The sequence below is a fragment of the Eretmochelys imbricata genome, chromosome 9 (assembly GCF_965152235.1).
Source record: "Eretmochelys imbricata isolate rEreImb1 chromosome 9, rEreImb1.hap1, whole genome shotgun sequence".
NCBI lineage: Eukaryota > Metazoa > Chordata > Testudines > Cheloniidae > Eretmochelys > Eretmochelys imbricata.
Genome location: NC_135580.1, coordinates 36,532,758 through 36,604,846, shown reverse-complemented (window position 1 = coordinate 36,604,846; position 72,089 = coordinate 36,532,758). Strand labels below are relative to the sequence as shown.

The 72,089-nt window shown below is 43.5% G+C and overlaps 1 protein-coding gene across 1 annotated transcript; it reads right to left on the bottom strand.

The window, feature by feature from the left end:
- Positions 1-54,779: 54,779 nt before the first annotated feature.
- Positions 54,780-66,279, bottom strand: FAM124B (family with sequence similarity 124 member B). Its single transcript, XM_077827281.1, has 2 exons — positions 65,548-66,279; positions 54,780-55,424 (listed from the first exon to the last, which is right to left on the bottom strand). The coding sequence occupies exons 1-2, from the start codon at positions 66,277-66,279 to the stop codon at positions 54,780-54,782; spliced, it is 1,377 nt and encodes a 458-aa protein (XP_077683407.1).
- Between the last annotated feature and the right edge of the window lie 5,810 nt (positions 66,280-72,089).

Genomic DNA, 72,089 nt, shown 5'->3' with positions numbered 1-72,089 from the left:
CAGGCCAGACAGTACAGAAAGACATGAAGCTGATATTTTGACAGATTGGGACTACGCCTTGAGTAAGGGTGACACAACATGAGCCTTTGCAAAGAGACACAGATTCCAAGTGACATAAGCTAAAGCTGTACATCCCTCTGAAAAGCCTGGAAACTGCATCTGAAAAACCTAACAAACTCCTTCACTGTATGCATGATATGCAGTTTATGAACTAAAACCAACACATTAAAGGGGAGATATTTCTTATCCTTCCTCTCTCTTGAAGTTGTCGTTAAAACACAAGGGGAATGTGAAACTGCAGCCTTTTCCTGTTTCTGATCCAATATTACGGATTGAAAACATACATGTCAGTTTTCAGAGGAGCAAGCAGCACTAACGCTAAAACCTGTTTAGAATTCAGATTTAACTGAGTCTAGCTAAGGTTTTCAGTCACGTAACTGGAAATTATTTAAAAACAAAACAAAACAAATGATTTTATTTTCCAAAAGAGAAAAATTTATTCTTGTGCTTATCAACCAAGAGATGTTAATAGAGCAGTTAAACATGTGAAAGTTGATCAGCACGGAACTTACAGACCTAATGACTAGTAGACTCATTAATGCAACAGGAATATTTAGAGAAATACAGAAAACAAGTGACAGCTACTGTTCCTATGAGATATTCTAGAGACTGAAGGCCTGGAACTAGAGGGTGCAAACTGTGCATTGCCCTAGCATGTAATCCTTGGAACAGGATTCACCGTTACTGTCCCCGCATGTTCCAACATGGTAGCACAACTACTACAACACAGGGCCAGGGTTCTATAATTGTGCCTTTCCTGGGTAAAACCAGTCAAAAAGTAGCTTGGGAGCCCTGGAAAAAAGCCTGAATCTAGCTTCTGGTGCTATGAATCCAGGAATGAGACAAGGCCCAGATATGTATAGGCTTTAGAAAACTACCCTGTCAAGTTTGAAGTTCCATAGCATTCCCATTCCCTTTGATGGGAGGTGGTGCGGAGAAAGGCCTCAGTTTAACTCTGTCGGGGGAACACCAACTGGATGAGTCCAAGCCACGTTTGATCTCACTCCAAGCTTTCCCAGAGGTCGGGGTGTTTGAATAAGGGTTTTTAAATCCTGGCCCAGATCCCTAAAGAGAGTCAAAACCAGTTTATTGTAAACATAGCTAATATAGAGAGTTACTGTTTATGTGGCAGAAGGGTTTCATTTTAAATCCTACATTGATTCAAAAAGGAGAAGAAAAGAAAAATTAAGAGCCCCATCCCCCGATCAATAAAACAAAAGTACTCCCTGGAGCTGCACAAAACAAATGATCTGGAATTCATAATGGTACCATCTGCCTCCTTCTAAGACATGATCAATCACTCTGAAATTTTAAACACCAACAGTCTCCTTTATCCAATAACTGTGTCCAAATCAACTTGTTTTAAACAGCTGAACAAAGGACATGGTGGCTTTTTATGGTACACAGGGCAGCTCCATTAAGAACTTTGGGGTATAAAAGCTCCATCAGTGTGAACCTCCATTGAAATCAAGTCTGACGATAAAGCACTAACTTTCCCTATTTTTGCAACTATTGCGGCAATGCAGATACTTAATTTTCGAAGAAAACCACTGGAAGGTTTAGGTCCTAAATTGTTACCAGGTTTTATGTGGTCATGCAGTGGGGTGCGTTTTGGAGGAAAATAAGGACTATTTCCTCCCCTTAACGAAGTCTGTGCATAGGCTGCCCAGTATCACAGCCCCTGCGCAGGGACTGGTACTGAATTGCTCCATCTGAACATGTTCTCATAATAACACCCCCTCCATCCAGAAACAACTTGACAAACAGTGGTGGGGAGCAGGGGATCTCTCCCTCTCTGAACCAGCCAAAAGGGATAGTCAGTTGTGCAGGGGGGCAGCAGTAAGAGGGGAGAAACAGGGGGATGACCTTGGTGGTGGGGGAGGAAGGGTTGCCTTCATCTGCAGCATGAAGTGCAGGTCACTTGCAAGGATCATCTGGCTATATCTCACTACATACATTCCCTGCCTCTGCAAGGCCCTCAGACATTGATTCTCTTCGGCGTCCCTCTTATTCTCTGCAAACAACAGTCTCTTGAGGGCTGGGACATACAGAAGGGGAGACAAAATGATTTGGTGGTCCCTTCTGGCTTGAGCTCTGTGATTCAATCATGTTACTCCCCACAGCACAATTAATGAGGAACTGGTTCTCCCTCAGGGGCACTATGGCTCTGCACTGCCCCTTACAACAGGCTGTTCCTAAAAAGCACAATTGAGCCCTTAATTAGGAATAAAACTTCGAAGGATCACCCAGACTTTGCCAACAGGTTAAATGCAGTCCCCAGAAGCACTGCCAGTATCGAACAGCAAGCCATATTACTAATCCATCTAAAATTCAGATTTATAAAGGCCATGTCTACATTAGCGAGCTGACGGCAGCATAGCTGTACCAAAGCAGCCGCACGGCTGTAAGATCACTTGTGTAGCTGCTCGATGCTGACAGCAGGGAGCGCTCCCGTCGACATAATTAAACCACCCCCAACGAGTGGTGGTAGCTATGCTGACGAGAGAGCGTCTTCCACCATCAAAGCACTGTCCACACCGGCGCTTCTGTCGGTGTAACTTACGTCGCTCAGAGGGATGTCGCTAAGGGGCATACGTTACACCAACAAAAGTGCTAGTGTAGATATTCCCAAGGTCTTGGTGCAGCCATCCATGTTTCTGCATTACCCTGTTCTGTCAAATCTTGCAAAAAAGATACAAAATATTTACTTTTATTTCTGTTCTCAGAAGATGAGTAAGCAGTCCAAAAAAAGGGCTTGAATGTAAGATTTCTTATAACAATTTGGTACCAGACATGCCCTCATCATTGGCTTGGAACTAGTCCATACTGAACAAGTAGTAGTTTGTTCAGGCTGGCAGTAAACTGTTTATTTTCTTAGAAAAAATGTTGAATCATTGACAAGTTCATGATTCATTTCCCCTCCTAATTCTCTCTGATGGACAGCTATTTATTCACCTGCTATATCTTTTCTTGGCTTACCTCAGGGGCCTCACTAATTTTATTTGTGCTGGTCTTCATCTACATAACAAAAGAAAAACAAACAAAAATGACCCAGTCATAGTCATGGGGGCAAGGGAGCAAAACAGGACAGAGAATCTGCCCTGGGGTACCTACTCTGCTTTTCATGGAACCAAAGGGAACAGAATGGTCTTGTTAGCGTTAACTCAAATAGTGATTTTCAGTGAGTGCATCACCTTTCTTAACACTTGCTTCTTAACATGTACTGCACATGCAATATGAACAACAAAATGCTTTGAAATATCTAGTCTTCTTTTACTCTGTGCTGCCTTTTAATGCTATATGTGTCACATTCCACTGCAGTTCCATCACCAGGTGGCTGAATGGAGGTACAAAGATTAGTGATTAAAAGCTGAAGCAAATCATCAAGTGAAAAGTTTTTTAGTTATAACATGTGGGAAAGAATTTGAATGACCTACATTAATTTTCTATCCATTTTCATGCAAAGTCACTGATGCCGAATACAGAGCTCCCCTGTGCTCTCTATTAAAATTTCTTTCAGGAAGGTGAGGAAAAAGGATTTTCAAGATGTAAAATAAGTTGTAGGAGCCAAGCTTTTTCCTGTGCCATTTTAATTCTGATGATCTGTCCTCTTATCTCGATTCCACCTACACATTACCATGAATGTGTGATTTAATGCATATTGCAAAGCCCACCAATGTACAATTCTCACAGCATGGTGAAATCTGGTTGAGACTGCATTTCCAGTATTTTTCTGAACAACTTTTGTGCTTTTGAAAATGTCTAAAGACTTCCATTGACTTCAGTGGGCTTTGGAATTGGCCCGAACACAGGAAGCATTGGAAGTTGTGAAACAGAGGTTAATAGGATTTCACTGAACATCTGGTCATTGTCAGTGTCAACAGAAGTATACTGAGATGAACATTAATGATGTTGGCCCTGTATAATTGTTATTTTTTTTATAAAACAGGGAATTTTAAGTTCACTGTACACAAGTCTATTTACTGGCTTCATTTATTGTTTCCATCAGTTTTCTTTCCCAATGGCCTACAAAGAGAAGAGCCACAAATAATATATAACAGATATTTTCCAAAAAATTTACTGCCAACACGATGAGGTTCCAGACATAACCAAAGTGTGTGAAATTCTGTTATCTTTAATATAGAAGCATTATAGTTATATACTATGAAACAGCCAAAGATTTTTGAAGGCCCAGGGCAAAATCTGAAACTTAGGCCCTCTACCTTTCCAAAAAATGTACCCCGGAGATGAAAGTGTAAGAAAAGGAGAGGGGTTGGGGTCAGAGAGAACCAAGGCTGTGGGGTCGCTGCCATCCCCGCTCCCATCTGTCCCTAAGTTCCAGGCTCTCAGCCTGCTGGGTCAACTCAGGACCGGTGCGATGATGCCAGTGGCAGTGATGGTGGGATCAGGGCCGGGTCAGGGTTCGTGAGTCACTCCCCATATCAAACCTGAGTGGTATTGGAACCCCATGCACCATCTCAACTCCTCACACTCTAATTTGGCTTTGCTGCCCCTCCATCATTTTGGGAGCCTGGAGCAAAGTACCCCTTTTGTCTTTCCCATTCCCAACAGCCCTGCTTACTACCATGCAATTAAGATGATTTGGGGGAAGCCTGTTACAAACATACTATGGAATATCATGTTGGAATTGGACCCCTTATCTTGGTTGTAATTGTCATACACACAGGACTTAAGTTTGTACGAAAAATTTAGTCCAGCATTTTCAAATCTGACTTCATTGGGCTGTAGAGTTGGTCAGCACCTCTGAAATCCAGCCATTCTTAATACCTATGACTTGTTTTAGGCATGTAGTTTTGAAAACTTTAGCCTCACATTTCTACAAGCCAAAACCTTGTGAATAATGTCAGTAATTCTATGACTAATGGAAGGGAAAGTCAAATAAATGAACCACAAACCTGACATAACACTTTCTCACAGAGATCATTGGCAAGTTAACAGTATTCTTCTTCTTTTGGCGCTTTCTGCAATTTTACTCTTTGGGGCAGGGACTTTCTTTGTGTTCTGTATTTGTACAGTGCCTTGCACAATGGAAACCTGGTGCTCCTAGCATGACAGAAATACAAATAATGAACAACAACAGTTTATAAGTCACCATCTAGGATATATGGTTCTAAATCTTGAAATCATCTTTGGGGAGGGTTGGGAAAAGGGGTTATTTCAAATGAAAAGTGGTATTGGTATCAGGCCTGAAGGGTTTATGCAGACAAGTCCGTCCTTCTGTTTTTAAAAGCTTGCCATTTTAAAAGTCTCACCCTGTGACTTAGGTAACCAGACACCACAATATTGAATAATTAACGGCATAGTAAAAATGAATGGTTAAACCCTGATCCTGCAAAGACATATTCATTGTGTTAACTGTAAGTATGTGAACAGTCCCAGTATAGATAATAGAACTACACACATGCTTAAAATCAAGCATGCACATAAGTGCTTGCCTGAATGGGAAAAACATGTGCTTTCCTGAACCAGGGCCATAGTCAACAACCCATAGTCTGAAATATGTTCTCATAAACAAGTTAATAAGAAATGAAAATCTAATCTCAGATGATTAATGAATACAAAAAGGGATAAATTCATCAAGTTATTCACCATGACTCACGGTCCCAGCTCTAGTCTTTACTCCCTCTCATCTGTGTGTTCACTCAGACAAAGCCACTTAGCAAGTAAAACAGAAAGAGAGAGGCTTGAGGATAATGATGTGCGTGTATTCCAGATAGCATTTTTGTTTTGGTGGGAGATCGGACGAGTCATTTCAGGGTTTTACAAAGGGACATGCCCATTTCTCTTTGTTATAAATACACACACACACACACACACACCCCTTTGCTCACTTCAGTAAAAACCCTGCATTAAAACTCACCATTGGGTCCGTGTAGGTCTGATTCAGTAGGTCTGATTCAGTGAGGTTGTACAATATAAGATGACCTTGCCCAGCCAAGCCAGGCTTTTCTCAATGATATTTTTAAAATAAATGTATTAGATCAGATAGAGCAAGTAGTGGGCAGTTTACCATTCCTTACGATTAGAAGATAGTATTTCAGTATTAATTTCTGCTATAATTATTATTATTATTATATGCGTTGCAGTAGCACCTAGAGGCCAGGTCCCCATTGTGCTAGGCACTGTACAAATATAACAAAGACAGCCCTGACCTGAAAAGCTTACAATCTGCTGTCAATTTCCATTTCTTCAAATCTGTTCATAGATCAAAGTTACATCTCAAAGTGTTTGGATGGGAAGTTGTTATGGAACTGCTTCATTTGGCTCTAAAACATTACTGTCTACATCATTCCACTCTCTGGCACTTGCCCAATCCTTTGAATAATCCCACAAGATTTCTTGTTCTTGGAGAACACCAACCATGAGCTGCCTGTATGTACTATCCCCAAAGTAATATTAGGAACATAAATGGTGAATATATTTATCAAGAATAGGATGGTTTGTAGGCTAGCCCATGCTGAATGGTTAGAGTGTCCTAATACCACATTGCTACATATCATTATAACTGTGCATTGCAGCTGTTGCAAGAAGCTGGCAGCTCTGAGCAACCCCTTTTTGCTACAGTGGGCAATGCTACCCCTCTCCTGTAAATGCTGACTAATGAAACAGGATATTTATTTACCTTACACAAACATTTCACCTTCCACATGACTCACAGCAGGGCTTGAAAGGAGCAATCACATCACGGGTTTAAAATTGTGGTCACATGCTTTCAATTAGAGACTCCATGGATGGCATCGTTCCAGCTACATTACTTGAGAACAAACACCATGGGAAGCAGCACTGCAGCAAAGACCAAAGGGGAGGTTTTTTAAAGACATTAGGCCAACTACAACTCTGGCGTTACTGAATTTGTTCCATCAAGACAAAGTTATTTCAAACTAGGAAGGAACACGGAAGACAATTAAAGAGATACAGAAACTATTTTAACTATATTAGGCTTAACATTATACAAGTAAGAAGGTTGAGAAAACCACACAGTTCCTTGCCATAAGCTGAATTATGAGTAGTATTACACCTAGATCCCACACCAAGCTCTGTGCTTAGAGACAATTCTTCCTCTAAAGAGCTTATATTCTAAACCAGGGGTAGGGCAAAATTTTTGGCTCGAGGGCCACATCTGGGTCTGGAAGGCCATGAATGCTCACAAAATTGGGGGTTGGGGTGCAGGGGGGGCTGAGCATGAGGAGTTGGGGATGCAGGAGCATGCTCCAGGCTGGGACTGAAGGGTTCAGAGGGCAGGAGGGGGATCAGGGCTTGGGGTATGGGAGGGAGTCAGGGGTGCAGGCTCTGGGGGGTGCTTACCTCAAGCAGCTCCCAGAAGCATCAGCACGTCACCCCTCCAGCTCCTACATGGAGGTGCGACCAGGCAGCTCTGTGCGCTGTCCCGTCCGCAGGTGCCACCCCTGCAGCTCCCATTGGCTGTGGTTCCTGGCCAATGGGAGCTGCAGGGGTGGTGATTGGGGCAGGGGCAGCATGCGGAGTCCCCTGGCTTCCCCTATGTGTCCCAGAGGGGGGACATTCTGCTGCTTCCAAGAACCACGCGGAGTGGGGCAAGCCCCCGACCCCGCTCCCTCATGGGAGCTTGAGGGCCAGATTAATACCTCTGGAGGGCCAGATGTGGCCCCCGGGCCGTAGTTTGCCCAACCCTGTTCTAAACAGAGGATCCAGATATAGGATGAGAGAAAGTGATACGGCATACAAGCAGAATCTTGAAAAACAAGGGTGCCTCAGTTCCCAGTGTAGCAAACAAACACAAAACTGATATGGAGAAGTTAAAAGTCCTTAAATAGGTTACAGCTAACTAATACGTTACAGTGATTTACAGTCTTCAGGTATCACTGAAGGGGACTTAATTCAAATAATCACATGCACAACTAACAAGCTACTACAGCAAGTAGTATGCTGGAAGTACCCCTGTGTTTGTATTATGGTGGCACAAACTATGCCTCTTTAAAATTGAATCAGGTATTGACATGATAAAAATATAAAATTCAGACCCGAGCACCTTCCTATGTTTTCTGTATGAAGTTGGGAACCAGCTGTCATGTTCCTAGATAAAACAGCTGCTGCTTCTGCCAAAGGTATCAGGTATACTCTGGTATTCTGCTGAACTCAGGATGTGGTGGAATGACAGCAACACAAGAAGTGCAATGGAGAACCAGCAACAAAGAGGTTAATAGCTGTAAAAAAAATTGTAATGTCTAATCTTGATTCCCCAGTGCATAATATTGCACAAAGCAAATGAAACTCGCCAACATGATGCCTTTGCAAAATCAGCAAAACAGCGCACGGCTGCAGCAGGGGCACATGGGTTTTGGAAGCCATTACGATATTTCTTAAGCTTTTGGAAGCACACACTGTGTGCTGGATCTGCTTCTTGCATTATTTTCCAGTCACAAAGAAGAAGCTGGTGATCATCATAACTCCTTGCTTACAGAATGATGTGAACGGTTTGTTCTGCATGCAGGCTTCCTCTGTGTTGGGTATGAATGTAGAATCAGGTAATCAGCAGGTCTGTCAGTCTGGAACTTGTGTCATCTTGTATATCTTGATACTACTGTAACCCGTCTGCCCGTCAGAGTTGGCAGCAACAAGGGCCGGGTTCCGTATCAAATAACACAATGCAAAACCGGCTCGAGCCCCCACCCAGTGACCTGGGACAATTACATACCACCCCCTTGGGCATCTCTAAGCGGCAATACTTCCCCTCTCACAAGCACAGAGTCTGAGTGTAGCAAAAGCCTTTTAATAAAGGAGGGAAACAATGCAGCATTATGTTGGGGAAACACCACAAACAGGATTCATAACACCAACCATGAGCAAAAGACCCACCCCCAAGTAAGTTTGGCAGTGTCCTTTTCCCCTCAGGGCCTTAAGTCCAGCAACCCAATAGTCACCGCCTACCACACACACAGTTTCTGTCCTTTGTCAGTGCAGCCCCCCAGAGTTCAGAAGTTCATCTGCAGAGTTTACCTCCCAGCCTGGGTGGAAGTGGAGGGAGGTATGGGGTACATCTTACATGCTCCGCTGCTCGGGTTGACGACCGAGTGCCACACCTCTCCATGGGGTTCTGCTGCAGTCTTCACCGCCAACTGCACCTCTCCGCCAGCCATCCTGCTGTCTGCTCCTCTCTGCCAGCCACCCGGCTATCTGTTCTGCTCTCCGCTCTAGCCGTCCTGCTGTCCGCTCACCAACTTGTCTTCAGCCCTCCCCCCCCCCACTTAACACAGCTCTCAGTGATCTCAGCTCTTAGTAACTTCAGCGCTCAATGATTTTTAGCTGGTAGTAGGGGAGCCTCAGTGCTGGTGCACCACTAGCCCAAAGTAGGTCTAATGCTAGACTTAGGTATCAGTGATTTCAGGTCTGCAGCATGTAACAAGACTCCTAATGGAGCCAAAATTAGCTCTGTTATTACACAGTGGAGAGGTCAAAGTAGTGTTTAGGGCCCTCAGAAGGGACCCACACTACCAGGTATACATACCTGTCCCCAACCTCTCTCAATTCACTGGGTTTTGGAACCCATGTCCCTTGCCTAGCAAGTGCTACTTAGTTGAGAGTGAGTCCCTCCATCATAAAATACCAAGTACAGTTCTACTGTCCTTGATTCACATAACCAGGATAACAACGCTTTATTACTCCTGCCCCAATAACAAAGAGACTGGGGCTCCCACAGCAGCCAAAGTGACCATTTGGGCAAGCAGTCCATCATGCTAGGCAGGGTGGGTGTGCCCAGGCAAACAAGATCAGCCCCTGAAGTCCTTTTCTACAGCTCACCACCAGATGTCAGGGTAGAGCGCATTCTGACCCTGCTTACACTACTAATGTGATCTCATTTGGGAGAAGAGATAAGATGAAGATACTTTAAAATACACCCAACTAACATTTGAGTTACTGAAATATGCATGTAACAGACTGTGGGTTAGAGAAATTCTTGAATGAAGTTAATTCACAGCTGTGATGTAGAATAATGTGCGAGGACTTGGTTTTCAAGCATGACCAATCTTGCTACCGAAGTACAACCATTATCCAGAGAAGCCTTTATCAGTCTGTGATAACAAGCACCTGCAAAGACAGGAGTGCAGCAGGGAACATCTCCCCCAGTTATGTGTAGAGACATGAGGAATGAGTATGTGAGCTGTTCATGGATTGCTTTCAACCAGCCACTTCCATCCTTCTGAAGTATACTATTGATTTTGACAGGGAGTCCGGTGGCACCTTAAAGATTAACAGATTTATTTGGGCATGAGCTTTCATGGGTAAAAAACCCCACTTCTTCAGATGCATGGATTGTGTCAGTTGCAATTTCTCCAAAGGATGCTTTTGAAGAATTCTCATATGACTTCATTTCTACTTTGTATGGAAGAAGGATGAATTAAACCAACCATTGTTCTTATCCCAGCAAGGCATTATTAGCCCTCATCTCCTTCTTTACATTGCTATTAACATGACATCTGCGGCCCATCCTCTCCCCTCATTATTCTGACATGCCATCCTAGCTTGCTTTCTATTCAGGCCTACTTTGTTATCATCTCTTATTTCTACAGCACCTCAAACATGCTAGGAACTTTACATTACAAAATTAAAGAGAGTGCCATTGCCACACAGTGCTTACAACCAAAATGTAGAGGTGACTTACAAAGGGAAGACTAAAACAGGAGGGAGTGAGAAGGGGGCCTTGAGTGAAGATATATGCTGAAGATATATAATGGCCTGAGAATTCAGTATGTGCCTAGGTAGCAGTGTGAGATCTTTTTAAAAAACATTAAATGTGTGCTTTATAATTTTGGAAATCCATTTAGATGTAAAATTATGTCAGCGCAGGAAGTAATGTTGAATCAGATCATATGCTTCATGACAATATCTACTAGACCTGCGAAAAGAAAGAGATCCATTGATCAAGGCTGTCCTCTGTGGTATCAATTATTACACTTTACTAACTAAACTAGTAAGCATATGGAAGAAAGATGGTATTATACTTAAGGAACAAGATTAAGAGACAGAAGATCAGGTTTTTATTACAGGTCTTCACAGATTCTCTGTGAGATGTGGGACATGCTGTATAATCTCTCTGTACCTTAGTTTCCCTCTCCGTAGAATGGGATTAATACTTTCCCACTTCATGGGGATGTTGTCAGGTTTAATTCATTAATGTCTGCTCTGATGCTATTGTGTGCCACTGAAATGTCTATAAAGTATGAGGTTACAAAGAACACATCTAAACCATTTCAGATTGACTGAATTTCTTAATGCAGATGAATTGATTTTCAGCCAACTTCCAAAAAACAAACCCACCATACATCATTAAGTTAAGAATAAGCATGAGAAATTTCACCTCACGGGTAATTTTCTCAAAAAGTTGGACGCCTCTGAAGACATGGGCTTGAAACAAAAGCCATAACCAGACAATTGCTACTGTGACACTATAAGCAAGTTCATATCGTTTGTATGATGTCCCAGGAGCAGCTGTGATCTGGTATATGCTATGCAATACTGCAAGACCAGATGATCCATCTTTGAGCTACAAACCTAGACACAATCTGGGTTTTAAGGCATTAAATTACTCTTGCACATCTCACACTTCCCCCCACTCCAACTAGGTAACGAAGGTTAAAACTATTGTCCCTTTGGGTTAAGCCAGGGCGTCCCATTGCCTAACAGCAAGATGAGGCAACTTTCCAACTCCACATTAGATGAATGAATTAGCCTTTTAAAGGAAAGGCTGAATCTAATGTAATACCATTAACTTGTGTGTGTATGTATACTGCATATATCTAAATACACAGACATGCCTATACATACGCATTAGTGTGCATAGATATGTGTAATAAGTAAACAGAATATAATAATTTTAAAGCACTCCTTCACTGTGCAATAAATCTAAAAGCTGGAGGGTAATCAACCCCCATCTTTAAATAAAAGTTCTGAACTTTGAAGTGTCCCTAGCATCTGTAGGCCAGAAGCTGGGAATAGGTGACAGGGATGGATCACTTGACGATTCCCTGTTCTGTTCATTCCCTCTGAAGCACCTGGCATTGGCCACTGTCGGAAGACATAATACCGGGCTAGCTGGACCATTGGTCTCACCCAGTATGGCCGTTCTTATGAACCGGCATAAAGTAGGAAAGAAAAAATGGTACAACCCGGAAAACAACAAAGAAGCAACAGCTCTTGGTCTGATGGACGACTGACAGGAACAGTTATCAGATATGTGGGCCCTTCACCGAGAATACCCTGCTGTGAAGAGATTAACTAGCACTGAAAGTGACCCAGTGGATACTGTTCATGAGAATCAGGGAGATCTTAGATAACAGGATTCCAGAGCAATTAGGACTTTATAGAACATAATCAACACCTCAACCCAGAAATAAACAGGCAGCCTGTGCAGCGCATGAGTTATATGCTTGTAAAAGCTTCTCTCATCCCAAGAATTTTGCTGCTCCATTCTGGACTAGCTGAAGCTGCAATGTCCTTTTCTAGGGTGACCTCAAGTAGACCTTATTGGTGTAATCCAGTGTTGTAGTTATGAAGATATGGGTCAATGAGGTGGGGCTGCAGTCATTAGTGGAGCAGTCACAGCATCATAATCTCCTATTAAATGAACCCCCCGCCCAGTATGCCATAGTTGCTATCTGAGAATCCAGATGCAGTGACTGATTCAATAAAACTGCAATACTTTAAATTATATTGCTCAACAGAAGAAGCCATCATGACCCCTCCCACACAATTTATTCACCTAAACACAGTCCCATACCAGGTCTGTTAGCATCTTTTCTATCTTAGCTGAATTGTGTTTCAGCCAGATTGCCTTTTCAAATCCTCTTCCCCTGGGTCTTGTCCCTGCCCCCTCCATCAGCATCTGGGGCTGATGAAAATGAAATGTAGATCCAAAATGCATTTTGGTGACAGAGCACATAAATGTGGCACACAGCAAATAAAAATGTCTCACAAAAAAATGACACCGTTGCAATGACGAGAAGGACCCTCAAGAGTGTGCTAAGTGAGGAATTGTTCTCATTCACATTTTCTCTGAGAAAAAGCAATGAACCCACTGAAGGACCATTCCCTACTGCAAGTCTCAATGTAGGAGTCACCAAACCCTCATCAATAATATTGCTGATACCAGTCAAAAATGAACATGGGACTATTTACATGTGTCCATTTCTTGAAGGAGATCCACCACTGCAGATAAAAAATTGTCTCCACATTATACCCAGAGGGATCGGATATCTTCTTCATATTAAATAAGATTTGCTCCTACAATGTACAATTCTGGAAGCGACATGTAAGGGGAAGAGCTAAGATTGTCATCTACCCTATAGTGTCCAGAAATCCATTGGCCTCCCTCTAACATAAATGCAGGAGGGGTAGCTTGCATTTCACTGCATTGTTTTAGTACATGTGCTCTCATTAAGAGATTCCAGTTGAACTGCATTATAATTAACACTCTTTTTTAGTTTTAGAAAAGACTGCTTAATCACAACTCAAAACCGCAACTCAAATATGGTAGTCTATGTAACCCACACCAACTGAGCATGGGGCTCTGTACCCCTCTAGTGTTGGCTGAGTCACATAAAGACAGGCCACCACTTGTAACATGATACCTATGGACTGGGTCATTGGCAGCCTGGGACTTCTGGACCTGGGATACTGAAACCAGGACTTCTGGATCTGAAACCATGAGCATCTACGGCCTATGCCAAAAGACACTGTTCCTCAAGGCTGTAGGAGGTTCATCAACGTTTATACTCAGCCCAGCCACCCTAGTGGAGAGTGTCACCTGGTGTGGGTTACACCAGCACTGTTTACTGGAGTCCTCCCACATGCTTTCCAATGGGAAATATGATACAGCCACCTTGGAGCCAAAGCATGGCACTGTGTTTGGCTTTGACACAAGCTACAGCTGCTCCTCTTATCACCACGGTGAGAAATGGGAAATTCAATCCAATCTCAGTGTTCTACGTCTCAGAGCAACTTTTAATGAGGGACCACTCCTCCCAAAGCTACTCTGTACTAGCAGTTACCTTAAGATTACTTTTTGTAAGTGGTTAGTCTGCAAAGGGGACTACTTGCTTTGACTTTAAAAATTGGCCATTTAAGAATGCAAACGTAAATGTTGCACATATGTATCTACTTTCATGTTGTCACTGTTCATTCAGTACTACACAATGTACTACTAATACACAATAATAAAAATACACAGCATACTATTCATAAGAATGTATTATGGGTATGAAACTGCTGTTGTGTTTGTATGTGAAGTAAATTAAACAGATAAATATTAAATATACACTACAGCAGCTCTAAAATAGCCACATTATGTGCAATGATTGCACATTACAAATTAAATCTGAACTAACAGTTTTTGTAATTGTGCACATAGCTCATCAGCCATTATTAGAACCAAAGTAAAGACTCAAACAAAGCATCCAGAGGGCAAGTCCAATCCCATGTTATTATAATACATTGCCTCAGCAAGTGTGTCAGTATCACCTCTAGAGGCTGTCCCCATCAGAGAATATCAGGGTTGGAAGGGACCTCAGGAGGTCATCTAGTCCAACCCCCTGCTCAAAGCAGGACCAATCCCCAATTTTTGCCCCAGATCCCTAAATGGCCTCCTCAAGGATTGAACTCACAACCCTGGGTTTAGCAGGCCAAAGCTCAAACCACAGAGCTATCCTTCCATAGCCTGCTACTCATTAAATAAAGGACATTCTCCTGTAGCTTAGCTGATAGAGGCCTGTGTTTCCAGTGCTGAAGTTATAAGACTCTATCCACCCCCAGTGATGTAACTGTGGTTTTCACATCATGTTAAATAAGCATTTTCATCCTCCATCCACTTTCCTATATCAATAGCTTGGGAACAGTTTCTCCTCTCAATCCGATAGGCACAAATTTCATTGATTTGCTGGAATATTTCCAGATTTATCCCTGTGTAACAGCAGAATTTGGCCCACCACAAAAACCAAAACAATTAGTCAAATCTCAAAGTTACACTGAAGCAATAAGGGACTGAATTAAACCAGCAAATACAATCATGTTAAGGGTTATAGTTGGATCCCTACAATACCCAGGTACTGCAGAGTTCTAGCAGGCAAGCTTCCACACCGAGATGTGACTGGGTGGGTCAGGGATAGAGTTTCAGGCTTAACTCAAAGACTTTCCTTGCTTTTATGGTTTCAGTTAGACTCTTAAATGTTACCTCGTTAACCACAAAATAGTAAGTGCATGACTCAGTTGGGTGGAATGTAAATTCTTGCAATTTAAAGTGGGTTTTGGACAAGTTATCATAAATCAAATAATTGAAAGAAAAAATTTCTAACAGTCAGTCAGCTGGTACAATACTTTACAACTGCAATATGTTAAAAAAATCAGACTTTTTCTAAACGTGTGGGACTTTCATTGCAACATTGCTTTCTGTGTAATTCACAGCCCACAAAAGTTATGCTTGTGTAGACCGCCCTTTAAAAAAACATTCAGAATTACAAGGCCTTCCAGTGACACTCGCTGTCTGGAAATTTTCAACACTTATCAGAATGAGCTGATGTCATTACAGTGACTAAGGAGCTCCCACCCCTAAATAGGATTCCAAGGACCTGCTAATTTTTCACAGCTACCATATGCTGCCTGTTGGTTACAGTTCACTCTTGCTTCACTTTGTTTATGTTGTACTCCCCCAGCCGGATTCTACAGAGACAGGCTTTGTTAGGATCATGCACAGACGGAAAGGGAGAGTCTTTACTGGCACAATCACAGTAAGTAGTTCATAGGCATATTTGGGCGACACTGACTCCACTTCTGCTAGATTCTCACAGCACCGTGTTTCCCAGTCCTCCCGGAAACTCTAACAGTCCATCTCTCATAATAAAGGGTAGACAATACCTCATAGCACTCCTAGCAATTCTGCCTTGTTTTAGGTTCAGCTGGGCTTCCAGCCCACAATAATCTTGCAGTATTTCTCAAAGTGCTGCAAATTGACATCAGAAAAGTTGGAATCATGATGCTGGGTGTCAAGGCCAAGATGACCAACAATCAGGGCCGGCTCTACAGCTTTTGCCACCCCAAGCAGTGAAAAAAACTGCCGCCATGGACGGCAAAAGAGAGAAGCTGCCGCTGAATTGCCGCCGCGGCGGAAAAGCAGCCGCCCCTTTCAAACTGCTGCCCCAAGCCCCTGCTTGGAACGCTGGTGCCTGGAGCCGGCCCTGCCAACAATAAAGGGGGTGGGGGGGGCCCTAAAGATCCGATCCTTAAGTCCACAGTTCGGCAGATAAATAAAGAGACTGTTTATCAACAGTGCTGAGCACAAGCAATCTCTCCTCCCACAAAACATGGTACCAAATACAAAAGATGCAATAAAGAGAACAGCATCTGGTACAGATGTGACTGTACTAGTGATTCTGACACATTGCACAGCCAATTTAATCTCTTTGAACTAGAGTTATTGAAAGATATTTCCTGTTTAATAAAACGTACACATCATATATCACATGCAAGGACAGTGCAAGACAGTGCCAACCCACCATGTGAAACAGGGCATGACAGAAAAAACCCGAGGTGCTGGGTAATGTAGAAGCAATTGCAACACAATAAAACAGGAAGAAACTGAACATTAGGGATTTACTTATAGGTTCAAAACAACGACGTGCCCATGTGGAACAGTGTTTATTATCAGATCAGTGATTATTATCAGTGTTTATTATCAGATTCAGACCAAAAAAAGGTCTTCTCTGAGAAAGTGATTTGGAAAGTCAGGAAAACTACATAAGGCAAAGTTTCTATATAAACACTAGGGCTCCCATAACAAGGCATGTAGTAAGATAGTTTTTAGACCTTTTAGGCTTTTACCACATAGTCGCAAGACTGATTGATTCAGCTTTGGCAGCTAGTTACTTAATGATTATGAATAATTATAAACTATTTATTTAGAGTGAACTTTCCAAAAGCTACACCAGAAAAGGCAGGAGTTAAAATAAAAGGATTTAAAATAAATCAATGAGGACAGCTGGGGAAAGAAGAGAAATAGGGCATGGGAAGAAGACTAAACATGGAATTTTCACAAGCATTCAGCACTGGACTAAACCTATTAAAGTCTATAGTAAAAAACCTATTGGCTTGACTGGGAGCAGAGTTGGGCGAATGCTAAGCCTTCTGGAAAATCTCCATCCTTGTAGTCCATTATGATCATTAGAGCGCCCTGACAGTGTGCTTGGCAATGTACAAAACAGCTGAAGAAAGATCCCTATCCCAAGGAGCTCATGGGTAGCATTTTCAAAAGCACTTAAGTGACTTTGGAGCCAAAGTCCAATTTTCAAAGTGACTTTAGGCCAGATTTTAAAAGTATTTAGACCTAAAGATTCAGATAGTAGGATTTTTAAAAGCATCTAAGCAGATTAGGTGCCTAACTCCCACTGAAATCCTAGGCTCCTAAGTCACTGGCACATTTGAAAAAATTACCTTACATCCTTAACAGCCAGTTTGATGATAGAATTACATACATTCTACATGCAGGTCTTGATTCGATGCCTATTGAAGTCAATGAAAAGGCTCCTGCTGACTTTACTGGGCACTAAAACAGACCCTGAGAATGGTACATTTTGTAATGCTCACTGACTGCTCTAGAATTCATGTCTCCCCGCCCGAGGGCTCGCCCAATTACTGTGATTGATTTCTCTTGCAGTAGTGACCAAAGGCCTTGGTTTCAGAACAGGGTTCCCGTTGTATTAGGTGCAATTCAAACACATGGTCACTGCCTTCAAGCATTTCCAATCTAAAATGGCAATACAACACATGGGGTGAGAAAAGGAATACAACAAAACTATCTCTAGTTTTTATGTTCAGTACCAGGCTGTAAAACAGAACTCGCAATCTGAGGAGTGGCCAAGAAGATTAGTTTATTTCATTTGGACAGAATTGTTAAAACGACCATTACATTATAAGTAGTGCTGGGGAAAGAACGTTTTAGGAGTTTTCCTGAATATAATCCCTTTTGTTTGCTTTTGAACAAATACCACCAGTTTGACTCAGCATCAGGGGGTGATTTAAACCAATCCTCGAACAGCAATAAATATGCAGATTTGTTTTCAGGTCAAAAATGTGGCAGTTCTAAAGCTAAGTAGAGCTCTAAAGCTCACTTTAAAGTAGCCAGAAAATAAACAAATGTTGCAATTTCACTTCCTGTAACAAAGAAACCCAAACAAACTAAACTGGAATTTTCAAAGCAGTCTGACTGAGTTAGATGTCCAGCTTCATTGGGTTTTGGGTGCCTGCCTCCTGTCGGATCCTTTGACAATCCTAGCCTTTGTGTATTGGTGAAGAGTATGTCAGGCTAAGAAACATCAATGCCTAGAGAGCCTAGAAACTTTTGCTAAACAAGGCTAACCTTTTTCAGATGAAGAAGGATGTCTAGTATTGTACCACTCATGCCTCTCCCAATCTGACATGATGGCCAAAAATGAGACAGGAGATACCTTGTGTTACTTTCATACCATTTTTAATGTTGGTACTTTTTTCTGAATTTGAGTTTTCAACTGCAGTAAGCAAGATGAATAAACCTATTTGTTCACATCTACATGATAGATCAACCCACAAGACTAGACAAATGCTTAATTATAAGTTTCAGTGTGTTCAGCCAAAGAATCGCTGTGTACTGCCAGAGACGGGAAATGAAGTTGTGTGCGGCAAGAGTGGAATTGAAAAAGTATAAATGATAAGGTTGAGCTATAGATATTGATGCCAAGAATGAAGTATGAGTGCTAGGTCCTACGAATGGATCTATTGATTTCATCCAGTCTGCAGTGCATACATTGACTTTTATGGATCTTGCTTTAAATTAGATTTTAAGCCCTTTGGGCCAGACCATGTCAACCTATGTGTTCATATACTAGCTAGCATAGATGGCCCTGATCCTGATGTGGACCTTTGGGCACTTCCTAAACACAAAGAAATAATAAAAGTAGCTGCTTTGCTTTCCTGGCTCTGACTACTGCTGACATTAAAAATGCCCAGGAAATCTTCAATAGAATTAAAAAGAAAAATAAAGGGCCTTAAATATGTAGCATGCAGATGGATTGCTACAGCAGCACAAAGCCCCACCGAAGTTAAAGCAGCTTCACTGTGCATGCAGTGATCTCCTGCATGCCATCATGTACAGGTTCGGAGCCCGAGTCAGTTGCTCCATTAACAACCAGCAGAATTGTGGATATTAGATATATGCAAACAGCATAGCTCTTTCAGCTTTGTGATTTCTAACAGCAAATGAGGTGACCATATCTGAGAAAGGAAGGAGGAAGCACAGTTGATACATTTTTTTTCATGGGTGTGCCACCAGTACAGATTGTTACCTTCGCTAACAGCCAGTCAAATCTCAGTGGCTGTGGATGTTCATCAGCGCTAATTGCAGTACATTGGCCAGGAAAAGATCCCTTTGGTGGCTATTAAAAGGCTTCATTGTACACACACACACACACACACACCTCTTTGTCTGTACACTAACATTTAGTGCTTGTCAAGCTAGGTCTCCTTTTATATGGTGTGACAGGGTCAGGCCAGATGGCTACAGGAGAGTGATAGAAGGTAGATACATTAGCCCCAGATTAAGCAAGTCCCTTTCCCCTGAGTAAGATAATGGGCTGTTCCAGATCAATCAGGAAGTTGCTGGAACCAATTATGGCAGACAGGCTAATTAGGACACCGGGAGCCAATTAAGAAGCTGCTAGAATCAATTAGGACAGGCAGGCTAATCAGGGCACCTGGTTTAAAAAGGACCTCACTTCAGTTAGTGAGGTGTGTGCGCGGAGCTTGGAGCAAGAGGCGCGCAAGAAGCTGAGAGTGAGAAGACGTACTGCTGGAGGACTGAGGACAACAAGTGTCATCAGGAGGAAGGTCCTGCTGTGAGGACAAAGAAGGTGTTGGGAGGAGGCCATGGGGAAGTAGCCAGGGAGTTGTAGCTGTCACGCAGCTGTTACAGGAAACACTGTAGATAGCTGCGATCCACAGGGCCCTGGGCTGGAACCTTTAGTAGAGGGTTGGCCCGGGTTCCCCCTATTCCCGCAACTCCCTATTTGATACAAGAGGAGTTGACCTGGACTGTGGGTCCCACCAGAGGCGGAGGTCCCTGGCCTGTACCCTGATCCACTAGGTGGGTCCACAGAGACTGCGGGGATTGTTCTCCCCCCTTTCCCCATGCTGGCCAGTGACGAGGTTAGCTGAGTGAATGGCAGGTTTGAGCCACTAGCAAAAGTGGCCAAACTGAGGGCTGCTGTGAATCTCTGAGGCAAGCAAATCTGTCAATAAACAGAGGACCCACCCAAGGCAGAGGAGGAACTTTGTCACAATGGTTAATATGTTTAAAAGTGCAATAACTATTATTACGCATGGAGTGACGGGGCAGAGAGCAGGACACAGAATAGGGGAATGGTGATGTTGGAACAGGAAGTTAAGATGCAAGTAAGATAACCTGATAAGATTTGTCTTCATTTGGTTTTATGTGCTGTAAAGATGACATCATCTTATGTCAAGCCCCCATGCTCTTACAAACAGGCTGCTCTTGGGGTTGTTCAGTGAAGTGCCAGTCTATTGCATAGGATTGATCCATAGCTCTGGCAAGGTGACTAAATGCTATTTTACGTTGTGCAATTACATCAGGGAATGGGTTGAATCAGAGCTGCGTGGAGCCTCAACCAGAGAACTTTGTCCTTTTCAATCCAGATTAGGCTTTTGGTGCAGCGTAAGCACTAGGAAAAAACAAGAGTGCAGCCAGCCTGAGAAAAGAGGCACCAACTGGAGACAGAGGAGGGAACTGAGCCCTCCAGCGGTTCTGAGCTTGGTCCCAGTACAAGGTCCAAGCCAGGGCAACTTGTGCCTCTCCAAGCCTGGGCTGCTAGAGAACACTTAGGCCTCTGAAGCAGATTAGAGCAGCCCCAAGGGCTGCCCTAACCCACTCACTCTCTGAACATCCACAGGACACTGTTATGCACTCTGTGTTGGTGGGGGGGGGGCAGGATATAGAGTTAGTTATGTCAGTTCAGCATCTGCCAGGGATATTCCCTCACACGGATGATGGCTCCTGGCTGTTTACAGCTACTTTATGCCAGTTCTTCTGGAAGGATGTGAGGGATCCTTTAGACTTCCTCATTGCCAGATGCTAACTCCCAGCTCTACACTCACCCATATGCTCAATACATTCCCTTTGTGCAATGACAGCTGGATGCAGCTTCCTCTGAATATTAGCGTGTGCTTTGGCCATGTCAGAGTGCAGAAAGGAGAAGAGGCATAAGATGCTCCCCACCCCCAGAACAGAGTGCTCAGTAGCAGCCTGGGGAACTAATTTCTCATTCCTTTTACACCTCAACGGTCACTACACATAATTCACCATTGTTCATTAAAGTGATGTCACTGCTAATGTGGCTGAAGAGATCCATTGTGACACAGATGGTGTAGAAAGAAGTAATTTGATTGTCTGGAAAGGACTCCAGCAGCCAAGTGGTGAAGTAGCAAAGCATCGCTCACATGGGCAGCGTGCTCCCATGTAATGACAAGGGCTGTGTGTGTCTCATACATCTGATGGGGTAGGTAACCCTCTTGTCATTTTGGAGATGGAACACAAGGACATAGCCCCCTCTGCTGGTTAAATGAAGACTACCTACATGCCAGACTCTTAAGCAACCAAGAATCCAAACTGGGCTAGGAGAGAATGCATGAAAGACAAAAATGGGACAGGGGGGCAGCAGGGGACATTTTCCCCCTCCATTTCAACATGCTCAATCACAGCTGTAGAACAGAGTGAGGTTAGTATTAGACCAGAAGTATTTTCCTTCTACCCCGCAGCTGTCAGGATATTTTTAAACCTTGCACAGTGATCATATGCCAGAGTGATAGATTCTTTATAAATACTTATAGCTAGAAAAGCCCTCTTCCTTCCTGTCAAACCTACTCTGGGCAAAGCATTTACTGATGTTAGGATGTGATTAAAAACTTAGGCTGCCACAATTTTTGATACTCCTTTGAGATGAGGAAGCTGCTGCTATCATGTCTGCTAGAGCAAATTTATATACCTAATTATCTCCCAGCATAACCAGACTGCCAGCTCCTGAATTAGGGTGATGAGGGAAAAGAAAGCCTTTGGGACTTTTAAAGAACATTAACACAAGCTTGTGGAAATGAGGCCTGTACCATAAGTAGCACTAGAGCTGGAATTCTGAACTGGAATGTTAATGCAAGTGCTCCAGAGAAGATGGAAAGCTGTCAAATCCATTTTCAAATTGTGAGAATTAAAAATCAGGATGGCATTGCAGCGAATGCAAGCAAGAATTAAGGAAAGAATTTCATGTTCTGGAGATGCCTGCTAGAAGACTAGGTAGAGAATATTTTACAGAAATTCAGGGGAAGCAGCAGAGTCTACTGGTTAAGCCACAGGATCAGGAATAGGAGATCTGGATTTGGACCACCCAAGCACCCACTTGCTTTTTGACCTCACCCAAGTCCTTTAGCCTTCAGTTTCCCCATTTAAAATGTTGTGCAATGGAATTTTAAGACTGGATGAAGCTGATCAACCAAATCTGCCTCATGGAACCTTCTATGTGGCTAAATGGGCCACCTCCTTCCTTGGGGAAATTGGGCTTTATAGTCTACAGATTTCAGAGTAGCAGCCGTGTTAGTCTGTATTCGCAAAAAGAAAAGGAGCACTTGTAGCACCATAGAGACTAACCGTGTTTGTAAGGGAGGAGGAGGGGAAAGACGAGATCTAAGGGGAGATATTGGAATCCCCTAGTTAAAAGTCACTGGTGATTTGGGGGACCCAGCTTGAGATATTTAGAGGTGATGAGCACTTTCTGAAAATCAGGCCCCTTTCAAGTATCTCAAAAGTTGGACACTCAATAACTGAAATACAATATCAGTAGTCACTTCTGAAAAGATAGGCTGCATACAGGTACTGAATACCTCTTGGGAGGGAAGGGTGAGTCGGCATGCTACCACTTCCTAGAATACAAAATTAGCTGTATTGTAAAGTGTCTGACTGCACCGATATAAAATTCATTTCTTGTTAATTTATATTTTTAAGTTGAGCAAATTATTGATTAAAAAGAGGATTTGAATAAATAGAACCAGATGGACTGTGTTTAGCCAACAATACCCTATATAATCACAACATATGGCAAATTAATAAATCAGTGACCAACAGAGAGTTTTGTGACTGATATGAACCCTTGAAAATATATAGTATTTATGGTGCTTAGCTGAACAAAAATGAATCCCTGCATCTACCTGGTTTCCTATTGAAGGCAGGGTGACAGCACTTGCTTAAATTTAGATATGCCATTGTATTGCCTAACCAGGAGTCTCAAAGATCTCATCACTGAGGCATCCCATCTACCAAAGTTCTTAAGCACATGCCTATCTGTAAGTGTGAGTAGTCCCTCTGAAGTCACTGAGACTATTCACATGCTTCAAGGTAGGCATGTGCTTAAGTACCTTGCTGGATCAGGGTCTTAATGAGTGAAATAGAGAGGCTAAGTTTTCACCCAGAAACTCTGGCTATGTCTACACTACAGCTGTAATTTCCAGCTCAGGTAGACACATGTGTTCTAGTTTTGATTGAGCACTGCACTAAAAATAGCTGTGTAGTGGTGGGGCAGGCAGCAGCTCAGGCTAGCTGCCAGAATACGGTCCCATCTTAGGTACATGCTCAGGTGGCTAGTCCATCCCACCACCAGCACCATGGCCACACTGCAATTAGCACACTAGCTCGATCAAAGCTGTGTGTGTATATCTCCTGCAGCTGGAAATGACACCTCCCAGCTGCAGTGTAGACATACCTCTGAGAGAAAGGACGGTCCCCTGACATCCCTAACATAGGAGCTAGACGGGCCATTGGAGGACAAGAGAAAACAAGTAAGATTAAATGAATAGCCCTGTTTATTGAAATCTCCATTTTCCTACAGCGATAATGAAACAAATACTGAAAAGCCAAATATACACTTCGGAGTTCACGGTTGCACAATAGGGTTGCTTCCCCCTAGTGGTCAATGGCTTACACTACATACTGAGTAGCATGCCAGAGTCTCGTAATTTGACTCAACACGGGAAACCTCACTCAGCCCGGACACGGAAAGGATTGACAGATTGATAGCTCTTTCTCGATTCTGTGGGTGGTGGTGCATGGCCGTTCTTAGTTGGTGGATCGATTTGACTACATACTGAGTTATAAACTATTCTGTATGTGCTGTTGAGTATTGCTTCAGAACATTTTAGTGCCATCCAGATTTTATATGAATGGCATTCTGTAAAAGTTACTCAGGATGCACCAGAAAACTGTACCAGCGATCTGAGCTTCCATGCACCATAACACAGCTGTGCTATATTTGCAGGATTCTCCCATGCTCAGGAGGAAAACTGGGCCCCCAGATTTATAAAACAGCATTAGTGAAATCTCTGTAAAAACAGGCAAAATAGTCAAGAAAATCAGTAATGAGTGTTTTTTTAAAATTATATCATCAGTATTTAGTGAGATCCCTGGGCTTGAAGCACTATTCTGTACCCTTTTAAAAAGCAATGACTTCACATTGGTCTTCATGTCAACACACAGCACATACATATTTTAGTTCTCAGTATTGCCAACCTCAAGGGATTAAAAATCATAAATCAGATGTCCCAAAAATCATGAGATTGGGCCAAAAAATCACAATCTTTTTAAAAAATATATTGTGCTTTTGGGGTCTGTTATGCTGTCTTGAGGGGCTCACAACCATGAGTGCCAACCTCCAGGCAAACTGTCAAGAAGCAGAGCAAAAACCCCAAACTGGTTGTATGTATTAGAATTATATTTCACTAGCCTTCTAACAAGTGTGAACTCCTAAAGCACTGTAACAGTCTCACCATGGAGTCACATACAGTCCCCTTGGGCATTCCAGTCTATTTGCCACCCAGGCAAGCTGGACTTAGTGACAGATGGTTCCTTATGCCAAAACTCAACAATATTCAGGTTACTCTCAGTCCCAAAGGGCCAGTCACTTACCCCAGGTCATATGTATTCAGATCTCAAACCAAAGACAATATTTGTAGCCAATCCTGCAATAAACTAACTAAACGTTTATTGACTAGAAAAAAGAAATGAGCTCTATTTACAAGGGTAAAGTAGATAAACATACACAAATGAGATACAGTCTTAAGTTCAAAAGGTAATAACAGCTTCTATGATAAGCAGAACTGTGTCTCCTTTAGGGCTAACCCAAGCCAAGCAGCTTGGGGAGCTCTTGCTTATGTTTAGGAATCTTTGCCCCTCAGAGTTCAGACAGAATAGAGACCCTAATTCCTCCTGGACAGGGATTTTTATCCCCACCTCACTAGCATCCAAACTGATGATACAAGCACTTCCATGTTACCTTGTCATGGATGGGAGAGGGCAGAAATTGACAAAATCTTTGTTCCACAATGGTCCATTTGGATTCAATAGTCCTTCCAGATGGGAAGGAGATGACCCTTTTGGTAGGAACCCAGAATTTTGCATATGGTGAAGGTTTTTTTTCCTGTTTGGTGATTTACATAGCTTCAGTTATGGAGCAAACACTTGAGTATTACATTATAGCGTGGGACACAGATATTATAAGTAGCATCTTGCAAGCATTCCATAAAGTCTAAACACTAAACACATTCTTCTAACATGAATATCTATTGTAACTGTACTAACGCACAGGTAAGCCAGCCTGGTTTCCAGCTATGCATTAGTCAGTGTTCATGAGCGGACACCTTGGCCTGCCAGCGTCACAGGGTCTGTCAGTGATTTCTGAACTCCCCATGCTCATCCCCAGCATATGTTTGACAGTCAGTGTTGCCCACTCTCCCACATTTATTGGGAAAGGGGATTCTGGCCCTTGCTACAGGGGCTCTCATCTCCCACATCTGCCCATCCCCTGCCAAGCAATTAATCCTGTTCTCCACTCCCCATCCCCCACTCCTCAGTTCTGTTCCCCTTGTCTCAGTTCAGGCCCCCAGTCTCATCTCTGCTCCTCCTGGGGTTCTTCACCTCCCTCTCCCAGACCGAGGGTGGGAGGCACACAGCAGGGTCCCCCTCTCCTACCTTACCAGGCTGGGGGTGGCAGCTCCGGGAGCTCATCATTCCACTCTGCCCCTTCTCAGGCCAGGTGTGGAGCAGGGGGTCCAAACTCTTTGAGGCCCCTCAGCTCATGCTGTTGGTCCTGCTGCCAGTGCTTTCTCCCCAGAGGGAGGGGAGTGAAGGGAAGGAAAAGCCTAGGATGAGTTCCACAGCACAAACTGTCTGCTATGTTTTCCCCTGACTGCCAGTCCATGGAGGTTTGCCTGGCCTGCTGAGAGAGACTCTCTGCTCAGACAGCAAGCCCCAGTTTAACTCCTGAGAAGAGCTGAAGTGAGCTGCTTGCTGCAGCCTGAGGAGCCTGCTCCTGTTCCTCACATGCCTCCATTTCTGAAGTGCCTCATTGCTCCACACCTTCATTGTGGCTGGGTTAGTGGGAACCACAGAGGATGCCCTTCGGGTCATTATCTAGTCAGGGCCTGATTCTGGACACATTGAAGTTAATTGCAATAATGGCACTGACTTCAGTAGGGGCAGGATCAAGCTGTTTGAGCCAAAGTCTTCTGAAATCAGTATGCAGCATCCCACTGACTTCAGTGGCATTTGGATCAGGACCGTATGGCCAAAGAACCCTTGGTGGAAGGACAACCCAGGTGGGGGCTGGGATCTTGCTGTTACACCATAGGATTGGAGCTGTGCAAAAAACTTGACTTTTCCGGTTCACTGGCTGCACAAAACAAAGCAAAAAAACCTCTTTGGGGTTCACCCGAAACAAACAATGTTTCATTTTTCTTGGTGAAACAAAAATGAAAAAAAAGTTTGGGGTTTAACAATGTTTTGTTTAGATTTGGGGTATTTTTAACTACAATTTCATTAGAAGCAAACAGGAGGAGGTGGGGGTGGCAGGACCTCCTTCCCTCTGCCCCCATATGCTCTGTAGCCAGTGGTTAGTGCAGTCACCTAGCATGTAGGAGACCCAGGTTCAAGTCTGAAAAAGTTCACCCAGCTCTATACTGTGCTGGGCTGCGTGTTCAGGAGATGCACCCAGCCTGCTGTGACCAGTGGGATTAAATTCCTGAGGTTGTATAAGACTGTTTCCTTGCTACTGACTGCACCTTCCAGCCATATGTCTGCCAACAATGCCCTGAAAGAGATCAGAGCTCAAGTAAATGTTAATTGTGTAAACATGTCCCAGTGAGACCAACAGAGTCACAGTCTCGGGCCCTCTGGGAGAATGGCTGGCTGGGAGATGGGGAGCGCTGATGGGTGGATTGATTAGGTTTATTTGCTTCATGAATGATTGCTTTGTCTGTGTCAGACCCTCATCCAGGCCCACCCTCTGGATGGACACCAGTTTGTTGTAAAGGGATCCAACTGCTGAATCCCATGAGCTGCTAAGCTCCTTGGGTCTGAGTAGGGACTGATGACTGGTTCTCGCTCTGGATCACTCAGGCACCCTACTGTCTGACACCCTACTGGCAGTCCAGCCACCTACACCATGGAGCCAGAGCCTTGACTCTCCCAAGCCCCAATCCATTTCCTGCAGTATCCAGCTGGCTGGGTGAGCTCTTCGGTTCTCTAGTTACACACCAACATAGTTAAAGAAATGCACACATCTTACACACACACACACACACTGAACTGTTAGAGAGCACAGAACAGTTACAGATCTATGGAAAACAACAAATTCCTGAACACCATTCCCTCCCTCAGAGTCCTTCCCACTCTTGAGAAATTTTGTGTTCTGGTCATTGTCCTTGGGGGTGGGGAGAGGGGGGATGGAAGAGCCTCTTTTGTCCCTCTCACCTCTTCTCCTGCTGAGTCTGGTTCTGGCAAGGGGCTGGCCCTCTTTGCTTGACAACATGTCATTTTAAAAAGTTTGTCACCTTTTTCTGCTTCTCTTCTTGTACTGGGATAGTCCATTCTCCAACACGCACCTTCTCCCCATGGGCTGCTGGGCAGAGAGGACTGCTAACAGCTAATGGTTCTGTTGGTATCTCCCACTGTCCCACCAAGTCAGAGATATCCAATGTTGATGACTCCTAGAAAGCCCTGTTTCAGTTCCCCAGACAGTCTGGGTTTTTGCCACAGAATGGAAATTCTAATCCACACTGAAGGTTATAATCATAAATAGTGACACAGATACACTTCCAAAACTGTCACAGTCCCTTTCACCAGTAAACTCTTTCCTAGTGTCCTGTCCTAGGGCTTTTGCTGTTTGACTCCTGACTAGTTTACTGACTCCTTAGAGCACTGGGTAAATTATCTCGTACTCTGAAGTTGTTACTGGGTGTAGGATGACATGCATTAGGTAGCAGCCTCAACAACCTGGGAGGCACTATGCTTTCACACCACTCCTCGATCACCTCAGATCCTGTTGCCAGGCATTGACCTGACATGAGCAAGTCAATAACAGCCCACCTGAAGAATCCAGGCCCCTAAAATACATTAGGTATTGGGGTGTAGTGGGAGAGGTGTTTATATTTAATAATTTTATTAAGATGATGTTGAAGTAAAAAGAAACCGGTACAGAGTTTAAGCATAGAAGTTTCTGGTTATCAGGGAATAAGGTACAGATTATCAAGGGGTGCGAAATTTGGTTTAGAAATGGCTGGCATAAGGAATACATAATCTGCAATCTCCCCGATTGGGAGTAAAAGTTTAAGGGGTCAAAGTACAGACATTGAGATATGGCGATATGTTGTCCATATAATGGACATGTTCAGGTGTGGAGTATAATGAGTGGATACAGTGATAAGGATGGATTTACCCTCATTTGGTGGGATTTAATGTTCAGTGAGTTTATGGTTCCAGTTCACGTGGTCCAATGGAAAAAGTCTCTCAGTCCCTTTCCCATAGCGGATGCACGATGTCGTACCGACTCACACCTCCTGGTACTGTCGGTGACCGGTGACGTGTTCGATGTAGATGTCCCTGGACCATCGGATGGTGTCTGAGACCATGAGGCGCCACATGAGCCGTGCGTAGCATCGACTGATCCCACGGGTCCGCAGCACACGCTCGTTGCAGGGGTCCCAAGCGCCACGGCTTCAACGATCAGGGCATCCACCTGCACCTCGTAGCCCTTGGCTCTCAGGGTGTTGGCCGGGGGGCGTATTCTTCCAGCTTACGAGCTCAGGCTTCATGGAAGGCCGGGGTCCTGTTCTCAAAGGAGACCGTGACATCAACGAGGATGATCTCTTTCTGGGCCTTGTAGGTGACGACCACGTCAGGTCGCAACTGGCTGTCAGTACCGGGGATGGCACCATTCATGGCGACCTCCCCCAGGCGCGGTGCGATGGCTTTCACCAGGCAGTTCTGGATAGCGTTGTTGCGCAGCTGCCAGGCTCTGGAATGGGGCTTTCAGCTGCACAGGACGTGGGGCAGGGTCTTGTTGGAGTAGCCGCACTTCCTGCAACACTTGTCTTGGTTCCTGTGGTGGACAGCTCCGTTGAGCAGGACGCAGTTGAGCCAGGCACGGTGGATGAACCGCCAGTCAGCAAAACACGCAAAGCCGCCCCCAGCGAGGAAGTGGTTGGCGTCCCACTTGCTGGTCAGTTTGAAGGCTTTACCCTGGTCCGGTTTATGCTTCAGGGTTTCCATGTACAGCGAGTGGATGGCTGCCTTCAGGGTCCTCTCCAGCATGCCCCTGGTGCTCGGGGTGACAATGGTGTTGTCCTCAGACCTGATCTGCAGCACCAGGACTCCCAGCTCCTAGCGCTCCTCGCACCACTCCCAGCGGCAGCTGATGCGCTTCCCCAGGCGACGCGTGGCATTGCGAGCACAGGACCACAGTGAAGTGATGTCGCACGTGTCCCGTCCAAATTCGCCATCCAGGGAACCGCTCGGGAAGCTGGCGGTGTCTTGGTTGGAGGGGGCTCTGCTGATCCACTTCTTTGTTGCGTCATGGAGGGCGTTTGCTGCGATATTCCTTACCATGGCGTCGGGACACGTCAGCAGGTGGAAGGCATGGGTGATCACCGCGATGTCACACAGGTCACCCATGCGGGGGACATTGGCACCACTATGCCTGTGGGCGACATAGACCAGCTCGTTGCTGGCTCTCTGGGGAAGGAACAGCCACTTCTTCACCCGCTGCTGGACGATCTTGTCTGCCTTGTTGAGGGGTACCTTCGCCACGGCGGATCCCCTTAGGACGAACGAGATGCGGGGGATCAGGAAGGTGTTCAGGGCGTTTATCTTCTGCCACGGTGCTAGCAGGGAGGCGTCGATCTTGGCAGCATCCTGCAAGATCTCCTGGATGGTTTCATCTTGTGTCTGCTGGACACGGAAACCCGTTGGCTTGCCAAGGTGCTGGTACTCCTGCCCCTCTGCCAGGGGGATGACAGGCTCTCCCTGGATCTGGAACCCTGTCATCTGCACTGAGTCCCTTTTGCTGCCGTCGATGTGAAGAGTTGCGCACTTCTTTGCATTGAAGCGGAGCCCCATCCAATCGGCAGCTCGACTGGTGGCATCTAGCATATGTTGGAGGTTCTCTGGGTCGTCTGTGGTCAGGACCAGGTCATCCGCATAAGCCAGGACGCTCACCCTCTCACTGTGGAGGTTGAAGCCATCTGTGCCATTGGAGATCGCTCGCAGCAACGGCTCCATGGCGAGGTTAAAGATGATGGGGCTGAGGGGACAGGTGTTTATATTTAATACTACAAATGCTTTGTACACTTAGAGACAAGATGGGTGAGGTAATATCTTTTCCTGCACCAACTTCTGTTGGTGAGAGACTAGATTTCAAGCCACAGAGAGCTAGAGCTAGAAAGCTTGTCTCTCGCCCAGAGGGGATGCCTGGAGGGCGAGAGGGGCATCAACAGAAGTTGGTCCAAGAAAAGACATTACCTCACCCACCTTGTCTCTCAAATATTCTGGGACTGACATGGCTACAGCTACACTGCATTGGACACTTATGAGCTAATGCAAATTAGTCATTTCATTTCTGAATGTCCACATCTGTGTTTGGAGCCTGACATTATAGCCCAGGGAAGTTTAGTTATTTTAAAAGAAAGGAGACAGTGGGTCAGATTTTCAAGACAACCCAGAACTGGTTAAGCAACACAATAAATGGCCAGGTTTTCAAAAAGTCTATGTGTTGAGCTCTTTCAAATATCTGGACCACCAGAACGCTGACTTCATGCAAAGCCAGACTGAGCCTCACAATGTTGTAGGTGAAGTGCTGAGCTTTTTTGGAAATCTAGTCCCACATCTTTAATTAAAACATTAGCATTTTCCCATCAACAGTATTTGTATAACAAGCTCCTGTGATGCATGGCCAGAAAGGTTAAACATCCTGCAAAATAAATGACTCAAATTCAACCCTTAAAGACATGTGGGGGAGATAATGTTTGTGTATTTCCATATATATATATATATATATATATATGATAGGGTCAACAATGTAATCAACAGTCCCTGTCTATGCTGTATTCTGATAATTGAGAGATCAAAAGAACATCCTAGCATTTAAATGAATTGTAAACACAGGATATCTCCCTATTCATCTCTCTTTGAAATGTACAGCGAATGGTCAGGGCCAGATTAAGACCTTTAGAGATTAAGCACTGAAAAGATTATGGTGCCCCCCCATATGTATTTCAAAATAAAAACAATACTATACCTTAAAATACAATTTTATTTTTTGAAATGACACAAAACTTACATGTATGCTGAAATTAAAATAGCTTCTTTCTAGATTTTCTGATTTCAAAATTCTGGGTAAATTCATTGAAGCTTACTCGAAGTAGTATGTCCACTTCCATACACAATAGGGAAAGTGAATCAAGTCAGTCCTGACACATTGCTGTTCTCTGAGGGATTTTTTATCCTTTTCAGCTGAGAAAAAGAGCGTTCTGTGGAGCAGTTAATAATCATCAATGTTAGAAAAATACGTAGTGTGATCTCTACATTTGGAAATGCACATTGTATTCCATCTTGCAGTATTGTGTCATGAAGATCAATGTGACTGAATTTCATTTTTCCTGTTTCATTAAACTTTGCACATATATAACAGTGGAACTGCCGTACTTCTCCACAGAGATTCATGTTCAAGTCAACAGGGTATGAGTCAACTAGCTTTTGGGAACCTTGTGAATATTGTTCATCAGATAAGTCCATATCGATTAGAAAAGAAAATCTACTTGATACTTCTTTGTACACGTCACCTTTCCTCTTCATATGAGCTTCATGTATATCAATTATTAAGTAGATACGCGAAATTTGTCTCTAGGATTCAATGCTGTTTCTGTTGCACTGCTATCATTTGCTTGTCTTTTCCTGATTCGCTTGCGGGACTGGGCTTCTTTGCAGTTAGTATCAGGCAAGATATCTTTTGATATGTCTTCAAATCTTTCAAAATCATTCCTCAAAGTGTGTAAGTGGTCTGCTAATGATTGACAGAGGCCTGCACATATTTTCAAATCTAATTCTTTTTTTTTTTAAGAGAGCTTGACTTGTGTGGTAAAAGTGTTGTAATATTTCATTCCACATGGTCAACATGAATACAAACTCTAGTTCTTGCATCTTGTTTGCAATGTTTTCTGCCTCTCATATAGTTTCTCCCTTTTGTGATTGGTCTTCAGCTATACTTTCTTATGCATCCACAATCTTTGAGTAGGACTCCAGAATAACACTTGTTGCCACTGCACGTGCCTCCCAGCAAGTATTAGAAAGAGATTTCAACACACGATCATGGCCCAAATATGTTTTAAGAACTGCCCATCAGTGTGTTGAGGCAGAGAAAAATGTATAAAGTTACTGGACTGTTGAGAAAAAAAACTTACTGCCACCAGACAATAATTAACAGTACTGCGGCCAACAAGATTGAAAGTGTGTGCAGCACATGGTATGAATATGGCATATGTGTTCTGTTCTAAAAGCTTCTTCTGCATTCCTTGAAAATGCTCCGACATGTTGGCAGCGTTGTCATAAGACTGACTTCTGCACTTTGAGAAATCTATTTTGCAAACTTGGCACAGATAATGCAGTACTCGATTTTCCATTTCTTCCATTTCAGTGTGGCTTTTCAAATTGAGGAATGTTATAAATCATTCAACTGGTTTTCCATCTGTGGGAGACACATATCTTAGTACAATAATCAATTGATCAATATGTGAAAGATCAGGTGTAGAGTCGACAGATTACTGCTGGGTACTTCAGTTTCTTATTTCATCCACAATAGCTGAACGAACTTTGTCACTCATTAGACCAATGAGTTCATCACATATTGTCTTGAATAAGTATGATATAAGTAAGTATAACTCAGAATAATATATCAATAATAAAACAAATTTACTGCATTTCCTCACATTATTTCGAGGACGCCGCCCTGGTTTAGGTGGGGATAAGTAATAAAAAAAGAACAGAAAAACGGGGGAAGAGTGTGTAGTGGAGTGTAAGGAAGTCTAACAAAGTTCTGATTTTTCCCAGATTTTTATGACTACTTCGATACTTTTTTTGAAACATCAAATATGATTTTTTAAAAAAAAACAAAACCTTTTTTTTAATGCCCCCTGCTTTGCTTTGCACGTGCTTAGTCTGCCTATTGGGTAATCCCTCCCTGCAAATGGTGAAGGAATAGGTGATTGTCTTATGTTAATTCGTAAAGCTAAGTACTGGTGATAGACTGCCTGATGGATAAACTGCCTTATGTTAGTCTGTGAATAATTAATGACTATGCTTAGGAAATAAGGGCCTATTGTTCTCGGAGGGATTCCAACTTTTCAAAGAAGACCTGAAATTATATGAAAGGTCCTTGGGTCCTGATCCTTCTTATCTCAGATCTGCTTAAGCTTCATCAGGGGAAGTTTGAGTCGCAAGATGAGATCCCAGTTATGCTGGTACATCCTGGATATGATATTGGACATTGGAGTAAAACCTATGAATTAAATTCTAAAAACTCTTTGCAACTACAATGCTCACCATCTCTGCTATGTATCTAAACCTCAAGAATCAAACTCATGTCTGTATGTATACTGATCTTTTCATCATACTCTCCCTCTCATTTTTTAATAAATTTTAGTTTAGTTAATAAGAATTGGCTGTATGCATGTATTTGGGTAAGATCTGGAGTATTCAATAACCAGGGAGGTAAAGTGTTTGATCCTTTGGGATTGGTAGAACCTTTTCTTTTATATGATGAAATAAGATTTTCAGAAATCTTCATCATATTTGACTTGGATACCTGAGGCTGGGTTGCTTTAAGTGTTGTTGGTTTCCGGACAACCAGTGAGGTAATAAAGAAGCTGTTTTATGCTAGCTTGGTAGATCTATGTATTGAATTATCCACCAACTTTGGGGTTTGTCTGCCCCATTCTTTGCAGTTCACCCTAATTGGGTAACCTCAGCTGGCCCCCACTGGGACCCCGGTCACAGCTTCTTTGTTCAGTCTTTGTCTCAGACCTTCTGAAGGCAACTATGGCTATCATGTGTATAAAGAAGCTGGATAATCAGCCCACTTGTTTGATTTAATGGACCTTTCTTCTAGCATCCCATCCAATACAGCATGGCCAACCCTCATGATTTCATCACAAGGGTTTGACTTCTTTATGAAGGTTTGGTAATATTACTACTAGAAGACCCTTCAGTTCCAAGAGTTATTGTCTCTTTAAAGGCATTCCAGGCCCGGTCCCAGATATTGTGTACTTTAGGGCAAGACAACTAATGAAGATGTCCAACAGGAGACTGGGTAATTATTAGGGCTGGATCTCCCCTAATGGTTAGGAGAGCTATCATTCTTGTGCAGTAAACAAAATAACACATGGCTGTAATCTACACGGTTCCTGGGTGTATTTTATCAAATTCTGAACCAGTCAAATATGCATTTAGCTCCATAATTCCCGGAGAAATCTTTGGGAGGAGACCCATTTAGTCACAAGCCAAACTCCTGGACAATCTAGAGTGCCACAGATTTTTCTCCCCCAGTTTATCCATGAGTCAAAGATGTTGGGTCTCATCCTTTCTATGCAGTTTGTGATGTGCACACTGGAACGCTGACTCCAGGGTTAAGCCAGCTCTGAGGCTCGAGGCTGTGGGATGCTAATTAGCAACACTCATTTACCTAAATGGGGAGGAAGGGAACTTGGAACCCCAGCAGAAGGGGTCTGTGGCTCTTACCGCTTCCAACAGGAGCAGGCCCTTCTTTTAAACCCCCGGACTGTTTTGCAAGGATGTTACTGCTAGTTGGTTTGACCATAATGATTTTTGCTGTAACTGGTAGAAAAAGTGCTGCTGCTCCAGGGCTTTTAGCAAAGCGTCAGTGTTTTAGACATTGCAGCTCTGTATCTTCTAACCGCGTGCGCGCACTCAACCACACCCCTGGCGGATAGAATTAGAAACAGCATATTACATTGCGGGCTCCGTATCTGAGACGACAGGAAAAGCTAAAAATCTGCTGAGGAAGGACGGCTTTTTTTCCTAGCCTCTACATGACAATCCTCTTTAATGCCTGGATGGTTTCTTAGCAGTGAAAATGCATGAATTAAGGGTAAATTGGTCTCCTTTTGTTATTAAATTCTTTATTATTTCCTTACATTTTAGGGTGAATTTAGTGAGGATGAAAGTGAGGGCTGAAAGCCCAAACTGGAGGCAGAGATAACTAAAGAGGCATCTGAGAGACTCCCCAAGGACCTAATCAAGTGCGTGGATTGGGCAGCAAGATGGCAGATAACATGTCAATTGAAAGAGATGAGAGGTGTTGCATACAGAGAAGATTTCTCAGCATTTCCCTTACCTGTAGAGATACAGGCAAGATAGAGGAGACAGAAAGGGGCTCCCTGCTTGCCGTCCACCATAGACCTTTCAGACGAGACCATTAGCATCTAAGTGCTCTCCTGCCACAATTCCATTCTCACTCCTATGCTTGTTGCTGAATGTTACGCTCTTTGAAAAAAACAAGCAAGTTTAAGAGAAACCGTAAAGTGCAGTTATTATCAACCGCGCGTGAGAGAAAACTAGGTCACAAAAGGGACTTGAAACGCTCTGAAAATGCTGCCATTTCTGGTCACAAGATGGAGCTGGTGCATTAGTGATAGGATGAATAGTTGTGGTACCATGCTGGAAAAGCCAGCCATCTAATAATAATGATAGCCAATGCCTTCTCTTTTTCCATACACACGCACACAATGCTATGATAGGTTAGATCAGATCAGATCTCTGACTTTTCCAGCAAGGTGTGAGTATATTGTCTTCTCCACAGCCATGACCTAACATTTAGAAACAAACATACATATAGCACAACATATTCTTGGGACTTGAGCCTGCCTCTGACATCTCCACCTGTGTTGGTCTGTTCTGATGTTATGTGACGTTACAAGTACCAAACAGTGCAGGAACTCTCCCTTTTCTTTTGAGACAAGTCACATTCCTTACCCATTGCATGAGCAACTGGGATGCAAGCTCTGCAACGCAAAGAAACATAGCCTAAACTGAGAGTGTAAGCTCCTTGGCAGCAGGCACCATCTTTTGTGATCTATTTTTACTGGTCCTTGCACAATGAGGCCTGTATCCCTGATTGGAGCCATTATCATAATACAAGTAATAAAGCAACAATACAATAATAATCTGCACAGGGAACATCTAGTGTAGGCAGCATACCACGTGTCCTTGATACTTTCTTCTATTATCCATTGCTCTTGGTGTAGAAGAATATATTAACCGAATGACACAAGACTGTCTCTTGCTCTGCGTCTGCTTTAGAATCTTGACTTTCAGGCTTATGCTGTACAAATACATATTTATCCAGCTAGCTACAAGCATCCTGTAGGGCAGGTGAGCTCATCCTTAATTCTCAATTAGTTATGGAGCTTTTGGGGACTCTGGGTGCTGGTTACCAACCCTCTAAATTGCCTCCTAGGTCACTGCAAGGCTGTGGATTATTGTTCCAGTGCACTGTGTGTCTTCTCTTTCCAGCAAATCTGTCTTCAGATGGGGATCAACATGAAAATTGAAAGGTGGATCAGGAACTGGTTAAAGGGGAGACTACAACGGGTCACACTGAAAGGTGAACTGTCAGGCTGCAGGGAGGTTACCAGTGGAGTTCCTCAGGGATTGGTTTTGGGACCAATCTTATTTAATCTTTTCATTTCATTACTGACCTTGGCACAAAAGGTGGGAGTGTGCTAATAAAGTTTGCAGATGACACAAAGCTGGGAGGTATTGCCAATACAGAGAAGGACTGGGATAGCCTACAGGAGGATCTGGATGACCTTGTAAACTGGAGTAATAGTAATAGGATGAAATTTAATAGTGAAAAGTGCAAGGTCATGCATTTAGGGATAAACAACAAGAATTTTAGTTATAAGCTGGGGACGCATCACTTGGAAGTAACAGAAGAGGAGAAAGACCTCAGAGTATTGGTTGATCACAGGATAACTATGAGCCGCCAAAGTGATATGGCTGTGAAAAAAGCTAATGCGGTCTTGGGATGCATCAAGAGGTATTTCCAGTAGAGATAAGGAGGTGTTAGTAACATTATACAAGGCACTGGTGAGACCTCACCTGGAATACTGTGTGCAGTTCTGGTCTCCCATGTTTAAGAAGGATGAATTCAAACTGGAACAGGTACAGAGAAGGGCTACTAGGATAATTCAAGGAATGGAAAACCTGTCTTATGAAAGGAGACTCAAAGAGCTTGGCTTGTTTAGCCTAACCAAAAGAAGGCTGAGGGGAGATATGAGCGGCGGCGAACCAGCTGAGCAGCGGGGGACAGCAGAGCAGCACACAGCAGGAGTTTGCCTGGGATTGGTGAGTATCCGAGTGCGTGTTTGCTGAGTAAGTACCGGAGTGTGTGTTTGCTGGAAGGGCAGTGTGAGAGCCTGAGCGAGTGCCTGATTGGCTGGTAGCCTGCAGGGGGCGGGCACTGGGGCTGTCTGTTTGTTTGTTTCAGGGAAGCCTGGCTGTTTAAAAATAGCCAGAACTTCGCGAACCAGCTGAGCAGTGGGGGACAGCAGAGCAGCACACAGCAGGAGTTTGCCTGGGAGTTCGCCTGGAGTGAGTCCAGTGAGGCTTACATCTTGCCAACTTCTCTGAGGAAGCTCATAGTAGGAAGGTGATATGGAAGGGGGTGGGGGGGTTCAGCTGTTGTGACCTGCACTGGATGTGCCATGTTTGTCTTTCTTCCACAGGACAGAAGCGACTTTGTCTGTACAAAGTGCAAGCTGGTCTCCATATTGGAAGAGAAGATTGAAGGTCTGGAGCAACAGATAACGACCCTGCGTTGCATACGAGAAACGGAGGATTTTCTGGACAAAAGTCAGGATATGCTTCTATGGGCACAAAGCTCTAAAGATTTAGAGCAGGTTGCACAGCGGAGCCAAGAGGCCAGTGAAGAAGCTTGGCAACATGTGACCTCCAGAAGAAGGGGGAATGTCCGGGTTCCAGCAATGCGGACACAGGTAACTAACCGCTTTCATGTTCTCTCCACAGGTACCATTGTGGAGAGTGGACCAGATGATATGTCTGGGGGGAGAAAGCAGAAGGAGACTCCGCTGGTTGGAAAGCATGAGATGCACTGTCCTGAGATGGGGGGTTCCACGACCACCACTCCCAAGAGAAGGAGGCGGGTGGTGGTGGTCGGGGACTCTCTACTCCAGGGGACTGAGTCGTCTATCTGCCGCCCTGACCGGGAAAACCGAGAAGTCTGCTGCTTGCCGGGGGCTAAGATTCGCGATGTGACGGAGAGACTGCCAAGACTCATCAAGCCCTCGGATCGCTACCCCTTCCTGCTTCTCCACGTGGGCACCAATGATACTGCCAAGAATGACCTTGAGCGGATCACTGTGGACTATGTGGCTCTGGGAAGAAGGATAAAGGAGTTTGAGGCGCAAGTGGTGTTCTCGTCCATCCTCCCCGTGGAAGGAAAAGGCCTGGGTAGGGACCGTCGAATCGTGGAAGTCAACGAATGGCTACGCAGGTGATGTCGGACAGAAGGCTTTGGATTCTTTGACCATGGGATAGTGTTCCATGAAGGAGGAGTGCTAGGCAGAGATGGGCTCCACCTTACGAAGAGAGGGAAGAGCATCTTTGTGAGCAGGCTGGCTAACCTAGTGAGGAGGGCTTTAAACTAGGTTCACCGGGGGAAGGAGACCAAAGCCCTGAGGTAAGTGGGAAAGCGGGATACCGGGAGGAAGCACAGGCAGGAATGTCTGTGAGGGGAGGGCTCCTGCCTCATACTGAGAATGAGGGGCGATCAGCAGGTTATCTCAAGTGCTTATATACGAATGCACAAAGCCTTGGAAACAAGCAGGGAGAACTGGAGGTCCTGGTGATGTCAAGGAATTATGACGTGATTGGAATAACAGAGACTTGATGGGATAACTCACATGACTGGAATACTGTCATGGATGGTTATAAACTGTTCAGGAAGGACAGGCAGGGCAGAAAAGGTGGGGGAGTAGCACTGTATGACTGCTCAGAGCTCCGGTACGAAACTGCAGAAAAACCTGAGTGTCTCTGGATTAAGTTTAGAAGTGTGAGCAACAAGAGTGATGTAGTGGTGGGAGTCTGCTATAGACCACCGGACCAGGGGGATGAGGTGGATGAAGCTTTCTTCCGGCAGCTCGCAGAAGCTACTAGATCGCACGCCCTGGTTCTCATGGGTGACTTTAATTTTCCTGATATCTGCTGGGAGAGCAATACAGCGGTGCATAGACAATCCAGGAAGTTTTTGGAAAGCGTAGGGGACAATTTCCTGGTGCAAGTGCTAGAGGAGCCAACTAGGGGGGGAGCTTTTCTTGACCTGCTGCTCACAAACCGGGAAGAATTAGTAGGGGAAGCAAAAGTGGATGGGAATCTGGGAGGCAGTGACCATGAGTTGGTTGAGTTCAGGATCCTGACACAGGGAAGAAAGGTAAGCAGCAGGATACGGACCCTGGACTTCAGGAAAGCAGACTTCGACTCCCTCAGGGAACGGATGGGTAGGATCCCCTGGGGGACTGACATGAAGGGGAAACGAGTCCAGGAGAGCTGGCTGTATTTCAAGGAATCCCTGTTGAGGTTACAGGGACAAACCATCCCGATGTGTCGAAAGAATAGTAAATATGGCAGGCAACCAGCTTGGCTTAACGGTGAAATCCTAGCGGATCTTAAACATAAAAAAGAAGCTTACAAGAAGTGGAAGGTTGGACATATGACCAGGGAAGAGTATAAAAATATTGCTCGGGCATGTAGGAATGAAATCAGGAGGGCCAAATCGCACCTGGAGCTGCAGTTAGCGAGAGATGTTAAGAGTAACAAGAAGGGTTTCTTCAGGTATGTTGGCAACAAGAAGAAAGCCAAGGAAAGTGTGGGCCCCTTAATGAATTAGGGAGGCAACCTAATGACAGAGGATGTGGAAAAAGCTAATGTACTCAATGCTTTTTTTGCCTCTGTCTTAACTAACAAGGTCAGCTCCCAGACTGCTGCGCTGGGCATCACAACATGGGGAATAGATGGCCAGCCCTCTGTGGAGAAAGAGGTGGTTAGGGACTATTTAGAAAAGCTGGACGTGCACAAGTCCATGGGGCCAGACGAGTTGCATCCGAGAGTGCTAAAGGAACTGGCGGCTGTGATTGCAGAGCAATTGGCCATTATCTTTGAAAACTCGTGGCGAACGGGGGAAGTCCCAGATGACTGGAAAAAGGCTAATGTAGTGCCAATCTTTAAAAAAGGGAAGGAGGATGATCCTGGGAACTACAGGCCAGTCAGCCTCACTTCAGTCCCCGGAAAAATCATGGAGCAGGTCCTCAAAGAATCAATCCTGAAGCACTTACATGAGAGGAAAGTGATCAGGAACAGTCAGCATGGATTCACCAAGGGAAGGTCATGCCTGACTAATCTAATCACCTTCTAGGATGAGATTACTTGTTCTGTGGATGAAGGGAAAGCAGTGGATGTATAATTTCTTGACTTTAGCAAAGCTTTTGACACGGTCTCCCACAGTATTCTTGTCAGCAAGTTAAAGAAGTATGGGCTGGATGAATGCACTATAAGGTGGGTAGAAAGTTGGCTAGATTGTCGGGCTCAACGGGTAGTGATCAATGGCTCCATGTCTAGTTGGCAGCCGGTGTCAAGTGGAGTGCCCCAGGGGTCGGTCCTGGGGCCGATTTTGTTCAATATCTTCATAAACGATCTGGAGGATGGTGTGGATTGCACTCTCAGCAAATTTGCGGATGATACTAAACTGGGAGGAGTGGTAGATATGCTGGAGGGCAGGGATAGGATACAGAGGGACCTAGACAAATTGGAGGATTGGGCCAAAAGAAATCTGATGAGGTTCAATAAGGATAAGTGCAGGGTCCTGCACTTAGGACGGAAGAACCCAATGCACAGCTACAGACTAGGGACCGAATGGCTAGACAGCAGTTCTGCGGAAAAGGACCTAGGGGTGACAGTGGACGAGAAGCTGGATATGAGTCAGCAGTGTGCCCTTGTTGCCAAGAAGGCCAATGGCATTTTGGGATGTATAAGTAGGGGCATAGCGAGCAGATCGAGGGACGTGATCATCCCCCTCTATTCGACATTGGTGAGGCCTCATCTGGAGTACTGTGTCCAGTTTTGGGCCCCACACTACAAGAAGGATGTGGATAAATTGGAAAGAGTCCAGCGAAGGGCAACAAAAATGATTAGGGGTCTGGAACACATGACTGATGAGGAGAGGCTGAGGGAACTGGGCTTGTTTAGTCTGCAGAAGAGAAGAATGAGGGGGGATTTGATAGCTGCTTTCAACTACCTGAGAGGTGGTTCCAGAGAGGATGGTTCTAGACTATTCTCAGTGGTAGAAGAGGACAGGACAAGGAGTAATGGTCTCAAGTTGCAGTGGGGAAGGTTTAGGTTGGATATTAGGAAAAACTTTTTCACTAGGAGGGTGGTGAAACACTGGAATGCATTGCCTAGGGAGGTGGTGGAATCTCCTTCCTTAGAAGTTTTTAAGGTCAGGCTTGACAAAGCCCTGGCTGGGATGATTTAATTGGGGATTGGTCCTGCTTTTGAGCAGGGGGTTGGACTAGATGACCTCCTGAGGTCCCTTCCAACCCTGATATTCTATGATTCTATGATTGCTCTCTATAACTATATCAGAGGGATAAATACCGGAGAGGGAGAGGAATTATTTAAGCTCAGTACCAATGTGGACACAAGAACAAATGGATATAAACTGACCACCAGGAAGTTGAGACTTGAAATTAGATGACTGTTTCTAACTATCAAAGGAGTGAAGTTCTGGAACAGCCTTCCAAGGGGAAAAGACATATCTGGCTTCAAGACTAAGCCTGATAAGTTTATGGGGGGGATGGTACGATGGGATAGCCTAATTTTGGCAATTGGCAATGAATTGATCTTTGACTATTAGTGGTAAATAGGCCCAATGGCCTGTGATGGGATGTTAGATGTGGTGGGATCTGAGTTACATCAGAGAATTCTTTCCTGGGTGTCTGGCTGGTGAGTCTTGCCCACATGCTCAGGGTTTAGCTGATCGCCATATTTGTGGTCTGGAAGGAATTTTCCTCCAGGGCAGATTGACAGAGACCCTGCGGGGTTTTTGCCTTCCTCTGCAGTGTGGGGCACGGGTCACTTGCTGGAGGATTATCTGCATCTTGAAGTCTTCAAACCACAATTTGAGGACTTCCATAGCTCAGACATATGTTAAGGGTTTGTTACAAGAGTGGGTGGGTGAGATTCTGTGGCCTGCGTTGTGCAGGAGGTCAGACTAGACAATCATAATGGTCCCTTCTGACCTTAAAGTCTATGATTCAATGAACAGGGGATTCTTCTCTCTGGGACCAGGAACAGAAGAAGGCAGGGGAGATGAATAAAAGGCTCATTTGCAATGTAGATATCATCTTAAAGGCCAAGTAACAAATAAAAGCAAGGTTGGTCTCATGTAATGTAACTTTCTTACAGCGTTTTAGAAGGCGAGGTGCCAATGAGTGTTTTGCTGGTTCTTCTCTTACCTTTCATCACTCCTTCTCCCTCCTGGCTGGAGTGCCCCAGAGCTCTGTCCTTAGTCACCTCCTCTTCTCCCTGCCTTCTCATCCACTCCCATAATTTCAGATGTCCCCTAGTGATTCCTAATGCTACAGTTCATCCCCTGGCTTCTTTCCTGCCATCCACTTCTGCATCTCTTTTCACCTCAGCCCCCTGCAGAACAGGCTGCTAAATAACTCACCTTTGCCTCAGACTTAACATAGGTTAAATCCAGCTTCTCTTTACCCTAGACCTTCTCCTTTCCCCTCATTCTGTCATCCTTCGCCCCACCCTTTCAAGTTTGCAAACTCACTACCTGATATCGCCTTTCCTTCTTCTCTTTCCTTCTCTTACATCCAGGCTCTTGCAGGGTCATTTCTTCTACATTTTCCAGATTCATCCCTTTCTCTCCATCCCTGTTGCCAAAACTTTAAGCCATACTATGGTGATTTTCAGTCCTGATGATTGCAACCTCTACTTCTTCTCCCCTGCCCGCCCCACACTTCCAAATCACAGCTACAATATCTCCTTCCTTTCCAGAGAGTCAGGTCTGTTTCACTCATTGTTGACTCTCTGCACCCATTTCCCATTTTATTCCACATTAAATTCAAGGTTCTCTTCACTTCCAAAGCACTTCATAATTACGGTGCCACCTACATTTCACCATCTCCCTACACACTGTAATGCTGACAGACCAGGTGCCAGCTCATGCCAAGGCCTTACTGAACACTAAAAAATGTATAGCTGGAAACTAGTCTGGCTTACCTGTGAGTTGGCATCATCAAAATAGATGTTAGATAAGTTGATAAGAATGTGCTTCGACTTTATAGAACGCTTGTAGGATGCTGCATGTATTAATCCCACTTATAACCTTGATAGCCCATGATATAAAGTTATATCGAGTGTTCACACTGTAAACCTCTCTAATTGTGTAACTCAACAAACAGGAAAAGAAGCATTGACTGAGGTAAAGTGCTTGTCTGGCATCCAAGGCAAATGACATACTGTGTAGCATCAGAGGGCAGAGACTTTGTTGATTGTATTCCTAACTCCCTCCAGGCAGGACAGGTTTTCACGTGAATTCATCCCAGCAGTTTTGGGATAAAAATCCCTGACAAGGAGAAACGAACTCCCTTTTATGCTGTCTGGATTCTGAGGGGTATGGGGTCCTCAACATACTCCTGGAGATCCCCATGCTTCTTGGCATGGGTTAGCACTGAAAAGACATCCAGTGCTTATATCTGTCACCTTTTGAAACCATAGACTAAAATCACTTGTGTGTATACATTGCCTGCTTTAACCTGTAAATAACTCTTATTTCTTTTTCCTACTTAATAAACCTTTAGTTAGTTAAAGGATTGGTTACCAGCGCTGGCTTTTGTGTGAGACCTACAGTACAAATTGATCTGGGATAAGTGACAGATCTCTTGGGACTGGGAGTAACCTGAATATTTTGTGATTTTTGGTGTAAGTGACCATTTATCACATAGACCAACTTGCCCTGGTGGCAAAATAGACTGGAATATCTAATAGGACTGTCTGTGACTCCATTATAAGATTACTCTGGTACTTTGGAAGTTCACCTTTGTTACTGGGTTGGTTAAATCTAATTATAGAACATACCACCTGTTTGGGGTGTCTGCCCCAGACTGCTTTTTGACAGTCTGTCCTGAGGTCGGCACTCTCAGTCATGAGCCACTCCATAACACCTTCTTTCCTGGCCACTCCAGTTTGGCCCTAATGTAAATGATGTCACTTTGCACCAGAGTGGAATATAACACCTTGTCTATTTCATCAAGTGAATGTCAGCCAGATTCTACAGAAGATTGGTAATGGGCTGTGTAGCCTTTCACATCTAGGTCACTAGTAGTAATTTGATCCAGTTCAACAGAGACTGAAAGGCTCTTCAATGACCCGTATGAAGTAAATTGACATGTGGACTGGTTACAATAGACTGGTAATAAAAGCAAAAAAAATTGTCTGCCAGACTCAGCAAAGCCCAAGGACTGAATAGAAATGAAGCTTGACTTACACTGGAGAGGCAGGTCAGGGCAGAGTCAAAGCAACATGGGGAAGCTCATATGCTGTACCTGCCTGTGGATAAAACTGAGGGCTCCGTTGTTCATGTCTTCCAGTTCGCACTCTTTACCAGCAATGTAATGCATTTAAATGAAATTGTAATAGTGCATTTAATGATACTAGTTAAATACATAACCCATTGGGTCTAAATGCAACATATGCTAAAATGCCAACAGGAATCTTATGTCATAAGCCAGTTTATTGATCATCATGAGGATAAAAACTGCAGCTGGTTGCAATACAAATTTGCCCAGTGCTCCTTGTCTGGGCTCATCTAAAGTGACAGGTTTCTTCCTGTCTTTCTGCTAATCCTCTTTTCTGGATTTCCCATGAGCTGCACACCACACAAACTGCAGCCAGGTCCTAATGGTCTTGGGTGTCAGCACATGAGGAAGGGAGCAAGCAACAAACATACACAGATGACATCTATCCTGCCACTGCTAAGACAAGGGAGAAAGACCAACTCCTGTGTCAGCCTCAGCAGTATAAATCTGGACCAACTTCACTGAGGTCACTCCAGATTCACAGAGGTGTAAATGAGAGCTGAATTTGACCCAAAATGTTGAGACATGAGCCTTAGTCCCTACAGAGGAACTTCATCCAGCATTTGTTTCTCCACCCAAGTCTTCTAAGCCTCCATTCCAATGTTTTTTTCAATATAAGAGGCCACGGTGATCCATGGCAGAACTTAACTTCAGTGGAGTTACACCAGGGGTTAATTTAGCCCACGGTATCTACCTTATTCCTGGGCCCAAGGCCAATATGTGCTGGGCATTAAGCCCAATGCTTTTTATATTCTGTATCTAGGATGCTAAGGAACGCTGCTCTCTCTCTCTCTCTCTCCCTGGCAACTCATCCCCTGAGCTTCAGAAAATACCATTTTGCTGCTTTCAGGCTAGACAAAAGGCACTGTTACTGTAGCCAGGGGCTAGAAGAATTAAAGCAACAGCATCAATAGTGCCCGTTTAAGTAGAATCCAGCATTAAGTAGAATCCACGGAGCACTCCCCTCTTTTCCAAACTGCCACCTTTATTTTGCTCTTCTCTCAGACTGACAGGCTCTTTCATCTCCAGCATTGCCCCCTCCCCATTACTGACACCGTCTGACTTGAGCAAATGAGAGAATAACCTTTTATTTTAGGCTAAAAATGTTTGGTTGAGTCTCCTGCTAAATGAAGCCATTGCAGCATTTTTGTATTCAGCAGGACTGGCCAATTAATTATTTAAGCATCATTTAAAGCGATCTTTTGAGTTAGTACCAGCATGGCTTGGCAAGAATGGTTCTACAAAGTTAGTAATTACAAAAGCCATCAAAATGAGAAGAGCATTTAAAAAAGTTAAATGGGTGATTTGCTCAATAGGCAGGGTGGATGAGAGCAGATGCAGATTAATGTGATATAACAGAAAGAAAATATAGTCCTAGCATTTTCCCCTCAGAGATTATACTGCTATTGGCCTGGGTTGGGGAATGAATTCGTCCTTCCTATTAGATTTCTTTTTGGTCTGGTGAAACAGAAATCTGATCTATTTGTCTTGGAAATGTTTGATAGTGTGTTTGTGAATGTAGTGCTCACAAAGAGCTCCTGATTGACAGCTCTATAGACTCGTATCTTCTATTTAGCCCCTGCACCTTGACCACTAAACTGCCGATATTTCCTCAGACTTAATAAGGGACCACCCGTAGAGGTCAAGGGCTATTTCATTCCCCACGCCAAGTCAATCCCGGGCCTCTCTGCTGAGAATGCTAACAAGTTTGTCAGTTACAATGTGGATAATTGCCTATAGAGAATTGGATTGAGAGAACCAAATTCATTTCACCTAAGTCACTGGGTCACAGTCCCACTTCCATCATCAACACTGTGTGAAGGGCAGTGCAATCTGAAGACTGACTATAACCCTCCCATTGAATGTACGTTTGTTGGGAAATTAATTATATGTCTTTGCACCCCTTCAGCCAGTCAGACTGTAGCCTAAGTCCAGGCTGTTCTGTAAACCATCGTCATTCACTTTCACACTTCTGGTGGTTCTACTCAAAGTAGTGCCAGGGCTACCCCACCTGCAGACTAATGTATTGTAGCTCACCAACATCGGTGTTGCAAGAAAGTAGCAATAGAAATAAATGGACATACAGAAATTTCAGTGTCATAATTCCTGATTTGTAGCAGTCTAGGCAAACCTTGAATCAGGTCCAATATGCCTAGATAGTTTGCTGGGGATTCTGGGTTGCTTGATCTATAGCACAAAGTATGGCATCACATTGAAGCATATCCCGCACCACTAGATAAAGACAAGATTTATAGACATATAACTTAACGGTATTATTGATGAGCAACTCCACAGCAATTAGACCCAATTTCAATCTAAAATCAGGGTTAGGTTAGAATCATGTCCCTTGGGCCAAATTCATTTCTGATGTGAATGCAAAGAAGCCAATAAATTACACCAGGGATGAATTTGGCCTAATGCTTTGAAAACGAAAAGCCTGTAATAGCAGTTGTCCTTCTTCTATAGCAATTCTTTATTGTACAGTATTCTTTTCTTATCACTCTATTTCTCACCTACTTTTATTTTGCTGATCCTTCTTATTTAACATTTCTACAGTGCAAGGGCCTAGGGGCCAACCAGACTGGAACTGCATCATTTCAGGCTCTATATAAACATAGGAAGTGATTTACTTCTTCCTCTCCTGCTTCTTATTCTCAGTTGTAATCCCATAGCACCTCTGGGCATAATACTGTGCATCATTATTCAGCTCTCTATGGAGGCATGTTTAGTCTTACTTGTTTCGCTATAACTAAGACTTTAGAACAAATATTATGTAAAAAGATAATGGATAAAAGCTTTTCTTCTCTTCAGCTAGCTATGCTAACCTAGATACTCTTTATCGACTTCACCCACAAATGTCCTGGGATACATGACTTGTGTGGGCTCTAGAAGGCCCTAGCAAGCTTGACCAGGTTGCTCAGGCAAAGCCCACTGCTAAGTCACTCCTTTCTTCTGCTTCCCCTTTATGTATAGCATCTGGGCCACAGCGTTTAATAAGCTACATCTACTCTCTAGACACACCTTGGCAGTCTGTTCCCATAACTCTGCAGACCTGGCTGAGAAGGCATGACCTGTCTGGAGTTTAGCTCTACCTCTGGGTGATTCTGGCTAACATGCCTGGGGCCTTTCGAAGACCTACAGGGGTAGTATACCTCATCCAATCCCATCCCACCTCTCTCTTTTTACCCAACACACCCACTATTCATACAATGCTCCCCCTTTCTGATTTGCCACACTATCAACCTCCAACATTCAAGTCCATCCTAAAGACTCATTTGTGATGTTCACAAGAAGGGATCAAAATAACTACAGTTAAATTGCTGGCCTTGCAGCTTTGCCCCATCGTCTTTGGAAGCTCCTTGGGGAAAGCACGGTCTTCAGTCCATGCCTTGTGCCGTGCTGAGCTCACATTTAGCACCTCAGACTAACTCACACCGGAAACAACTCATGCCTCTGAACTGGAAGACGCAGAGAGAATATACAGCGGGAGCCCAAACTCACCCCTCAGATAACTCCACTGAAGTCAGCGAGATACACAAACTAGCAAACTGGAGACAAAGTGGCCCAGTATTCAAGCAAGGTGAAACTTAAAGTGAGCTATAGAATTTAACTTGCGATAGAAAACCAGAGGTTTAAATTATTCAGTGTAATACCATTAAATATGAATGTAAGGCAAGCAGATCTCATATGGCTGATTTTGTCTTATACTAAGCTGCACGGTATTTAAAGAACCAAACTAAGGAACTGCCATGGTCCTAGTGTCCTTCAGTTTAACCTTAAAACACTGGGCAAAAACTCCAGCACTCTGAACAGCTCAGAAAAACTTCCTAATTGCTTTGAAGCATTATCTCCTGATTCTGGACCCAGTTTTGCAGTGTGATGAATGTGCGTGAACCCTTAGGCAGGGCTCCGTGTAGGGACAGGAGTCCACCTGTGTGGATCCACAAAACAAGGCTACAAGGCTCCAGGAGGGTGCAGGGACAACCTCTGACCATCACATTGTTTTCTCTAACAAGCCATCACTTTTCCATTTCTGTACAATGTGTTAGGCACAGAGTTTGGATAGGTACATGTGCTTTCTTTAGGAACTGAACATTGCTCTGTTTCACCTTAATCTGCTTGTGGGATTACTATGGAAGTACTTTTTTTTTTTTTAACCTAAATTTGCTCAGAGGGTCTAAGGCCCTAATTCTGTTTCCACTGAAATCCACGAGAATTTTGCCTTGGACTTCAATGGAAACAGGATTGGGCCGTTATCTTGCGTGTCTCTCTTCAGGACACTTTGAACATCACTTTAAAGATACTGTTGCTCATTTTGAAAAGAAATAGCAATTCCCATTTATCCTGGAAACAGCCTTTAACTGGAACCATAGATCAAAGGCTCCAGGAGCTTGGGATACAAACATTTATTGAGGGCATTTTGTCCCGAAAGACCCACAAGTACTTCACAGCACTAGTGAAATGCTTCAGGCTGGGGAGTGATGGGCCAATGAGCATACAGCATCCTACAGAGAGGAAGGACATTTCAGCTGTGAAACGTGAGCCAAATCTCTACTCTGACAGAAAATGGCTGGACAGAGGCCCTCACTGGGCAGATATAGCCTTGTTTGTTAAAGGATCGTATTAGGAAGGCTCACATTCTTGTTCATCTGTCTTGAAGCACAAAGGATATGAACCTGCTGGGATTTGAACCTTCAGTTCCAAGAAAGATAGAGCAATAAGGCTAAGGAAAAGAGCAGTGATTTGTTATAGAAATGGTTATTTACTGCTATGTCCATTGCATGTGATCATTCAGAACCATTCTTAGAATACCTGTCACTCCCTCTTATCTCCATAGCTGTGAATGGTCTCAGTGGAAAGTACCATTGTAAGGATACTTTGCAGTAGATCCAGCCTGAAAAATAGCAAGCTGCCACTTTGATCATTGTTAAGTGTCAATTATTCTTTTAAATGCATTGAATTTTTTATTTACTTTTATATGTGATTAAACAAGAACAGGTCTTGAATACAGTGGAAATGAAAATGTTAAGATGGATGTTTGGAGTTACACAGATGGATCATGTTTAGAACAAATGAATTAGGGAAAGTGCAAAGGTGGTACTAATTATGGAAAAGCTGAGGGAATACAGGCTTAGATGGTTTGGGCATCCAAAAGAAGATCAGAAGAATATATAGGAAACTGGGTGTTAAACTTAGAAGTGGAGGGTCTGAAAAGGGTTGGAAGACCCAAAAGTACAAAGATGGATATCATACAAAAGGATTGTATTTGCTGCAGAATTTCTGAGCAACTGTTTCAAGACAAATTGGAATAGAAGACATGAGGCACTGACCCCGTATAGATGGGAATAGGACCAATGCTAGAGGAAGACTACATTTATATGTGATTAGATTTAGCCACTCAGATTTTGACACTGGAATTTTCCTTTTACATGTGTGTTGCTGAAATCGTGAATTCTTTCTTCTGGGGGAAAATATTGGCCCCAATTCTGTATGATTCTATTCCTGCATTTGAGATAGGAACAGGGTGGTGGGGGCCATGGAAGTGCCTTTTAGATACCTCTGCATTCATATTTTGGGGCAACCAGGAGCCTACCCAGTCCCTGCTGTCAGTTAGAGCAGCCTCTGGACTGCTCCAAATTACACTCTGCTTTTCATGAACCTGGTAAGCAGAGCATAACTGTGAGCTCTGGACATAGCACCAATGTGCCCTCCATGTGAGTGAGAACTGAGACACTGGATACATTTACTTTCTGCACATGTTGCAAGGCCTACCTTGGCTCCTAGGTACTTGTGGAAATGGAAGTTGTTCTATCCATTGCTTGGAGCATTCAAGGGTGAAGAGGTTTAGCTATTTAGCAGCCTGTAATGGCATAATAAGTTTATTATTTGTTGTTTCAAATGGCAATACAAGACTGTGACTTTGACTTGTGGGGAGAGTGTTGTAGGAGACACCTTTTAACAGAACATCATCTTTTATAAATACCAATACATTAAGTTATACCAACACCAAGCTCTTATCTAGCACTTTTCATCAGTGTAACTCAAAGCACTTTACAAAGGAGGTCAGGATCATTGTCCCCATTTTACAGAAGGGGAAACTGAGGCCCGGGGACTGAACGTGACTTTATCCAAGGTCACCCTGCAGACCAGTGGCAGAGCTGGAAATAGAACCCAGGGATTCTGAGTCCTAATCCAGTGCTCTATCGACTAGGAAAAACTGCTCTGAAGAGAAATCCGAGTATAGCTCCTAACCCTCTGCATCAAGGTCCTATGTGATCTTGGGCCTGTGTAGATCTCATTATTCACTCTCTATGCGCCTCCCAGTTCTCTCCACACTGCTCTTACCTGTCTAGTCATTTAAACCTCACTCACCAGCATAGTGTCGCCTCCTCCCTATGTTAAATTTGAACCATCATTCATTCTTTTCTATGTGCTAGAGAATTGGCTTTTTTGTCCATAAGGCACCCTTTGTCCCCACCCCCCGCAAGGCCTGATTCTCTTAGGGCAAATTAGGACTAGCTCCACGCAACTCAGGGTCTGTTTTCACTGAAGCTGGAAGGTGATCAAGCTAGTGTGCTCAAACTAGAAGTGCAAGCACAGCAATGCGAGTGACAGAAGAAGTTAGTGGCCCCAAGTGCAAGCCCATTCCAGACTCTAGACACATACTTGGGTGGCTAACCCTGCCGGCACTCATGCCATCACAGCTACACTTCTATTTTTAGGGCACAAGCCATTAAATCCCTTCTTAAAACCTCTTATTCCAGGAATCCATCCCCTACGTCATTCTCCTCTCCAGTAATCCACCACCACCAATCCTTTCCTGAACTGTTCTCCCTTGTCCTGTGTTCGTTTGGCTTCTTCATATTAGCATGTCTCCAGTGGTGGTAAATCACCTTGCTCTGGGTTTGTGAAGTGCTGGGTAAATTTATACCACTCGATGTTGTTGTTAATAATCAGCTTATATGCAGTAAAATGTCTTGTTATGTTTTATTGAAAATGATTAAAACTACTACAGACTGTAGGATGACACATCTTTTGAAAAAGTAAGTGTATCATGGTACAGGTATAAAATGGAAGATCAGTTATCTCTGGCAATGGACGTTCTACCTCGGATCTATAACTCTGCATGTCAAGCCACACAGTATGGTTTCCTTTGCACAGGACACAGGAAAATAAGAATCCGTTTTCAGGACAGCCTGGCACGGTATGACAATATGTAGCAGATGAAAATAATGTTAGGAACATGTGTCATTCTACACATCAGAACTCGTTCTCCCAGCACACACACAGTTGCGGCTGGAGAACAACAGCCTCAGTTGCTCTGACTCATCTGATTCCATCTTGGCAGTATTAGGGCCTGATCCTGAACACCCACAGGTCCCTTTCATTTGAATGGCCACTGAGGGCGTTCAGCACTGCTCACAATCCAGCATTTAATCCCATAAAGAAAGAACTCCTACTGAAACAACGCAAAGGCAACAAAGCTATGAGCTGACCCAGCTTGTTTTGCGTCACTGAAATACACAGATAGGATTCGGAGACAACAGGAGCAGAGCAGATCTGCTGAGTGAGAGGATGCTGTGCTATTACAGTTATTTTTCAGAGAAGACCCACACTTCAAGGTCTAAGCAGGAGCCTTTTGCAGATTTATTCAAGAGAAAGTGGATGGAATGAAAGTGGGAGTTAGCCTGCCCCAAGCCAAAACACCAACAAACCACAGCGCCCCCCTGGCTGATTAGGCTAGGCTGTTCACAAAGGGGAAATTAACCCTTTTGGACCTGCCTGGGTAATCAAGGTCACACACTGAAGCATAAGGTGTGTTTACTCTCCTTATTTTAGCTAGCATAGATGCAAATGTTGTTAATGATCATAACATTTTCCAGCCCTTTCTAATAGGCAAGCTGCAGTGGGCATCTCAATGTCCTTGTGCAGTAGCAGCAGGAGTGTTATATGCACAGCCCTGGTACTCAGCAGTAAGCAGGACCTTAATTCTGCTGCAGGATTCTTGGGTCCTCAGGCACTCTGGTATAATGCATACTCTGTGCAAAGCTTAAACCAAGTTGCCTGAGTTCACAAGTCTCAGGTGGGCTGGTTACTGGCTAGGGATGGTGATGTGGCTAAATCTGAAATGAATGGGGTGCAGCACTGGTCATCCCCTCCCTAGTCTGTTCTCCCTCAGAGCAGGCAAGAGCATGACAAATGTAAACCTAGTCAAGCCCTAATCCTCTGTTATGAAACATTCCATCAGCCAGGACAGAGCAGACACTTTCAGCAGACACAGTGTAAAGTAGCATCTCCTTGTCATGACTCCAAATTTACCCTTTTTTGGCAGTGAGGTTCCATGTGTTCCTCGTATTCTGGACAAGAGTAAAAAGGGCTGATCAGATTTTTGCCATGCTCTTTGTAATTTTTGACCCCTCAGTCAAGCCCCCTCTAACTCTCCTCCTTTCAGGCCTAGGGAACCGTTCTTGAGTAGGCAAACTTTAAATAAATCCAATCTTGGTAATAAACATTTGTTTCTTTTAAATGAATGGCTTCATTTGTCATTTGGTGAGCACAGCTTACTGACTGTTTAGCTTTTACCATTCTGGTAGCTCTCTCAGCTCCAATGGTTCCTGTTGGTCTCCTGTCATTTAAAATTCAGTTGGGATTTTCACCATGTTGATAATTGCACAGAGGTCTAATAAAGATCATGCATATTGTTTCTAACTTTATTCCATGGAGCACTGTGAGGGCAGGGGGAATGTGCTTCATGGGGAGAAAAAAAAGAGGTCAAACGATTGATTTTAAATAGTTTTCTTCCAAAATTTGAAAAGAAGCAGTATGAGGGCGTGATTTGGTCTCATTTAAATGCATATGAATGATCACATTCACAGTTTTCAAGTCTGAATGATGGCAGAGGGAGAAATGAGAGGGCACCTAGAAGGAGCAAAACATTGCAAGCCTGTTCACACCTTGTGACCATGCCACTACCTAAGGTACACGTACACGTATGGCAGCATGTAGGGTACAGACACTGCACGCCCAGCTAGCACAGATAGAAATAGCAGAGTAGACGGTGAGGCACTGTTTTAGGTGAGTAGAGTGCCCTACACACCTGAACTCTGTGTACCCTGCACAGCTCTCTGCGCACTCGTGCAGCGCCTCCCGTGTCCGCAGTGCTATTTTTCGCAGTGCAGCGTTCCACTGCCTCCCCACTGCCAAAGCCCTCTAATGCAACTACACAAGACAGAACGTGTCACAGGCTACTGATTAACATTTACAAACAGCAATAGGACTCGCATGGCTTATTCCCATTCATTGCACAATTAGGCTGTTGGGTGCTCTGTATTGAAAAGAATCAAACTCACTGTGTAACTGCACATGATTATTTTTTGTGGTTTTGCCCTCCGTCCCATTAGCATTTTTGTACGTGAGTCACTCTATTGCAATAAAACCCCACTGAAGTCTTTTTCCATCCCAGAACAGGTAGCCTAGGTCTAAAACAGAGTTAAACAGCATGCAGATTGCTTTCTCTCCGTTTCCAGAATAAAGCATTTAGCTATCAGTTTTAAAGTCAGTCTGTCAGGCACATTTGTTTCAAGTCAAATAAAGAATTCCTCCTCCTCTTCATTTCCATTCCCATATTTTGCTCTTGATATTCGCAAGTGAAAGTCTGAAGCTGTCTGTCCTGCGCCTTCATTTCTTTTGACAGCAAATGACGGCAGATGGGTTCTAGCCTCAGAAGGCAAGTTGATTCTGGAGCCAGCAGCAGCTAATGAATAATTTGGTGCTTGTGCTTGAGGAAGGCTGTCCTGCAAGTCCCTTGAAAACCTGCTAAGGGGAGATGGAATGAATTCAGAATTTACTACTGTGAATCCTGTGTCAACATTGGTCTCTGCTTCTTGCCTTCGAAACCGGATTTCTTGGCTGGAGGTGGTCAGTGTGGTGCCTGCACTTACATTGAAAGAGGTGGTATCAGACTGTGAAATAGCTGCTGGACTGCTGGCCTGGGATGCAGAGCAGGACTTACTCTGTGGGGTGCTGCTAACACTCCCAGAAATAATTCCGTGTTCTGATTTGATTTTACACTTCATCATTCTGACCTTCCGGCTTTTCTGCTCTGAATTAACCCACTTTGTGGGAAAAGGGGCTAGAGTGGAATTCTGTAGGATCTTTTCTTCACCTGCATTATTGTGCTGATTGGAAAGTCCATCATTTTTTTCAGTGTGTTTTGAGTTGCCTTGCACCTGTTAAAGAAAGATTGATGAGAACACTATTAAACCATTGCTTGAACAGCAATGAAGTGACTACTGTGTCCTCAACTGCAGCTATCATGCTGAAATCATCTACAACTTAATGATTAAGGGTCCCATTAGTATCTTCTGCAGTTACACAACTCGGATGTGGAAACCCATGCTAAAGAATTTATGAATACATTCATTTCAATGTATAAATTTATCATTTTACTTTGAAACTAATCACAGTTCACAAATCTCACTCTTTCAATAAAGAAAAACAAAACAAAAACAAAGATTCAGTGGTACCATTAGAGTCATCATTTCTAATCTTATTTTAAGTCACACATGCACTGCATTTTATGGTCTCATACAAATGTTAAATTAGTTTGTTGATTTAGTTCTGAGATTCCAAAAATCCAGTCTGATTTGTGTTAAAATAACTAACATTTTTCATATGAGTTTTAAGATTAAAATCTGTTGGAAAAAGTAATACTTCAGAACACAAAGTGTCTAGTGAGTTCTTGGAGTGCGTTGGGAACAACTTCTTGCTTCAGAAGGCGGAAGTAGTAACCATGGGGGTGGCCACGTTAGGCTTGGTTCTGACTAACAGGGAGAAATTGGTTGTGAATCCGAAGGTTTAAGGCAACTTGGAGGAAAGTGACCATAAAATGATAGATTTCATGATTCTAAGGAAAGGAAGGAGTGAGAGCAGCAGAATAAGGACAATGGACTTAAAAAAAACAGACTTTAACAATCTTAGACAATTGACAGGTAGGGAGGGGAAGAACAGAAGGGAAAAATTGTCCAGGAGACGTGGCAGTTTCTCAAAGAGACAATATTAAAGGCACAACAGCAAACTATCCTGACACAAAAGAAAAATAGCAAGAATAGGAAGAGGCCAATTTGGCTCCATGAGGAGCTCATTAATGACCTGAAAATCAAAAGGGAATCCTACAAAAAGTGAAAACATGGACAAATTGCTAAGGATGAGTTCAAAAGACTAGCACAAGCATGTAGGGACAAAAATCAGAAAGCTAAGGCACAAAAACAGTTACACCTAGCAAGGGACATGAAAGGAAATAAGAAGGGTTCTATAAATACATTAGGAATCAGAGAAAGAAGAAAGGAAGGCTAGGTCAACTACTTAGCGGGGAAGGGGAGCCACTAATGGATGACATCATGAAGGCAGAGGTGTTTGATGCCTTTTTTGCTTCAGTCTTCTCTAAAAACGTAACATGCAACCAGATGCTTAACACAATTAATATTAACAAGGGGGAAGGAACACAAGCCAGAACATGGGAAGAACAAGCTAAAGAATATTTAGATAGGTTAGATATATTCTAGTCGACAGGCCCTGATTAAATTCATTCTATACTACTGTCATAAATATAAAGGGAAGGGTAAACCCCTTTGAAATCCCTCCTGGCCAGGGGAAAGCTCCTCTCATCTGTAAAGGGTTAAGAAGCTAAAGGTAACCTCGCTGGCACCTGACCAAAATGACCAATGAGGAGACAAGATACTTTCAAAAGCTGGGAGGAGGGAGAGAAACAAAGGGTCTGTGTCTGTCTGTAGTTGTCTTGGCCGGGGATAGACCAGGAATGGAGTCTTAGAACTTTTAGTAAGTAATCTAGCTAGGTATGTGTTAGATTATGATTTCTTTAAATGGCTGAGAAAAGAATTGTGCTGAATAGAATAACTATTTCTGTCTGTGTATCTTTTTTTGTAACTTAAGGTTTTGCCGAGAGGGGTTCTCTATGTTTTTGAATCTAATTACCCTGTAAGATATCTACCATCCTGATTTTACAGGGGGGATTTCTTTATTTCTATTTACTTCTATTTTCTATTAAAAGTCTTCTTGTAAAAAACTGAATGCTTTTTCATTGTTCTCAGATCCAAGGGTTTGGGTCTGTGGTCACCTATGCAAATTGGTGAGGCTTTTTATCCAACATTTCCCAGGAAAGGGGGGGTGCAAGTGTTGGGAGGATTGTTCATTGTTCTTAAGATCCAAGGGTCTGGGTCTGTAGTCACCTAGGCAAATTGGTGAGGCTTTTTTACCAAACCTTGTCCAGGAAGTGGGGTGCAAGGTTTTGGGAAGTATTCTGGGGGGAAAGACGCGTCCAAACAGCTCTTCCCCAGTAACCAGTATTAGTTTGGTGGTGGTAGCGGCCATTCCAAGGACAACGGGTGGAATACTTTGTACCTTGGGGAAGTTTTGACCTAAGCTGGTAAAGATAAGCTTAGGAGGTTTTTCATGCAGGTCCCCACATCTGTACCCTAGAGTTCAGAGTGGGGGAGGAACCTTGACATGATCCCACCACTGCCACCATGTCAAGGTTCCTCCCCCACTCTGAACTCTAGGGTACAGATGTGGGGACCTGCATGAAAAACCTCCTAAGCTTATCTTTACCAGCTTAGGTCAAAACTTCCCCAAGGTACAAAGTATTCCACCCGTTGTCCTTGGAATGGCCGCTACCACCACCAAACTAATACTGGTTACTGGGGAAGAGCTGTTTGGACGCGTCTTTCCCCCCAGAATACTTCCCAAAACCTTGCACCCCACTTCCTGGACAAGGTTTGGTAAAAAAGCCTCACCAATTTGCCTAGGTGACTACAGACCCAGACCCTTGGATCTTAAGAACAATGAACAATCCTCCCAACACTTGCACCCCCCCTTTCCTGGGAAATGTTGGATAAAAAGCCTCACCAATTTGCATAGGTGACCACAGACCCAAACCCTTGGATCTGAGAACAATGAAAAAGCATTCAGTTTTTTACAAGAAGACTTTTAATAGAAAATAGAAGTAAATAGAAATAAAGAAATCCCCCCTGTAAAATCAGGATGGTAGATATCTTACAGGGTAATTAGATTCAAAAACATAGAGAACCCCTCTCGGCAAAACCTTAAGTTACAAAAAAAGATACACAGACAGAAATAGTTATTCTATTCAGCACAATTCTTTTCTCAGCCATTTAAAGAAATCATAATCTAACACATACCTAGCTAGATTACTTACTAAAAGTTCTAAGACTCCATTCCTGGTCTATCCCCGGCCAAGACAACTACAGACAGACGCAGACCCTTTGTTTCTCTCCCTCCTCCCAGCTTTTGAAAGTATCTTGTCTCCTCGTTGGTCATTTTGGTCAGGTGCCAGCGAGGTTACCTTTAGCTTCTTAACCCTTTACAGGTGAGAGGAGCTTTCCCCTGGCCAGGAGGGATTTCAAAGGGGTTTACCCTTCCCTTTATATTTATGACAACTACTTAAGGAATTAACTGAAGAAATCTTGGAATCAATAGCGATTGCCTTCAAGAGCTCATGGATGATGGGCAAGGTCCAAGAGGATTGGAGAAGGGCAAACATAGTACCTATCTTTAAAAGAGGAAACAAAGAGAACCTGGAGAATTATAAACCATTCAGCCTACCGTCAATACATGGAAATATGCTGGAATAAATTTTTAAACAATCAATTTGTAAGCACCAACAGAATAATAGAGTGATAAGTAATAGCCACCATGGATTTTTCAAGAACAAATCATGCCAAACCAACCTAATTTCCTTCTTTGACAGGGTTACTGGACTATTGGATCAAGGAAAAGCTGTAGATGTGATATAATAAGGCTTTTGACATAATCCCACATGATATTCTCATAAGCAAACTAAGGAAATGTGATCTAGATTAAATTACTATAAGGTTGGTGCACAACTAGTTAAAAAACCATACTCTGAGTAGTTATCAGTGGTTTGCGATAATATGAGAATACAACTGTGTGATAACAAATCCAGACTAACTTTTTTGTGAAGACCTCCATATGCCCCCAAGATGATGCCCTTAAATACTGAAATCCCTTCTGGTTAATGACCAAAGCTCTCAAAACCTTGGGACCATCACCAAAAGACAAATGGCAGAGGCTGTGGATAAACAGCCAGGTCAAGAATCAAAATCTCATTATGGATCCTACAGATCGGCTACCTGGCTTTGCCAGGCTATGTAAGATAAGGATCACAGTGAAATGCCTCAGAACCTCACAACGCAATTTCCTACTACACAAATGGACAGCATGATATGCGAATGTGAAGAAGATGCCCAAACCATGGACTGCAAGACAGTAAATATTATAATCTCTCTGTAAATCCATGATGTGCCCACAGTTCTGGTCCCCCCATCTCAAAAAGGACATAGCGGAACTGGAAAAAGTTCAGAGAAGGGCAACAGAGATGATAAAGGAATGGCTTCCATAAGAGGAGAGACTAAAAAGATTAGGGGTGCTTGGCTTCAAAAAAAAAATTGACAAGTCAGGGGGGATAAGATACAGGTCTAAAATTCATGAATGATGTGGAAAAAGTGTATAAAGAAGTGTTATTTACCTTTTCCCACAATACAAAAAAAAATGTATAGGCAGCAGATTTAATACGAAGAAGAGGAAGTAACTTTTTCACACAACACACAATTAACCTGTGGAACCCATTGCCATTGGATGTTGTGCTGGCCATACCTATAACTGGGTTCAAAAAATAACTAGATAAATTAATGGATGAAAGAACCATCAATAACTTCTAGCCAAGATGGTCAGGGATGCAACCCCACTCTTGGGGCAGTCCTAAACCTTTGACTGCTGGAAGACAGGAGGAGAAAACAGGGGTAGATTTCTCCAACTGCCCTGTGCTGTACACTCCCCTTGAAGCTCTGGTACTAGCCATTGTTGGAGACAGGATATTGGGCTAGATAGATCATTGGTGTGACCCAGTATGGCATTTCTTATGTTCTTAAGATGAAATTCAGTAAAGGCAGGTGCAAAGTACTACACTTAGGAAGGAAAAAAGTCAAATGCACAACTACATAACAGAGAATGACTGGCTAGACAGTTGTACTGCAGTACTACTGGGAGTTATAATGGATCACAAATTGAATACAAACCAACAGTGTGATGTAGGTGCAGAAAAGGCCACTATCATTTTGGGGTGTATTATAATAGAAGGGTCGTATGGAAGATACGGAGGTAATTGTCCCATTCTGCATGGTACTAGTCAGGCCTCAGCTGGAGTATTGTGTCCAGTTCTGGGCACCACACTTCAGGAAAGATGTGGACAAACTGGAGAGAACTCCGAGGAGAGGAACAAAAAAGAGAAAAGGTTTAGAAAAGCTGATCTATGTGGAAAGATTAAAAATACTGGGCACGTTTAGTGTTGAGAAAAGAAGGCTGTGGGGGACCTAATAACAGTCTTCAAATATGTAAGGGTGTTTTATAAAGAGGATGGCGATCAATTGTTCTCCATGTCCACTGAAGGTGGGACAAGAAGTAACTGACAATCTTTAGCAAGGGAGATTTAGATTAGGGAAAACTTTCTAATGATAAAAATAGTTAAGTACTGGAATAGGTAACCAAGGAAGGTTGTGGAATCCCTATGATTGTCTAACCTTGTCTTAAAAACCTCCAACCACCTGTCAGGGATGGTCTAGGTACACTTGGTCCTGCTTCAGCATGGGGGAGTGGACCAGATGACCTCTTGTGGTCCCTTCCAGCCCTAAATTTCTATGATTATATCAACAAAGTATGAGCATTAGCAATCACCTATAAACCCTTCAGGAAAGGGTAGAGAATGGAACAGTAAAGTAACTAAAGATAACTCAAGGAAGACAACTGAGATCACGGAGGACGTGTGAGCATGTGAAATATCAGGTCTCTTATCAATTATACTATCTATCCCATAATAAATAACCCAAATATGAGAATAGTAATAGACTCCAAGCATCATTTATTTGCTGGAGGAAAAAAAAACAGAGGGATCAGAAGGAGAATGGTAATTATGGGTGAGAGCCTGCCAACCCTGACTCTTGGAAGTCGTTCTTAGTAAGGAGTAAAAAACTACTCACTCAAGTAAGCATAAGTCATGAGACTCAGGGTTTGCAGGATCAGGCCTTAAGTCACCAAATGTATTTTGATACCCAAGCATCTTTATCTGAAAAGGGTTGCCCCCTCTTACAACACCCATGTCTCAGTCTGATGCCAGAGCTGCCCCTCTGCCAAGTGGTAGCAGATGTTTGAAGAATTGCAGGTTGGCTTCCCAGTGGTGAAGAAATCAGAATACACCCTGACTCTGTCACTAAGTGTAACTTGTTTTATTTACACACATATGCCAGTCCTGGAACAGAGACAATCACAAATAGCATGCAGGGCAATCCCTTTTTTCAGGCATCTCAACTCAACGCTAATGCCCAGAGAGCAACTCTGCCTCAAGAACTGATTATAATCAGAGACCCAGGCAGTGAGCAAACTTTCCTGCTGCTCACACAGCTCCCTCTCTGTAGATTGCCTATATATATAGAATCTAGTGTAACCAAGTCACTAACAGCGCACAGCAATGTCCTTCTAAGACTGAACATTTGCTCAAACACTTAGGGCCTGTCTACACAGTAACTTAATGTGTGGCAACCCAGGGGGTGAATGTCCTGTGGATTAGCCTAACACATACTAAGTTGCCATGTGAACTATGCTACCATGTTCTAAACATTCTGTAGTGCACTTTGTCATACTGCTGTTAGTGTCAAAACGCACTACCGACCTCTTAGTGCACGGTAGCAGGACCCACTTAGTGCAAGGCGAGCTAGTGCAGCACTTTACAGTCACGCCTTCTTGCAACTGTGGCGCCACGTAGACGAGTCATAACACAAGAGAGCTTGGAAAGTTATGTGTAACAGTGACACCTGTTGACACCTGCTGTGACAGAAAAAGTGCTCCCCTATGATTCTCTGAAGAACAGACAGAGTGACTAGTATAGGGGTGAGCACATCCGGCCTGCGGGACCCTCCTGCCCAGCCTCTGAGCTCCTGGCCCGGGAGGCTAGTCCCCGGGCCCACCCCCACTCGCCCCCCTCCCCCGCAGCCTCAGTGCGCCACGCTGCTGGTGTATTAAACTGCTCCGCGTAGGAATGTGCTACTGGTAGCACTTACAGAGAGCTATGTACTACACTAGGCCGCAGCAACGCTCTGGGCGGCTGGGCAACGCTCTGGGCGGTGCGGATGTAGCGCCGCCAGCCTCTGGTGCTCTGTGCTGTGCGGTCAGGGGCAGGGAGCGGGGCGGGTTGGATAGAGGGCAGGGGAGTTCAGGGTGGTGGTCAGGGGGCGGGGGGAGTGGATGGGGCAGGAGCAGTCAGAGGGCAGGGAACGGTGGGTGGGGAGTTGAATGGGGGCAGGGGTCCCGGGGGGGCAGTCAGGAAGGAGGGGGGGTTGGATGGGGCAGTGGGGGGCAGTTAGAGGCAGGGATTCCGGGGGCGGTCAGGGAACAGGGAGCTGGGGGACGGGCTGGATGGGGCAGGGGTCCCGGCGGGGGCGCCGTCAGTGGGTGAGAAGCAAGGGGGGGCAGATAGGGGGCAGGGCACAGCCTCCCCTAACCGGCCCTCCATACCATTTCCGAAACCTGATGTGGCCCTCAGGCCAAAAAGTTTGCCCACCCCTGGACTAGTAAGCGTGATAAGCCAAGGACATTTTATACTTGTAATTGATCAAGATAAGTTCTGCAACAGGGAGGACAGACTGAAAAGCAGGAAGGTGATCCCTTAACAGAGACAAACTATTAAATAGGTTTCCAAAAAGTCATTCAACATGGAGATGCCCTAACTAATGCTAACTGGTCATTAGCAAGGGATCATATGGAACCTTTGTGACTTAAGTAGGATTAGTTCCTTTTCTTAATTGACAAACCAGGGATACTGTCTTTTCTTCAGCATGAAGAATACAATCCTGGGAGGTGCTGAGAGCCCTCGACTTCCATTACCTCTCGTGGGATCTGAGAGTCCCCGGGTCACAGGATCAGGCTCTTCATGCCAAACTATCAGCATATCAATGTGCTTCTTGAAGCAACAAAACAAAACATAAACCCCAAGTTCAGACTGGCTCCCAGTTCCCTTGACGGGAGGCGGATGAGTCACAGCTAAAAAACAAATCCTAACGCTCTCCTGCCAGGGAATTCAAATGCATCTGTCAAAGTGAAGCCCTTGCCTACATCAAATGGGTAGCCACCTAATTTGCAGAGAGACAGGATGAAAAGTGCAAACACTTAAAAGCAAAAGCTGCATTGAGAATTAACAGTGAGAGATCAGTGTAGAAATTAGCCATGGATTAGCAGGAATTGTACCAAATAATCTCTAGAAGGAATAGAAAGAGAAAAAATAAAAATGAAGGCGAAATCCTTCTGCCAAAGAATCAGAGAAAAATTAAAACTACACAGGATTGCTACAAATTATTAAAATAATCCAAATTATACTTTACACAGAAGTATGAGAAAATGGATGAAAATACGAGGACATAAAAATGTTTAAATGGAAAATGCTGAGTAATTTAGATCCAAAAGGAATAATAGTTCAGCAATACACTTAGTTGATACGTTTTAATTGAAATTTTGAATTTTCAAAAAAATCTATTAAATCTATAAACTCATTGGAAAACAAACTTTTTTGTGAAAAATTTTCAACCCCAAAATTGACATTTCTAAAATATTCAGGTAGATTGATTCAAAAGCATGTTACAAATACTGGGCCTGTTCCCATAGCTCTTACTCCTGTCCACCATTTGAAGATGAAGCCATTTTAAAGTTAACTCTTAGTAATTATTACTGTATTACAGCAATGCCAAGAGCCTACAACCAGATCAAGGCCCCGTTGTGTTAGGTGCTATACATCCATATGCTAAATGAAAGTTCCTGCCTCAAATAGCTATAAAAGCTATTGGGCCTGATTCTTTCCCTCACACTGGTGCTAATCAGGACTTAGTTCATTAAAGTCAAGGGAGTTAAACTGATTTAAAGTGCGTGGAGAATCAGAGCCACTGAATTCATTTTTTTCATTTCTAGCTCTGGGTGACTCATTTACTGCCCAATAACACCAAGTGCTGGGTGCTTCCTGTTAGGTGTGTAATGCTTATCTCCAGCTTCTCACAATGCCCTCAAATATATCAAGCTTTTAATCTTTCTGCCTCCATTTCCCCATCCGTACAATGGGGATGCTACCTGTGACAGATATGCACAATATCTGATATGCATGTTAGCCTGCCATAGCCTTGAAGAAACCTTACTGAATTAAGTGTGCTTGGGGTCCACTGTACTAAATGCAAAGTTTGTGTGTCATTGTGGGCTGGGATCATATGTAACCTCTAGGCAGGAGATGTAATGTAAGGCCTGAAGGATCACAGAACTATACTGAACAATGTGCCAAACAAGAACGGACTTTTGGGACAATATGTTTGAAGTGGATTTCCTGGCAAATATCAAGGGGGAGGCGAATGCAAATTCCCAACTTCCAGACCAGTAAAGTGCACATAAGTAGGCAGACAGATCAAATCAAATGTAAAGCAATGCAGTGTGGGATAGCAGTAGGAGGACTGCCAGAGGTGGAAAAGTTCATCCAAAATACAGACAGGTCCACTTGAACCATTTTCCAGACTAATTCATCCTGAAATGAACTAAATCCACTTTCAAAATGGATTATCTAATTTGCAAAAGGACATAAGATTATTCTAAAAAGAATTGTGCCATGTGAACACAAGTCAGTTTAAGCCGAAAAACCAAAAGTTAACATGAAAAAACTACCCATGGAAACAAGCCTTTATTCACTATGATTTATTCACTCCAGCCTAGGCAGTACAGTTTCACGGCTCAGTTGAACAACTAAACATTCATAAAAATTGAAGGATATCATACACCCAAATATACCCTTCCTCGGTTGGCACCCAATAGCACAGCTAGAAATCAGCTTCTGAAAGCTTTTCCACTCTAAACCCTTATCATAAAGAAATAATTCAGGCACTTACAGTAATTTGATCGGAGGGTGAAACTTTGTCTACAGACCATCCTGCAAAGGCCTTGCATTTCAGGTTATCATTTATCAAGTCTAACTGCGCAATGTCGTATCAGCCCAGGGGGAGATATTACAAAAATATCTGGCAATCTTTTTATGTTACTTTGTGTGGTTTTATTAATGGGGAAAGCACCCAGAGGATGGGATGGACAGCTATAAATATTTTATAAATTTGAAGGAAGAAATAAATAATAGTAAAACAACTATCTTCCAATCAGACCCTGTGTTCTTTGCTAGCAAGTCACCTATTGAATTAAAGAGAACACACACAAAAAACCCAATACCTGAAGCAAGATTTTGTTTCCTTCGTAGTCCTGAGTTTGCCATCGGGTGCTACTGATAGGAATACATGGATTAGGCAGAAGAGGTACCAGCTTCCCAATTTCGTGCACCTTGAATTGCAACACGGAAGATTCTTTCAGTTCAACAGAGACCCCAGGGGGAAGCTGCTTCAAGCAGAGCTGAACAGCAACTGTTTCTGTTGCATACAGCACAAAGACACAGAAGTTACTCTTCTGCATAGATGCTTCTTTCTGCAGAATCATCTCGTAAAGTCTGACTGCATCATCATAGTTATCAAAGCTACAGTAGAGGGTCACACGCAGAATTTCAGTGCCATAATGAACTTGCCGCAAACCCCATACAGGCATATGCTCATCCAGACCATAAAATTCCTGACTAGCAGGTGCATAAGGGTACATTTTCCCATTAGCATGTTGCATGTGGTGATCCTGCCATGGAGGGTGCTGGAAAAAATCATGGACCCGAAAAATCCGTTCTTCCCCAAAGTCCTCATGCAGGAAAAGGAGAATGGACATCCCAGGAAATCCAGAGTTTTTCCGGCGATATTTCTCATAATACTTCAATGGAGTAACACGTTCGGATACGAGGAAGAGGCGAACATCCAGGCAGATCCACCCCAGAAGCCGATCAAGAGTTTGCTGCAAGAGTAATGAATGTCCAGAGGTGGCAAGAAGATGCACAGTCATCACCAACGAGTCTGCTCTTCCATCCATGGTAAAATCACCTTGAGAATAAAAATAAAGACAGATGAGTGCTTCCATATACACTGAATAATCATAAACAATTATACTTTGGATTTCTCTTTTGCTTCCCATCTGAAGATCTCAGCATGCTTTACATGCCTCACAACATCCCTGTGAAGTAAAGACTTGTAGCTGTATCTATATTTTACGGATAAAAGACGAAGCACAAAGAGGTTAAGAGATTTGCCCAAGGTCATACAGAGGAACAGTGACAGAGCTGTGAATAAATCTCTCACTGTGAATAAGTCTCTCCCAGTCCTGATCTTTAACCAACAACTAATACAAATAGAAACCATCTGACATTCCCCCTCAAAAACAAAAAACCCAAGCGCTAACATTTTTGTCCTTCATAGTGCAATACAGTGGTGATTAAGAACACTGAAATACTAGCGCAGTTATTCTCAAATGCGTAGATTACTTTTAAAATATACTTGCCAGTTGACCATGGAAATGCAAACTTTGAGATCTAGCAGAACCCTGGCAACGGACAACAAGAGACGCAGTTACTGCCTCAGTGCAAGTGCAATGCGGCACTTGTGTTTTAAAGCCTCAGCATGCATTGTTTTTTTAGTCAACGTGCCAATGTTTTTGCTAGATCTAAAGCTTGTGATCTTTATGAGTAACACCCTTCCAGGGTGTGCGGATAAACTATTCTTTAAAAAGAGAAAGGGAAACAGGCTAACAAAAGAAAAACAAATGTGAACTGCGCAGATAACAATTAGTGCAGATGTGAATCAATCTAAGGAAAGACAAGAGTTTAGGGAGATGCCTTAAATCCTAGTTTTCCCATTGTGTCATTTTACACAGCAGGGAGAGCATGCTGCCCTTCGGTTCTAATCAAAATATTTCAGTGCCCTGTTTATTACATTTATTCCAAAGTAATCCCAGTGCCGGGTTTCCCCTCCCCCCCCCCCTTTTTTTTGGTGCATTTCTATTGCTACGCTGTATTTGGATAGGCTCCTACATTTATGTTATTTGTGCATGTAAACAGGTCATGACCATTATTATTTGCCTTTACAGATGAATATAGTTTCTACCCAACTACAAAAAGAATGCTGAAAACATTACTCCTTCCAGCTTTTCTCTAGGGACCCTGGACAACTAAACAATACTGGCCCTGGGTTCTCCATCATGTTGCCAATTCAGAAGCAATTTACACAGAGCAAGTTAACCTCAATTCTTCAGACAGAACTTTCTTTACTTCTGCATGTATTTAGGTCAAGGGTTATAATTTCTGATGTATCTGACTACATATGTTTAGGAACCACAGCTCTCTTTGCTTTTCCTCTTTCCAAAGAAGCAGAGTGCACAAAATGACAGCTACTGTTGTTCAACAACAGTGTTTCCAAACCCGGGCATTAATAAAACTCTGTTTTTGAAGGGATTGTGTTATCCAAACTTTGATCCAGCAGTGAATAACTTTCAAACTGCAGTACAGACAGCAGCCTCGTTCATTAAAAGTTTGTATTTTAAACCAAATGTTATGGACTGACCCATAATGGACTGAACTGAAACACCAGGTTTGAACAACCTTGAAGTTTGGAAAGTTCCATGTCTGAATGTTGTGGCCTTATGTGTCTCATTATAAAAGACCACTTTTAATTGACTTTAAAATATATATTTTATATACATACATAGAGAGAGAGAATCACTCTTATTTTAATTAATCTAGGTTTTTACCATGGTGATAATCCCAATATAAAATACAGAATTATAGATTAGATATAGATAAGATCTGGGGAAGTTTTATACAAAAATCTGTTTTACAGCCCTGGCTACTTGACAGTAACTGCAGTGAAATGCTGGGAGTGGTGGGGGCAGAACTACCCTGGCGACAATTACAGGAATTCGATGAAAAGAACAGAAACCAATTATAGCACTTCAAGCAATGTAAGTGTTTAAGGCTTCAGATGAAACACTGTAAATGAATTCTGAACAACATTTTTTCTAAGGCACCTTTGTCAGCCCAAAGGGAAGGGAATATTTGATTAACTGTGTGCTGAACCTCATATACCAGCGAATGGGAAAGCAAAGTCAGCTGGCTTCCTCTGTGTTTGAGATGAACGGGGTGTTTGCCTGAGTGAGGAGGACTGATTAGAACTAAGGAGGAACTTCAGGTTTTGTTCTTCAGTAAGTAATACTAGTGCAAATGGTACCCATGCTCTTAGGCAGGCTGAGCCAAGCAGCTTGGAAGGGGCATCCTAGGCTATCGGGTCACTACTGTGCTCATATGTAAAAAAAAAACCCCATTATTGTGGTTGTTTTCTGATCAAAGCTACTATATAGAGGATGATGAAGGATGAAGATGATGATATAAGCCAGGAAACAAAAAACAAACCCCACTGTAGCTGATCAGAGCGTAAAATATATTCAGGACCACGTGTTTATTGATACAACCGTTCTACCAACACCTGAATCATCAGCCACTACTTTGGATACCTTCCTGACTAAGCAGTCAATCCATTCCACCATCCCGTTTGTGGGTTTCCTCCCCACGCGGTGTGTCCCCCTCCCCCACCAGTCCCATCGGGTGTCTCTCTCTCTTCACTCCCATTGTGTGTGTTTGTGTGTGCATCTTTCTCCCTCCTTAGTCCACACTTGCTCTCCCCAGGATCACCATGGTGCTGCTACTTCTAAACACGCCATTTTCCCCAGGGTGCTAGCAAGAGCACCAAAGGGAAAGTGGCATGGTCACGTTCAGTTTCAACATACTGAGTACACGAGTAGCACTGAAAAAGGAGCATCGGAGAATCCCTCCTGCTTAGAGCTGGAAAAAACCTATTCCCCTCCTATGTCCCAGCAAGCCCCTATACTGTGGGGGGGGGGGGAAGAAACACATGAGAAGAGATCAGTGCAGTAATAATCCGATTACAAGTAATTGTCATCTCCTTCCCTTTCTCCAGTACAGCATGTACACTCAGGAGTGAAGGAGCTGATATACTAGCTTGTTGGCAAGCCCTTAGTTTTCATAGGTGTGAACAGAGAGCATGGTTTGCCCTAGTTTCCTTGTTGTGAGTCACATCAATCTCACTGCAATACCTCTGGAAACAAACAGCTTTTCCACCTCTGTTCAGGTCACTGTGACAGCCTGGCTGAGTAAAAACCCCATGGATGTAAAAATATATTCAGGAAGGAGACACATTCTTGAATGCAACACAAAAAATAGAGTATTTTAAACTGAAATTTTACGAGCTAGCATGGGGGGGGGAGGGGAGTTATTAAAATTAAAAATATATAGGCATTAAGTCTTCATCAAACTTCCAATGAAGTCAGTGAGAGTCTTTCCATTGATTTCAAAAGGGACAGCATCAGCACGAGGATAATGCCATGATAAAGTAGCCTACAAGTGTTTAGTGCCCTTGTATATTCATACCAACAGGTCTACACAATGTACCTAATACATCAGAGAGCAAATGAAGGAAAAAAACATATGTGATCGATCAAGTTTGCAAAAAATCCAGCTCCACTTCTGATCTGGTGTTCGTGGCTCCTGTCATATTCTCCCAGCATACGGTGGAGAAGAAGATCAGCTACTGATGTCTCAAAGGATGCAGCAGTACATGCCGGGTTATACAAATCCAAAATAAGGTGCTAATGTGAAAATCGGCAAGTGGTTTTAACCAGGTAAAAAAGTAGGTTCTTCGAGCATGAACACACTGCAGCTGGGACCCAGCCTCCCCGCCCAGCTAGACAGACATGCACTAGCTCTACTCGAACTAGCATACTAAAAATAGCAATGCGGCCAGATGCACGGGCCTTGCCCCCTGAACATGGAGCCGGTGGGCTGGGCAGGCTTGTACTCAGGCAGCTAGCCCCCCGGCCTAACATCCACATTGTTACTGTTAGCACGCTAGCTAGTGCGTGTATGTCTACTTGGGCTGGGAGGCTCATACCCAGCTGCAGCACTGATGTCCCCTTAAAATCCCTCTTAGCTATAGCATGGTCAATGAATTCTCAGCTCTAACGGAACTATGGCTCCGAACTTAAACACAATACCTTTCAGAACCCCCATGGGCACAGACAGAGCTACCACTGAAGTCAATAAAAGAGTTTAGCTTGAGTAAGAATTGCCTAAGCATTTCTGGGCAGGGCCTCATGTAATCAACAGACTACAACGACGACTGTAAAGCATAGGTGATTTTACCAACACTTCTTGCATCCTTTTTACTGTAAAATTCATTCCAACACACCAGGTTTTCAGCACTTTCCAGTAGAGAAAGAAGAAACACGTAGAGCACAAATCTACATGCTGATTGTCGACCTGGAATTCTGATTTTTGACTCATCCCCACCCTTCTAGATCCTGGTTAAATTGATTTTTGGACCCACCAACTGGAAAAGGTCCATCTGATCAAACACAAAGCATTTTCATAACAGACACTGAGCAAACCATTTATTCATTGTGGTCAGACTCAGATTTAAACATGCCTGAAATTCAAGGAGTCTGGCTATGGATCCAAATTTTGCAGCTCAGGAACAGGTTTTCTTTCCAGGAAAGTAAAACCACAATGACTGGAAGAAAGGGGAAAAAAAAAACCAAAAACCCCCTCATCCCTAGAACATTAAATGCATTAACACAGGCTTCTCTTTTGGTGTTTCCAGTTTCTTATCCACAACTGACCAATGCAGAAAAGGTTAGAAAACTAACAAAGGTCTATGATAGAAGAGGTACAGAAAATGCAGACCTCTGCTAGGATGCAAAAGGGTCTGATTTCATAAGACAATGAGATCATCCCAGACAACAACAAGAGAATGAAGTGGAACCTCACCATCCCCCTGATTATCTTACCTGAGGGAGCTAATGAGGAGGCTGCACCTTAGGCTGCTGGCTCCAAGTCACCTCTACAAGCTTTCATCAGGAATGAAGATTCAAAAATTAGCAAAAGGCTGCCTTTGAAAACAAGCTTCGGACAAAGAGAAAAGGAGGACTTGTGGCACCTTAGAGACTAACCAATTTATTTGAGCATGAGCTTTCGTGAGCTACAGCTCACTTCATCAGATGCATACCGTGGAAACTGCAGCAGACTTTATATATACACAGAGAATATGAAACAATACCTCCTCCCACCCCACTGTCCTGCTGGTAATAGCTTATCTAAAGTAACCTGACGATTACTTTAGATTAGCTATTACCAGCAGGACAGTGGGGTGGGAGGAGGTATTGTTTCATATTCTCTGTGTATATATAAAGTCTGCTGCAGTTTCCACGGTATGCATCTGATGAAGTGAGCTGTAGCTCATGAAAGCTCATGCTCAAATAAATTGGTTAGTCTCTAAGGTGCCACAAGTCCTCCTTTTCTTTTTGCGAATGCAGACTAACACGGCTGTTACTCTGAAAGCTTCGGACAAGCTCTCACAAACAGTCCCAGTGACTTGAGATGCTTTCCTTAAGGAACAGTATTCTAAGAGGTCAACAGACAAGATAGATCTTTGGCCAGACAATGTTCCCTTGCTAGCTAAGATGATAGGCAGCTTCTTGCTAACTCTAAAAGACAGCTTGGGGAATGTGCACTCCCTGCATTCCTCTTCCTCCAGATCAGGGATTTAAGGCTGCTATTTCCTCCTGCAACTCACTGTGATCACCTTAGCAAGTCTGACTTCAGTTTAGTACCTGCCATCTTGTTCACTCCCAGGGACGACGACAGGGTTAGCCAGTGAGCAGCCAGCCTTCATAAAGCAAAAACATTTATTCAGAACACCAGCATTACAGAAAAAAACACATCTTGAAAACAAGGAACAGCTTATGTGCATCCTGTTTTGCCAGGCATCACCCACCGTCTA

Excerpts from the sequence above, each read along its gene's own strand:
- FAM124B (XM_077827281.1), bottom strand. The coding sequence starts at position 66,279 with ATGGATGGAAGAGCAGACTCGTTGGTGATGACTGTGCATCTTCTTGCC. Across the intron at positions 55,425-65,547 it reads GAAACAAAATCTTGCTTCAG|GTGCAAGGCAACTCAAAACA; the intron begins GTATTGGGTTTT and ends TTTCTTTAACAG.